The following is a 72,089-nucleotide window of genomic DNA, read 5'->3' as shown; positions in this document are numbered from 1 at the left end:
GAGAACTCTAGATCTGGGGTCTACCACCCTAATATTGCGGACAATCCCTCTTACAATGATCCTTGCCACATATCCAACACTGCAATGGTGTTCTACCATCGCCTCTAGTCTGCTTCTCTCCATGCGCCTTCTCAACTTGATTGAACTTCTTGTAAGGGACTACATTTTCTTTCTCACCTACATCTTGAGGTCTTCCTCACGTTGGTGGCCATTTTCCTTTGACTTTATCATTTCCTTTCAAGTCATGCTTAGTCTCAAATTTTCGCTTCGACTACACATAACAATGTTTCAGCTTTCAAATGGCCTCCTCCAATGATCTAGGCTCATCAAACTTAATCTGGTCTCTATATGCTACTGAAATTCCACCGATGAATCCCCAAACCTTGGCCTTCTCCTCCTTGAGGTAAGGTACATATCTTAACAACTCCAAGAACTTGCTAGTATACTCATCATCTGTCATGGAACCCATCTGCAACTCATAAAACTCCTTAGCTTTGTCATCATAGTACCTTTCTGACAAATACTTCTTCTTGAAGAGCCTCTCAAACTCATTCCAAGTCAAGTCATCCTCTCGAATACCTTTAACATTCTTCACATCCTCCCACCAGATATATGCTTTCCCTTTAAGACTGAAAGTGGCTATCTTTTCTTTCATGTTCTTTGAATAATCGTGCAATCTAAAGAACTTCCTCATACCAAGCAACCATGCCTCTGCATCTTGTGATTTCTTCATCTCTCCATCGAATGTAGGTGGATTTTCTTTCTTAAACTCATCTGGAAAATATCCCTTGTCACTCCTCCTATAAGGATGATAACGATGACGATCATAATGCCTATTAAAACCAAAACCAGTGTTGGGTGTGGGGCCTAATTATATTCCTTATTCAGAGGTATTTCCGCATTGGATCCAATTCATAATGTGGCGGCAATGTCACTCATAAAATGTACATCGCCATGGGTGTCTAGGGGGGGCGACGACGATTATTTGGAGCCCCCCTTCGGAGGGGATCGGGGGCAGCGCCCCCGAAGCTAAAAATAGATGTAAAGTTGACTTATAAAATGTTGTAATTTCGTAGTCAATCTGGGCCATTCATTAGACAGAGATCTAACGGTAGAAGTTATGTTTAATTTAGGGTTTTTTTCCATAGAAGGTAACCCCTCGCTATATATGAGGGAGTTTTCTTGGGTCTATGTAGATCTATATTCTGATTGAGAAAGAGAGAGGATATTGTGTGAGAGTGAAGAGGGAATTACAATGGATTTGCTATAGGTTGTATCTCTTCAGTTTGTTGGATAATATAAAAGGAAGGATTAGTTGTTTCTCCATGGACGTAGCCCAAATTAGGTGAACCACGTATATCTATGTCTCTCTTGTTTTATGTGTTTATATTTTTACAATATTTTATGTGTTCCATTGCTCTGTAATATATAATTTTCTAACAATTGGTATTAGAGCCGAAGGTCTATTTGGCTGATAAACTCGCAGGAGAGAAGGGTTCCTGGTTCGATTGGGAGCAATGGCGGAAGATGGTATGTTTAGGGTAGAAAATTTTAATGGCCAAAACTACCAGCTATGGAAGATGCAGATGGAATATTTTATGTATCTAAAAGATCTGTACCTACCATTGAGTGGAAAGATAAAGAAGCCGACGAGTATGAAAGACACTGAATGGGATATTCTCGACAGAAAGGCACTTGGAACAATAAGGTTGTGCATAGCGGCGTTGGTATCCTTTAATATTTCAAAGGAAACGACAACAAAGGGTTTAATGTCGGCATTGGAAAAATTATATGAAAAACCCTCGGCCTCAAATAAGGTATTTCTTATGAAGCATTTATTTAATATGAAGATGTTAGAAGGTGGATCTGTTGCTGATCATTTAAATGAATTTAATGCAGTTACCAGTCAGTTAAGTTCTATAGGGGTAACTTTTGATGATAAAGTTAGGGCTCTGTTATTTCTTTGATCATTGCTAGAAAGTTGGAATGGTTTAGTTATGGCCATTAGTAACTTTGTCTCTAGATCTAGTACTTTAAAGTTTGATGATGTTTTCGGTGCAATCCTTAGCGAGGAAATGCGACGAAAAAGCTCTGGTGAGACACCAGGGAATGATTTGACTGCAGAGACTAGGGGAAGAAAACTGGAAAGAGGAAAGAGCCCAGGATATTGCAGTAAGTCAAGGAAAGGAAGATCCAAGTCTAGATCAAGGATAGTGTGTTGGAAATGCGGGAAGAAAGGACACCTGAAGAAATATTGCAAGTCTCGGAAGGGAAAAGAAGGAGACGTGCAGCAAGAAAATAATCATGAAGCGAATGTGACAGGTGATGTGTTTCAAGATGATTTGTTTCTTTCATTAGAAAATATTATTGATGCTAGTGTGGTAGATTCAAGGGCCTCATTCCATGCCAAACCTGATAGGAAACATTTTCATGATTATGTTCAAGGAGATTTTGGATAGGTTCGATTGGGTGATGATAAACCCTATAAAATCATTGGAATGGGTAAAGTTTTTATAAAACAACAGAATGGAAATCAATGGCTATTGAAAGAGGTAAGACATGTTTCAGATCTGAAGAAAAATCTAATTTCAATAGGGAAGTTGGGAGGTGAAGGTTGTGTGACTACTTTTACAAATAAAACTTGGAAGGTCAATAAAGGAGTCCTGGTAATAGCAAAAGGAGAAAATGTTGATACATTGTATTTATGAAATGGTATTTCTAATTTTGTTAATTCTTTAACCGCTACATGAGAAGATACGGCATTGTGGCATCATAGGCTTGGGCACATGAGTGAGAAGGGGATGCAGATTCTCCAGTCAAGAAATTTTTTGCTAGGTTGGAAGCATGTTGATTTAGAATTCCGTGAGATTTGTGTTTATGGAAAACAGAAGAGAGTCAGATTCCTTAGAGTTGGGAAAGAAAAGAAGAGTGAAAAATTAGAGCTTGTGCATACAGATGTATGGGGACTTACTCAGGTATCATCTCTCGGTGGCTCTCGTTGTTATGTTACTTTTATTGATGATGCAACCAGAAAAACCTGGGTTTATTGTATTCAAAATAAATCTGATGTATTTGATACTTTCAAGAAATGGAAAGCTTTGGTTGAAAATGAGACAGGAAAAAGGTTGAAGTGTCTCAGATCAAACAATAGAGGTGAATATTGTAGCAAAGAGTTTGATAGGTATTGTTCAGAGAATGGGATTCGCAGAGAGAAGACAGTTCCAGAAACACCACAAGAAAATGGTGTGTCAGAAAGGATGAACAGGACAATCATGGAGCGTGCAAGGTGCATGAGATTGCATGCAAAATTGCCTTCACAATTTTGGGCAAATGTTCTAGATACTATTGTTTATCTAATAAACAGAGGGCCTTCAAGTTCCTTGGATGGTGGTATTCCAGAGGAGGCATGGATAGGTAAAAAGATAAACTACTCATTTTTAAAAACTTTTGGTTGTGAAGCCTTTGTCCACATTAATAAAGAAAATAGAAAAAAGCTTGAGGCAAAATCAAAGAAATGTACCTTTAATTTATATGGTGTTAATGATTTTGGTTTTCACTTTTATGATTATGAAAAACACAAAATCATTAGGAGCAGAGATGTCATATTCAATGAAAAGTTTTTGTATAAGGATTAGTTGCAGGAAAAGAAACAGGAAAAAGAAAACAGAGAATGCACAGTGCTTGATGAGATCACAGAAAAAGTGATGGTGTTTGAAAATCATAATGATCAACAACCAGAACAACAACAACAATCACAACAAAAACAAGCACCTCAAACACCTGAAAGTGGTGTTAGAAGATCTACCAGGATAAGTAGACCCCCTGAACGATACTCTCCTTCATTATATTATGTATTGTTGATTGATTCTGGTGAACCAAAATGTTATGAAGAAGTAGTGCAGGTAGAAACCAGGAAGAAGTGGGAGCAAGCCATGAAAGAAGAGATGGACTCCTTAGCACATAACCAGACCTGGGACTTAGTCAGGTTTCCTGCAGGTAAAATAACATTGCAGAATAAATGGGGTTACAGGTTTAAGGAAGAATATGGAGGTAGAAAAAGGTATAAAGCTAGACTTGTGGTGAAGGGGTTTGCAGAAAGAAAGGGTATAAACTTTGATGAGATGTTTTCTCCTGTTGTTAAAATGACTTCAATCAGAACTATTTTAAGTCTAGTAGTAGCTGAAGATTTGAATCTTGAGCAGTTAGATGTAAAGACATCCTTTCTCCATGGGGATTTGGAGGAAGAGATATATATGCAGCAACCACAAGGATATGAGGAAAAAGGGAAGGAGAAACTAGTGTGCAGGTTGAAGAAGAGCTTGTATGGCTTGAAACAGGATCCAAGGCAGTGGTATCTAAAATTTGACAGGTTTATGTCTGAACAAGGTTATACTAGATGTCACTCTAATCATTGTGTTTATATTGTATTGTTATTGTATGTAGATGACATGCTTATTGCGGATTCTAACATGCAGGAAATAAATGTGCTCAAAATAAAATTGATAAACTCATTTACAATGAAGGATTTGGGTGTTGCAAAACAAATACTTGGTATGAGAATAACTAGAGACAAGAAAAATTGAAAATTAACATTGTCTCAGAGTGAGTACATAGAAAATATATTGAAAAGATTTAATATGTAGAATGCGAAACCAGTTAGTATACCTTTGGCTAGCCATTTCAAACTAAGTAAGGAGGAGTGTCCCAAGACTCAGGATGAAATGGATTATATGTCTAAAGTTTCATATGCATCAACAGTTGGAAGCTTAATGTATGCAATGGTCTGCATAAGGCCTAATATTGCACATGCAGTGTGAGTTGTAAGCAGGTACATGAGCAATCCAGGAAAAGAACATTGGATGGTGGTGAAGTGGATTCTTGGGTATTTGAGAGGTACCACAAATCAAGCATTATGATTTGGTGGTTCAAACATTTCTCTACAGGAATACGTTGATGCAGATATGGTAGGTGGTAGAGATAACACAAGGAGCACAATAGGGTATTTTTTTACTGTAGGTGGAACAACTGTCAGTTGGGTTTCAAAATTGCAAAGTGTTGTTGCACTCTCAACTATGGAAGCAGAGTCTATTGCTGCTACAGAAGCTAGTAAAGAAATGATTTGGTTACAAAGGTTTTTAGATGAAATGGGTAAGAAGCAGGAGTTGGGCAGGTTATACAATGACAGCCAGAGCGCCATACATCTTGCAAAGAACTCTGCATTTCATTCCAACACACAACATATACAGTTCAAGTACCATTTCATATAGTCAGTGTTGGAAGATGGACATTTGATGCTGGAAAAGATACACAGTAGCCAAAATCCTGCATATAAGTTTACAAAAGTTGTAACCAGGGAGAAACTAAGATTCTGCTAAGTTTCAATTGGTCTTCAAGTATGATGAAAAGATAAGAAACAACCAGGTCCAAAGTGGAGTCATTGTCCAACAAATGAAGTAGCGGTAGAGTTGTTATAATTAGTCTCCAAATGGGAGATTGTTGGGTGTGGAGCCTGATTATCTTCCTTATTCAGAGGTATCGCCGAATTGGACCCTAGTTCGTAACCATAAAATGTACGCTGCCAGGGGGGGTGACGGCGAATATTTGGAGCCCCCCTTTGGCAGGCGATCAGGGGAAGTGCCCCCAAAGCTAAAAATAGATGTAAAATTGCCTTGTAAAATGCTGTAATTTTGTAGTCAATCTGGGCCGTTCATTGGGTGGAGATCTGATGGTAGAATTTATGTTTAATTTAGGGTTTTTTGCCCTAGAAGGCAACCCCTCGCTATATATGAGGGAATTGTATTGCGTCTATGTAGATCTATATTCTGAGTGAGAAAGAGAGAGGAGATTGTGTGAGAGTGAAGAGGGAATTACAATGGATCTACTGTATGTTGTATCTCTTCAATTTGCTGGATAATATAAAAGGAAGGACTGGTTGTTTCTCTGTGGACATGGCCCAAATTGGGTGAACCATGTATTTCTGTGTCTCTCTTTTTTATGTGTTTTTTGTATTTATATTTCTACAATATTTTATGTGTTCAATGGCTATGTTATATAAAATTTTCTAACAACTAGAATGTTATGAAACCAGCTCAAGAAAAGATAGAAAAAAAGATCAACGCCTTAGAATTCAGCCTCTTCGAGGGGGCAACCTCCTTTACATTACATAAATGAACAATTCTTGGATGATACAAATGACAAAACCTCCTTTCTATATATAGGAGTCTAAGGAGTCACAATATAATCCAGCCGACCTAACAATAATAATATAAAGCCACAAAAATAACAATAGAGGGATTCTATGGGGCACAGAAATAACAATATGGGGGTAATAGGGGCACAACAATATAAATAAGGGATATAACTACAATAGTAATGGGGTAATCACTAGTATTATAGGGACCCAACATGCCCCTCTCCTTCAAAAAAGTGTTGTCCTCAACGCTTGAGTAGTTCTGGATACTTCTGCATAAAATTCTCATCCTCCCATGTGGAATCTTCAGCGGATAAGTTCTTCCACTTGATAAGATACTCTGAAATTGATCGATTTCGTAGCTGTCGAGTTCTTGTTTCTGTGACTGCTTCCGGTTCCAATATAATTTTTCCTTCCTCGTCAAGTTCTGGCAATATTGTTTGAACTGGGAGCTTGTCGCCTATAACCTTCTTTAAACATGAAACATGGAAAACTGGGTGCAATCGAGAAGCTGCAGGAAGCTCCAATTTGTATGCCATAGTACCAATCTTTTCCAACACCTTGTACGGACCATAATACTTTGGTGATAATTTATTATCCTTCTTAGCTTGCTTTAGGGACATTTGCTTATATGGTTGTAGCCGTAGGAATACCCAATCACCTACATCAAAACTTCTTTCACTGCGATGTTGATCTGCCTGTTGTTTCATTCTATTTTGTGCCAACACGAGGTTATCCTTTAAGAGTTGGAGGACTTGTTGTTGATGTTCGATGTGATGTTCCACTGCCTGAACCTTAGAATTTTCTCTTAAATATGATGTGATGGATGGTGGTTGATACCCATAAAGTGCCATAAATGGGGTCATTTTTGTTGCTGTATGGAAGGAAGTGTTATACCACCATTCAGCCAGAGGCAACCATTTGACCCATTGTGTCTGTTTATCAGATACAAAGCAACGAAGATATCCTTCCAAACATTTGTTTACTATCTCAGTTTGCCCATCAGATTGAGGATGATAAGATGAGCTATGAGCTAACTGAGTACCAAGACAAGAAAATAATTCTGTCCAAAAATTTCCAGTGAAAATGGGATCTCTGTCACTTACAATAATCTTTGGGTTTCCATGTAGCTTTTGAACTGTTTCCATAAATGCAGTAGAAACTGTACTGGCTTTAAATGGATGTGATAATGCACAAAAGTGTGCATACTTGGTAAGTCTGTCAACTACCACCATGATGACACTCTTTCCCTCAGACTTGGGTAAACCTGTGATAAAATCCATTGAAACCTCCTCCCAACGTTGGCTTGGAATGGATAAAGGTTGTAATAGACCCGGTGTCTTAATTGTTTCAACTTTATTTTGTTGGCAAACCAAACATTCCGCCACAAACTTTTGAATATCTGATTTAAGGCCATCCCAAAAAAATTCCTTCTTAACCCTGTGGTAAGTTTTTAAAAATCCTGAGTGCCCTCCTAAGGGAGAAGTGTGCAATTCCATAAGAATCTTTTGTTTTAGCTGGGAATTCTTACAGAGGTATAAGCGATCTTTGTACCATAACGAATCATTTGCCAGCTAAATGTATCAGAAGTACTGGAATCTTGTTGTAGCTTTCGAATAAGTGCCCACACTTCTTCGTCATTCTTCCATTCCTCCTTTGCTTCGTTTATCCAATCTGGTTGGATAATAGAAATGGCACACAACAATGCTTCCACATCCTCATCCTTTCTTGAGAGTGCATCTGCCACCACATTTTGCTTCCCTTTTTTGTAGATGATTTCAAAGTCATAACCCAACATCTTTGTGACCCACTTTTGTTGCTCTTCAGAGGATAATCTTTGTTCTAAAAAGTATTTAAGGCTATCATGATCCGTTTTTACCTTGAAGTGTCTTCCCATTAGGTAGGGTCGCCATTTCTTAAGTGCATGGAGTATTGCCAACATTTCCTTCTCATAAATAGCTTTGCTTAAAAACTTTCCCTTGATTGGACGACTTTCAAAAGCAATGGGTCTTTCATCTTGCATTAGAACAGCACCAATTCCATTTCCTGAAGCATCACATTCCACAATAAAGGTTTTTGTGAAGTCCGGTGTAGCTAAGACCGGTGCTTGGCACATTGCCTCTTTAAGATGTTTAAAGGCCTTTGTTGCTTCCGGAGTCCATGAAAATGAATCTTTCTTCAATAATGTTGTTAGAGGTGCTGCTATTCTCCCATAATTCTTAACAAACTTGCGATAATACCCTGTCAACCCAAGAAATCCTCGCAGATGCTTTATGGATGTGGGGATTTTCCATTCCTTAATGGCTTTAATTTTGCTAGGGTCTACCTTAACTCCTTCATGAGATACAATATGACCCAAATATTCCACCTCCTGGACTCCAAAGAAACATTTGGATCTTTTTGCATATAATTGTTTCTCCTCCAATAGTTGTAGCACCTTGTCAACATGTTCAACATGATCCTTCCAAGACTTGTTGTAGATTAGTATATCATCAAAAAATACTAACACAAATTTTCTAAGGAATGGTTTGAAAATTGAATTCATCAAACCTTGAAATGTTGAAGGTGCATTGGTAAGGCCAAAAGGCATGACCAAAAATTCATAATGACCCTCATGAGTTCTAAATGTCGTTTTCGGAATGTCTTCAATCTTCATTCTGATTTGATGATATCCCGAACGAAGATCCAACTTGGTGAAGTAAATTGATCCATGCAATTCATCCAGTAATTCATCAATGACAGGAATGGGGAACTTATCTTTAATAGTGAGCTTGTTGAGCTCCCTATAATCTGGACACATGCGCCATGATCCATCCTTCTTGTGCACCAATACTACTGGAGCTGAGAAAGAACTTTGACTTGGTTGAATTATACCAGCCTCTAGCATTTCTGCAACCATACGTTCAATTTCACTTTTTTGGACATATGGATATCTGTACGGCCTGATGTTTGGAGGAACACTTCCTGGAATCAGATGAATAGCATGATCATGATCACGCATAGGTGGGAGACCTTTGGGAGTCTCAAATACCTTGGAATGATTGTCCAGGACTTTTTGGAGATCTGGAGAAATAGATGATTCCAATGTGGAAACATCTAGCGAACATAATTGTGCAATTACACCTCTTTGCTCCTTTTTTAGAAGCTTTGTCATGCCATTAGAGCTGATTATCTTTCCTGGTTTCCCTGCAATACCCCTTAATTCAACTTCCTTTCCTTCCACAGAAAATTTCATGAAAAGTTCTTGAAAATTAAAAGCTATTGTACCCAAGGATTGTAGCCATTGGACTCCTAGTACAACATCAGCACCTCCCATTGGAATGGAAAGCATTGGGCTAGTCAATACATATTCTCCCATGGATAGCTTGATATTATGGCACTTTCCAGAACAATTTATTGTTCCTCCATTTGCAATCATCACTTGACACTCTGGTGCTGGATATAGGAAGCAATTCAATTCTTTTGCTACCCTACAATGAATAAAATTGTGGGTGCTTCCTGAATCAATCAACACTATTACCTTTTTCTTCTTGATTTGTCCTTCTATCTTGATGGTTTGAGGAGTGGTAATTCCCGCCAATGCATTACAAGATATGGTCGGATTTATTTGTTCTTCATCTAGGCTTTGTTCCTGGAATATATCCTCTTCTTTTGACCTTTCTTGCTCCTTTTCTTCTTCCTCTTCACAATCTATGTAGAATAATTTCTTCTCAGCACACTTATGACCTTTTGTGTATTTGCTATCACAATTGTAACAAAGCCCTTTTGCTCTTTTTTCTTCCAATTGTTGTGGTGTCAACCTTGTAGGTTGTGGAAGACTATGGGCAACAACACTTCCGTCTTTATAGTTGTGAATGGTATGCTTCCTAGTTGCCATAATTTTGCTTTCCATTTTTCTTGCTAACCTGAATGCCTTCTCTAATGAATCAGGTTCCCAAAGGCGCACATCATGTTGGATATTATCCTTTAAAGACCCTATGAACACATCAATCCTATGCTCCTCTGGAATATCTTTTACCCTTATGTTCAATTTTTGGAACTCCTCAATGTGCTCCATTATTGAACCCTTTTGTTTGAGACTTATCAATTGGCTAAAAAAAGTGTTGCTTTTTGTATCCTCATAATGTGCTATCAATTCTTCCGTAAAAATTGCCCAAGTGATAAATTGTTTACGAGAACAAAGCCATTGATACCATACAAACTGATTTGGTTCCAAATATAAAGTTGCCATACGTACCTTTTGTGTGTTTTGCACATTATTGAGATCGAAGAATTGCTCCATCTGTAATATCCATGTGGCGGGATCCTTGCCATCAAACTTCCTCATATCGATTTTTGGAACATGGTGAGTCTTCGATCCAACATTAGAGTCTATGGAATCATGATTAACATTTCTTTTGTTCTCATCATGAGTTTCCTTTAGTACTCTTTCACCCTTAGTGACCATTTCTTGTAGCAACTTATTCATATTTATCTTCAATTCGTCCATGTCTGTCTTCAAATCTATCTTCAAATCATCCATCTTAGCTTCCACGTCAATCATCTTAGCTTCTACGCCTTTCTTTAAACAATCCATCTTAGCTTCTACACCTTTCTTTAAACCATCCATCTTAGCTTCTACATCTTTCTTTAAACCATCCATCTTAGATTCTGTTCCTTTTTGTGCAAGGGACAGTTGTTGCACTTGGTCTTGTAATTTTGATATATCATGTTGCATTTCTTCCTCTTCTTCATGAGTCATGCTAGAGCTTTCAGGTTCCTTACTAGGTGTTTGCATTTTCTTTCCTCGGGGCATCAGTTACCGATAATAATGCTCTACTATGCCCTTTGAATTCCTTCAAAATAAATTTTCAAACCAAGCTTAAGCAAAAATTTAAGAAAATCTACACACCTTTTTTCACTTTGTAGGAGCTCGATATTGCCTCTGATGTATCTCTGTACTTTCCAATCATCTAGTTCTGAATTTGTGACCTGTAGTAGCCCTCTGTGTCCTCTTTCCAATGCCACAAGTCTGACCCAAATTGGATTCTCCAAGGAAGAGTTATGTGAAATCTCCCACAGTGACTTGCTTATAGACTAGTTCAGTAGAGCGAACTTGTACGACGTGCCACGAGTCACTGTTTCAACCTTTGGATCTGAAACACACATACAAGAAACTACAGTCCGTCCTCTTTCTGTACCTTTTTACAAAATTTCAATCTGATCCTCAGAGAGAAAGTTATGACGATTTTCCCCAGGTCACCTGTTTTGAATGTAATTCAGGAGTCTGCAAAAAGACCAACTTCCTCAGATCATATCTCCGAAAATATCACGCGAAAAGCTCTGAAATTTGGACCCAAGGTTCAGCACCAATTCTTCTCAAATGGGTTTTTTTTTGCGACTTTTGAAACGTCACAGAAAAAAAGTTATAGCGAAAATTCCACGATGACCTGTTTGGAGCAGCGAAACCCTAGAATCCAAAGCTCTGATACCAAATGTTATGAAACCAGCTCAAGAAAAGATAGAAAAGAAAGATCAACGCCTTAGAATTCAGCCTCTTCGAGGGGGAAACCTCCTTTACATTACATAAATGAACAATTCTTGGATGATACAAATGACAAAACCTCCTTTCTATATATAGGAGTCTATGGAGTCACAATATAATCCAGCCGACCTAACAATAATAATATAAAGCCACAAAAATAACAATAGAGGGATTCTATGGGGCACATAAATAACAATATGGGGGTAATAGGGGCACAACAATATAAATAAGGGGTATAACTACAATAGTAATGGGGTAATCACTAGTATTATAGGGACCCAACATAGTACATGTGTCTATCGCCCCTCCTATCCAGAGTATCCAAGGACCTGCCATCTTTGATCGTGTCCTATCCATCCAACCCATACTCACCGTGATACTTGTTGCCATACGCCCTGTTAGTTCTATCCTTATTCTCATGGCTTATTCGAAGTGGTCCCCGTCGTTGCAATTCTAAAAAACTCTGAAGTATCACTGCATTTACCTCTGCTTGTTTCTCCTGTGCATGTATGATTCTGTCATTATCTGCCTTACAACTCCTTAATTTTTCCTTTAAAATTCTTAGTGTGTCTATCAAATCAAAAGAGTTCCCAACACCATGTTGCTCATTTGATCCATAGGGAGAATCAAGTGAATTGTATTCTACCATCTTGCTAGTCATATTTTATATTCTTCTTGCAAGGTATATCATGTCAGTTAAACCAAATCACAATAAACCAACGTACCTTAACATAATTCAAGGAGGATACCTCGTCTGTGGGATCAAAAAATCGGTGTAATACATGTATAACATAATCATGAAAACATATAGAAATATAACACATAAATATATAAGCATATAACCATGATTCTAGCTAGAGTCTAGTCATCAATGCATGACCATATCAACTACACATACCACGTCCTCACACATGACAACAACCACCACATCATTGTACACTTGACCACATGTGAATACTAACATGCATAAATAATGCATAATCAAGCATACACTCATGTCGAAACACTCCACAACAACACCATCAACTTCCCATGGTGACCTCACTACAACCATAACCCATACCATATAATTGCAACAAGCACATGGTCTTACAACACAAGAAACACATATGAAACTGACATGAATGCATGACCAACACACAAACCATCTAGTCTGAGGGGTGAACCATGCTCTAGTACCACTCTATAATGACCCTCCTCCCATATCTACCAAAGTAACCAGCCAACCAGGGTAAACATGTGCTGATAAGTTACTATGATAATATTTGACTCCCTATGTGTCAATTGAGGAAGTGGAATCGATGGAAACACACCATACTAGAACTTATGCACCTGCTACATGACTCCCATAATTCATCCTAGTCATTCCCCTGACCAGCTCCTGGGTCCCACCGAGTTTTCAGACCACTAAACCCCTAGACGCTCCCTTGATATGGACAAGGGTGCATTTGAAAACCTCCAAACGTATGCACAACATGGATATGCATGCATATAGGGACTTTTCTCCTCATACCTGTGCCTGCGACTCTGAGATTTGTGCCAATTTTCAAGCCCATAATCCAGGTCAATGCCTAGAAACCCCTATAGCTTTCAGAATCCATAATTTACATGATGAAAAGACTTATAAATCAAAAACTGACTCCAGGACTAGGTCTGACCATCCCCAACCATTAGTGACATTCTGTCAAACACATGGCATCAATGAAATCTATAGGAAATTATTGCAAGACAAAGCATAAATGACTGATAGCTCATATGAGTCTTGACAATAAGGATCACCACCCTCTTCCCCTAACTGTTTTGACATTAAGTAGGTCTTGCATCCATTATCCTTTCAGTTACAAGTAAATACGTGAAATAACCATGAATATAAGTAGTCATATAAAAAAGCTTATAACTAGAATTAAACCATGTAAATAACAATGAGATAACAACCATTAAGGCCACATAATAACAATTACAAAAGCAAGAGAACTTAGCTTTTATCAAATAGGCAAGATTCGACCAAGTTCGGGACTTCCACGTACCACTCGACCATAAACATGGCTGAACCAAATCTTTCTTTCAGCCAGTCACTCCCATGCCATTTTCCAAGCATGTATGTGGGATCTCATGGATAGACTAATCCAAAAATAACCAAGGGAATCTAGAGGTTAAACCTCCTCCACCCTCACCAAACCATTATCTCACCAAAATTGGCACCGAGATCACAAAACTAAACCGAGCTTGGAATACCTCTGGATTCCATCACTATCATTCAGGAAATTTTCATCTCCTTCTCTCTCAGGCTCTATTTCAATCCACACTAGATCACTAGGCCCTAAACTGAGACACTAATCTCTGGGATTTACTGCAATCCACACCAGATCACTAGGCCCTAACCGAGACTCCACCCTCAGTTCAATCTTTACTGTGTCTCCTGCCAAAATCAGTCAAGGGATTCCTAGGCCTTTGGGAATTTTCTTGGTACCACCTCTGCCCTGGATTCCTAAACCATCCGACAATTCCAAATCTCAAAACCAAGAAAACAATCCCATCACACCATGGCTATCCGGAAAAATGCAAGCAAGGCTAAAAACCACTGTAAAAACCCAACAAAACCATGCCACTGACAGAAAGAGAACTATATACCACCATGCAAAACCATGCGTGTCAAAACTATATAGGAAATCACACATGCAATATGTTACCCGCAAGTATTCTTGCTGAAGTTGCTTGATCCTTCTCTTCCTTGCTTGATCTTTGCTTTCCTTCCCTTGTCCTTTCTTTGCTTGATTTTCCCTTCCTTGCTCCAAAGCTAGAATGCTCTAAGAAAATTCTATGTGTCCAAGAGTGTGAGAGAGAATAATGAGAGAGCTCCAAAATTAAACTGATCGAAATCCATGAACTATTCCTCATAAGTCTTTTTATTAATGGGGCCTCTATATTCTTCATTTTCCATTATTTTCCTTCAATTTCCTCCTCACATGCAACCTGTGACCGTTCACCTTACTTTTCTCCTTTTTTCCTTTATTTTCGTAAATAAATGTTCCAAAAATACCTTTTTTCCTTTTTAATGCCTTAACCATTGCCTTTGCCAATTTCCCTAAGCCATAAACACATCCGGTGATGCCCACTGGGATATCTTTGCCCAACATTCAGCTTGGAATAAGTTTCCCTTAACCGTGGTCTTATTTTTCCTTTATTGACTTTTATTACATGAACTTTTTCCTTTATTGACTTTTATTACATGAACTTTTAATCAGTGGTTGTTACACTCCATGTCCACTCAAAATATGCTCTAGTACGCACATATGTTTGATGATGTGGAAACCTTGCAATATTGTCTAATTCGGATGTCACAACTACTGAAGTACTACACATATCACAATGCAGAGACAAAGATATCAATTTATATAAATGTATACCAAGGTAATGTCATGTATCGCAAGATAGTGTCACAAATCCCAATGCAAGCATAGAAATCTTGAGTTAAGTACACAAATGCCAAGGCATATATGCAAATCTAAATGCAAGTACATGGATCTTAATGAAATGTGTGTACCTAAATGCAAGTACACAGATCCTAATGAAATGTGGATCCCAAGGCAACGATGCAACTCCTAATGCAAGTACATGGATCCCAATGTTAAGGCATCCACCTATAGTGATAAGTCATGACTCGCTATATGTTTCATTAAGTGGTAAAAATCAAGAGGCATTTCCTAAATTTCAAAAACTCATTTAATTTTTACACATTTGCTAAGTTCAACTATGGTGGGGAAAACATTAATCTCTATTACATGTGACAACTCGTAAGACCAAGAGGTATTTCCTAGGACACTAAGTTAGGAGTATGTGATGTGATGGAATGTGATGAGAAGAAGAAGAAGGGAACTTCATGAATTGACTCTCATATCCACACACAATGTCTATGAAGATGTCCATCCACGTGTTCCTTTAAAGAAGAGGAAGCGCTTAGAATTGAGTTACCATTCATCAACATTGTTTCTTATTACCCCTTTCTTTCCACTTTCTTTCTCTCTTATTTTTCATTTGCTCCATTTTCTTTAGATGTGTGTCGTTAAACATGGGACTATTGAAGTGTTTTCATTGATGCCAAAGCCAAAAGGAGGCGTCAAAGAAAGGGGGATTTTGTTGTGGAAGGAATCCCACAACAGAAGTACTTAAACTCTCTAAGGTCAAACAAATTTGTAGTCAAAGGAAAAATAAACCTTTTGTAAGATTCTTGAAAAGGGTTGTCAAAGATAGAGAAAATTCAAGGGAGATCTACATAATCAAATGGCCCTCCCCGAGACCTTTATGGTGGCATTTTTTCTAAATCTTCACTGTTGAAGAGAAATTAATTTTCGAAGGCATACATATGAAAATTCCCTCTAGCTAATGTTGGCCCTCTCTTAAAGTCAAACATTTTAAGGATAAGTTGGCCAAAAAGACTCCCACTTCTAGTATAAATAAGGCACTCATGTGGCTTAATAATGAATTAGATCACTCGCTAAGATAGCATAATGAAGTTTGAGGTGATCACAGGGTTAATCCGAGGCAAAAAGAGTGAGTTTATGAGGAGTAGAAGAAGGACTCCACTACAAAATTTATTAGAGCTAAATTTATACCTATTTTTCTTTGGAGTCGGCTGAGCCATTTTACAACGCAAAATAGTAAAGCCATTTGACTTGTAGCAGTAGTTGCAATTATGAAAATCAAACTAAGTTTAGAAGGACTATGTGTATGAGTCTACAGTCATGAAGAAAGATTCGAGCTGCTAAAAGAATTGTTTCAAGGATCTTTATAGGTTGAGTCTGGTTGAGGTAGTGTTAAGAGATTTATTAAGTAATGTAGTTGTAGTGTTAAGGTGGTGATAGGTTTGATTCCTATTGTGGAAAAAGGTACAGTAGAAGGGGTTTGTAGTAACCCAAGCAAAACAATGACAAGAGAGTCGAGTCTATAGTTGGCTATCTATGTGAGAACAAGACAAGTTAAGGGTTATTTTATAATGAAAAAATATTTGATGTATACTATTGCAAAATGCATGTGATTGTTTTACGTCGCATTACAACAAGAGTTAAGAATAGGGCTATTGTGTGTAGCTTTTTAGGTAGGCTTGTGGGTTGCATAAAGGGTAGTGTTTAGCACAAAGGTTGATAGGCTATAGGGAGTATACCTTCAAGGTTGTAAAGGAAACTTTTGTTCCAAGTGTTTTGAAAATCCCTATGTAGTAGAAAGAAATCTACAGTGTTGAGTACAAGTTGTCTCATGGGAAGACCTTCTCTTTGAACATATAATAAGCCTAAGCAATGACAAATGAACAATGAACAACCAGAGTTGAGGAAGTTGAGGTGATAAGTGGGCATACCTCTTTTTGATCAAATACAAAGAATTGATGTGTAGCAAATGAAGTCTAAAGAGCCAAGTCAAGAAGCCTAGTTGAAGAGCACAAAGTTATGGTTTACAAGTCAAGTGGCTATGGTCAAGATTGAAGGCGCAAGCCTTAGGGTTGCATGGTTTGAGTAAAACTCATTATAGAATTTGTTGAGTACTAGAAGTTATTGATGATAAATCCAAGGAATAACTTGAAGACGTAGGTCGATGCCTACAACTAGCTAACTCGGTGCTCGGCTGGGAGATTGGTGCCTACATTCATTGGGTTGGTGCTCAGCTAGGGGAATAAAATATCTTATAGGTTGGTGCCTATATTCATTGAGTCGGTGCTCATCTACGAGAATCAAATCTCTTGTAGGTTGGTATCTACAAAAGTTACAAGTTGGTGCTTACTTTGTACGAGGAAGTTTACAAAATATTTGCAAAGATAAATTGTACAAGTGTTTGTTATATAAATAATTTATGTTTCATAGCCTCAAGGGTTAGCTCAATTGGTCGAGTCCTCGTTACTAAAGCACATTTGCTATTGGGAGGTCACAAGTTTAATTCTCTCGACACCCTTAGGGTCGAGCTCCGTGGTTGAGCTGGCAAGAAGTGATCCCTTCGGGTGGGTTTTCTTGGTACAAATATTATGTGGACGTGGGCGTTACCGATCTCCTAGGTCTGTGAATCAAACAGAAAAAAAAAAAAAATAATAAATAAATAAATAAAATAAAATAAAATAAATAAATAAATAAATAAATAAAAATAAAAATAAAAATAAATAAATTTTTGTTTCATGGTTTATGTGCATGAAATGTTTTAAAAGCAAACAAAATGTTAATAGAAATGAAATATTGATCCTCCCCGCCTCTCAGTATTTCCAACAAGGACTTGTCGCATTGGTCTCATTGAAAGTGGCATGATATGTCAAGCTTTATTATTTGACATTTTTTTATTTTAGCTACTTAATCCTCAAGCTTATAGATTTTAAGATGAGGATTTCCTACATGGAAATATTAAAGATATACCTTGATGTATGACATATTATAAGAGAATCTCAACCTCAATAGATGAGGTGCACCCCAAAGAAATGCTCCAACTAACTCATGTGTGTGCCAATAAATGAGTGTGCTCTCTAAAAAATGTGATATAACCATCTCAACCAACAAAAATAAATAGAAAAACGGAGAAAATATACTAGGAAACGGAGAAAATATACTAGGAAGATGGGGCACTCTCCCTAAAGATGATTCATTTCCACTCAAAGAGGCTCTAGGAGACACGTGTGTTTAATGATGTGGAAGCCTTGCAATACTATCTAATTCAGATGTCACAACTACTAAGATAATACACGTATCCTAATGCATGTATACATATCTTAATGCGAAGAAATAGATAACAATTTAGATACAAGGATACCAACGACATGTCATGGATCCCAAGGTAGTGTCACAGATCCCAATGCAAGTATAGAAATCTTGAGGCAAGTTCACAAATCCCAAGGCATAGATGCAACTCTAAATGCAAGTACATGGATCCCAATTCAATGTGTGTACCTATAGTGATGAGTCTTGATATATGTGTCATTAAGTCATAAGTGTCAAATGACATCTCCTAACTTAAATTTTTAGGTAAATACAAGGATCCCAAGGCATAGATGCAACTCCTCATGCAAGTACATGGATCACAATGTTAAGGCATCCGCCTATAGTGATAAGTCATGACTTGCTATATGTTTCATTAAGTGGTAAAAATAAAGAGGCATTTCCTAACTTTCAAAAACTCATTTAATTTTTACACATTTACTAAGTTCAAATACGGTGGGGAAAAAATTAACCTTTATTACATGTGACAACTCCTAAGGCCGAGAGGTATTTCCTAGGAGTCTAAGTTAGGAGTATGTGAAGTGATGGAATTTGATGACAAGAAGGAGATGAGAACTACATGAATTGACTCTCATAGCCACAAACAATGTATTTAAAGATGTTCATTCACATGTGTTCCTTTAAAGATGAGGAAGTGCTTAGCATTGAGTTACCATTCCTCGACATTATTTCTCGTTATCCATTTTCTTTCTTTCTTTCTTTTCATTTGGTCCCTTTTATTTAGATATGTGTTGTGAAGTATAGGACTATTGAAGTGTTTTCATTGATGCCAAATCCAGAAGGAGGAATCAAAGCAAGGGGGAGTTTCTTGATGAAGGACCCCACAACATAAGTACTTAAGCCCTCTAAGGCCAAACAAATTTCTAGTCAAAGGCAAAAGAAACCTTTTAAAAGATTCTTGAAAAAGGTTATTAAACATTGTGGAAAGGCAAGGGAGATCTACATAATCAGATGACCCCCTCCAAGACCTTTATGATGGTAGGTGGTATGTTTTCTAACTTGTCATGGCTAAAGAGAAGTTAATTTTAAAAGGTATATATATGAAAATTATCCCCCTAGCTTATGTCGGTCCCATCTTAAAATCAAACCTTTTAAGGATAAGTCAGCCCAAAATACCCCTAGGTATAGTATAAATAGGGCACTTGTGCATGTTATGAAACCAGCTCAAGAAAAGATAGAAAAGATAGATCAACGCCTTAGAATTCAGCCTCTTCGAGGGGGCAACCTCCTTTACATTACATAAATGAACAATTCTTGGATGATTCAAATGACAAAACCTCCTTTCTATATATAGGAGTCTATGGAGTCACAATAATCCAGCCGACCTAGCAATAATAATATAAAGCCACAAAAATAACAATAGAGGGATTCTATGGGCACATTAATAACAATATGGGGGTAATGGGGGCACAACAATATAAATAAGGGGTATAACTACAATAGTAATGGGGTAATCACTAGTATTATAGGGACCCAACATGCCCCTCTCCTTCAAAAAAGTGTTGTCCTCAATGCTTGAGTAGTTCAGGATACTTCTGCATAAAATTCTCATCCTCCCATGTGGAATCTTCAGCGGATAAGTTCTTCCACTTGATAAGGTACTCTGAAATTGATCGATTTCGTAGCTGTCGAGTTCTTGTTTCTATAACTGCTTCTGGTTCCAATATAATTTTTCCTTCCTCGTCAAGTTCTGGCAATATTGTTTGAACTGGGAGCTTGTCACCTATAACCTTCTTTAAGCATGAAACATGGAAAACTGGGTGCAATCGAGAAGCTGCAGGAAGCTCCAATTTGTATGCCATAGTACCAATCTTTTGCAACACCTTGTACGGACCATAATACTTTGGTGATAATTTATTATCCTTCTTAGCTTGCTTGAGGGACATTTGCTTATATGGTTGTAGCCGTAGGAATACCCAATCACCTACATCAAAACTTCTTTCACTGCGATGTTGATCTGCCTGTTGTTTCATTCTATTTTGTGCCAACACGAGGTTATCCTTTAAGAGTTGGAGGACTTGTTGTTGATGTTCGATGTGATGTTCCACTGCCTGAACCTTAGAATTTTCTCTTAAATATGATGTGATGGATGGTGGTTGATACCCATAAAGTGCCATAAATGGGGTCATTTTTGTTGCTGTATGAAAGGAAGTGTTATACCACCATTCAGCCAGAGGCAACCATTTGACCCATTGTGTCTGTTTATCAGATACAAAGCAACGAAGATATCCTTCCAAACATTTGTTTACTATCTCAGTTTGCCCATCAGATTGAGGATGATAAGATGAGCTATGAGCTAACTGAGTACCAAGACAAGAAAATAATTGTGTCCAAAAATTTCCAGTGAAAATGGGATCTCTGTCACTTACAATAATCTTTGGGTTTCCATGTAGCTTTTGAATTGTTTCCATAAATGCAGTAGAAACTGTACTGGCTTTAAATGGATGTGATAATGCACAAAAGTGTGCATACTTGGTAAGTCTGTCAACTACCACCATGATGACACTCTTTCCCTCAGACTTGGGTAAACCTGTGATAAAATCCATTGAAACCTCCTCCCAACGTTGGCTTGGAATGGATAAAGGTTGTAATAGACCCGATGTCTTAATTGTTTCAACTTTATTTTTTGGCAAACCAAACATTCTGCCACAAACTTTTGAATATCTGATTTAAGGCCATCCCAAAAAAATTCCTTCTTAACCCTGTGGTAAGTTTTTAAAAATCCTGAGTGCCCTCCTAAGGGAGAAGTGTGCAATTCCATAAGAATCTTTTGTTTTAGCTGGGAATTCTTACAGAGGTATAAGCGATCTTTGTACCATAACGAATCATTTTTCCAGCTAAATGTATCAGACGTACTGGAATCTTGTTGTAGCTTTCGAATAAGTGCCCACACTTCTTCGTCATTCTTCCATTCCTCCCTTGCTTCATTTATCCAATCTGGTTGGATAATAGAAATGGCGCACAACAATGCTTCCACATCCTCATCCTTCCTTGAGAGTGCATCTGCCACCACATTTTGCTTCCCTTTTTTGTAGATGATTTCAAAGTCATAACCCAACATCTTTGTGACCCACTTTTGTTGCTCTTCAGAGGATAATCTTTGTTCTAAAAAGTATTTAAGGCTATCATGATCCGTTTTTACCTTGAAGTGTCTTCCCATTAGGTAGGGTCGCCATTTCTTAAGTGCATGGAGTATTGCCAACATTTCCTTCTCATAAATAGCTTTGCTTAAAAACTTTCCCTTGATTGGACGACTTTCAAAAGCAATGGGTCTTTCATCTTGCATTAGAACAACACCAATTCCATTTCCTGAAGCATCACATTCCACAATAAAGGTTTTTGTGAAGTCCGGTGTAGCTAAGACCGGTGCTTGGCACATTGCCTCTTTAAGATGTTCAAAGGCCTTTGTTGCTTCCGGAGTCCATGAAAATGCATCTTTCTTCAATAATGTTGTTAGAGGTGCTGCTATTCTCCCATAATTCTTAACAAACTTGCGATAATACCCTGTCAACCCAAGAAATCCTCGCAGATGCTTTATGGATGTGGGGATTTTCCATTCCTTAATGGCTTTAATTTTGCTAGGGTCTACCTTAACTCCTTCATGAGATACAATATGACCCAAATATTCCACCTCCTGGACTCCAAAGAAACATTTGGATCTTTTTGCATATAATTGTTTCTCCTCCAATAGTTGTAGCACCCTGTCAACATGTTCAACATGATCCTTCCAAGACTTGTTGTAGATTAGTATATCATCAAAAAATACTAACACAAATTTTCTAAGGAATGGTTTGAAAATTGAATTCATCAAACCTTGAAATGTTGAAGGTGCATTGGTAAGGCCAAAAGGCATGACCAAAAATTCATAATGACCCTCATGAGTTCTAAATGCCGTTTTCGGAATGTCTTCAATCTTCATTCTGATTTGATGATATCCTGAACGAAGATCCAACTTGGTGAAGTAAATTGATCCATGCAATTCATCCAGTAATTCATCAATGACAGGAATGGGGAACTTATCTTTAATAGTGAGCTTGTTGAGCTCCCTATAATCCGGACACATGCGCCATGATCCATCCTTCTTGTGCACCAATACTACTGGAGCAGAGAAAGAACTTTGACTCGGTTGAATTATACCAGCCTCTAGCATTTCTGCAACCATACGTTCAATTTCACTTTTTTGGACATAGGGATATCTGTACGGCCTGATGTTTGGAGGAACACTTCCTGGAATCAGATGAATAGCATGATCATGATCACGCATAGGTGGGAGACCTTTGGGAGTCTCAAATACCTTGGAATGATTGTCCAGGACTTTTTGGAGATCTGGAGAAATAGATGATTCTAATGTGGAAACATCTAGCGAACATAATTGTGCAATTACACCCCTTTGCTCCTTTTTTAGAAGCTTTGTCATACCATTAGAGCTGATTATCTTTCCTGGTTTCCCTGCAATACCCCTTAATTCAACTTCCTTTCCTTCCACAGAAAATTTGATGAAAAGTTCTTGAAAATTAAAAGCTATTGTACCCAAGGATTGTAGCCATTGGACTCCTAGTACAACATCAGCACCTCCCATTGGAATGGAAAGCATTGGGCTAGTCAATACATATTCTCCCATGGATAGCTTGATATTATGGCACTTTCCAGAGCAATTTATTGTTCCTCCATTTGCAATCATCACTTGACACTCTGGTGCTGGATATAGGAAGCAATTCAATTCTTTTGCTACCCTACAATGAATAAAATTGTGGGTGCTTCCTGAATCAATCAACACTATTACCTTTTTCTTCTTGATTTGTCCTTCTATCTTGATGGTTTGAGGAGTGGTAATTCCCGCCAATGCATTACAAGATATGGTCGGATTTATTTTTCTTCATCTAGGCTTTGTTCCTGAAGTATATCCTCTTCTTTTGACCTTTCTTGCTCCTTTTCTTCTTCCTCTTCACAATCTATGTAGAATAATTTCTTCTCAGCACACTTATGACCTTTAGTGTATTTGCTATCACAACTATAACAAAGCCCTTTTGCTCTTTTTTCTTCCAATTGTTGTGGTGTCAACCTTATAGGTTGTGGAAGACTAGGGGCAACAACACTTCCGTCTTTATAGTTGTGAGTGGTATGCTTCCTGGTTGCCATAATTTTGCTTTCCATTTTTCTTGCTAACCTGAATGCCTTCTCTAATGAATCAGGTTCCCAAAGGCGAACATCATGTTGGATATTATCCTTTAAAGACCCTATGAACACATCAATCCTATGCTCCTCTGGAATATCTTTTACCCTTATGTTCAATTTTTGGAACTCCTCAATGTGCTCCATTATTGAACCCTTTTGTTTGAGACTTATCAATTGGCTAAAAAAAGTGTTGCTTTTTTATCCTCATAATGTGCTATCAATTCTTCCGTAAAAATTGCCCAAGTGATAAATTGTTTACGAGAGCAAAGCCATTGATACCATACAAACTGATTTGGTTCCAAATATAAAGTTGTCATACGTACCTTTTGTGTGTTTTGCACATTATTGAGATCGAAGAATTGCTCCATCTGTAATATCCATGTGGCGGGATCCTTGCCATCAAACTTCCTCATATCGATTTTTGGAATATGGTGGGTCTTCGATCCAACATTAGAGTCTATGGAATCATGATTAACATTTCTTTTGTTCACATCATGAGTTTCCTTTACAACCTTTTCACCATTAGTAAGTATTTCTTGTAGAAAATTTGTCAAATCTGTCTTCAAATCTGCCATGTCTGTCTTCAAATCTGTCTTCAGATCGTCCATCTTAGCTTCCATGCCCTTTATCTTAGATTCCACGCCATTTATCTTAGCATCTGTTAGCTTTTGTGAGCGTGACATTTGTTGCACTTGTTCTTGTAATTTTGATATATCATGTAGCATTTCTTCCTCTTCTTCATGAGTCATGCTAGAGCTTTCAGGTTCCTTACTAGGTGTTTGCATTTTCTTTCCTCGGGGCATCAGTTACCGATAATAATGCTTTACTATGCCCTTTGAATTCCTTCAAACCAAGCTTATGCAAAAATAAAAAATAAAAACTACACACCTTTTTTTACTTTGTAGAAGCTTGATATTGAATCTGATGTATCTCTGTAATTTCGAATCATCCAATTCTGAAATTGTGACCTGTAGTAGCCTTCTATGTCCTCTTTCCAATGCCACTAGTTTGAACCAAATTGGATTCTCCAAGAAATAGTTATGCACAATCTCCCGCAGTGACCTGATTATAGACTAGTTCAGTAGAGCGAACTTGTATGAAGTGCCACGTGTCATTGTTTCAACCTTTGACTCTGAAAAATATATATAAAAAAACTACAGTCCGTCCTCTTTCTGTACCTTCTTACGAAATTTCAATCCGATGCTCAGAAAGAAAGTTATGACGATTTTCCCCAGGTCACCTGTTTTGAGTGTAATTCAGGAGTCTGCAAAAAGACCAACTTCCTCAGATCATATCTCTGAAAATATCGCGCGAAAAGCTCTGAAATTCGGACCCAAGGTTCAGCACGATTTCTTCTCAATTGGGTTTTTTTTAGACTTCTGAAACGTCACAGAAAAAAAGTTATAGCGAAAATGCCACGATGACCTGTTTGGAGCAGCGAAACCCTAGAATCCAAAGCTCTGATACCAAATGTTATGAAACCAGCTCAAGAAAAGATAGAAAAGATAGATCAACGCCTTAGAATTCAGCCTCTTCGAGGGGGAAACCTCCTTTACATTACATAAATGAACAATTCTTGGATGATTCAAATGACAAAACCTCCTTTCTATATATAGGAGTCTATGGAGTCACAATATAATCCAGCCGACCTAACAATAATAATATAAAGCCACAAAAATAACAATAGAGGGATTCTATGGGCACATTAATAACAATATGGGGGTAATGGGGGCACAACAATATAAATAAGGGGTATAACTACAATAGTAATGGGGTAATCACTAGTATTATAGGGACCCAACAGTGCAGCTCAATAATAAATTAGATCACTCGTTGAGCTAGCAGAATGAAGTCTGAGGTGATCACAAGTTCGATCTAAGGCAAAAGGCCGAGTTTGTGAGGAACAAAAGGAATCTATTGCAAAATTTATTGGACCGAAATTTGTACCTTTGTTTCTTTGGAGTAGGTCGAGCAATTTTACAAGCCAGGTTGGTAAAACCCTTTGACCTGTAGCTGAAGAGAAATGATAAAAATCAAACCAAATTTAGAAGGATTGTGTGTATCTGTCTACAGTCATGAACAAGGATTCAAGTTGCTAAAAGGAGAATTGTTGCAAGGATCTTTAGAGGTAGAGTCTAGTTGAGGTAGTGTTAAGGGACCTATTAACTGAAGTAGAGTTGGTGTTAAGGTGGTGATAGGTTTGAGTCCTATTGTGGATAGAGGTGCAGTATAAGGGGTTTGTAATAACCCAAGCAGAACGATGACAAGATAGCTGAGTTTATTGTTGGCTATCTCTATGAGCTATTTAAGGGATATTTTATAATAAGAAAATATTTGATGTATACTACTACAAAAGGCATGTGATTGTTTTAAGTTGCATTACAATAGGAGTTAAGAATAGGGCTATCATGGGCAGTTTTTGAGGTAAGCCTATGAGCTGCATAAGGGCAGTGTTTAGTGCAAAGGTTGATAGGCCGCAGGAAGCATATATTCAAGGTTTTAAAGGGTTCTTTGGTTCCAAGTGTTTTTAAAATCCTTATGTAGCAAAAATAAATCTATATTGTTGAGTAAAAGTTGCCAAGTGGGCGGAACTTCTCTTTGAACATATAATAAACCTAACCTATGACAATTGAACAGTGAACAAAAATAGTTGAGGAAGTTGAAGTGTCAAGCATGCATACCTCTTTTTCATCCAATATAGAGAATCGACATGTAGTAGTCAAGTCTAAAGAGACAAATCAAGAAGCCTAGATGAAGAGAAGGAAGTTAAGGTTTACGAGTCAAATATTTGTGATCAAGCTTGAAGGCGCAAACATGCAATTTGCATGGTTAGATGACAACTCATTGAATTATTTGTTGAGGACCCAAATTTATTGATGAAAAATCGAAGGAACAACTTGAAGACGTAGGTTGGTGCCTACAATTAGCTAAGTTGGTGCTCAGTTGGGGGATTGGTGTCTCCTATAGGTTGGTGCTTACATTTGTTGAGTCGGTGCTCAGCTAGGGGAATGGAATCTTGTGTAGGTTGGTGCCTACATTCCTTGAGTTGGTGCTCAACTAGGGGAATGAAATATCTAGTAGGTTGGTGGCTAGAAAAGTTGTAAGTTGGTGTTTTCTTTGTAGGAGAAATTTTACAAAAAAATACAAAGATAAAATATATATGTGTCTGTTAATAAAGATATGTGTTTCATGGTTTATGTGCATCAAATGTTTTAAAAGCAAAAAATTGTTAATTGTAATGAAATATTAATTCACCCTGTTAGTGTCAGTCTTTCCAGCCTTCCTACAGTGATCAAATGTGCTCTTACAAAGTGATTTTGAAGTGTCAAGGTCAAATTTTGTCATTTCAGTGAGTCTTCAAGCAAAATTTGGTCACTAGGCATTAGGTCTAGGGTTTGCCCAAATGTCAGTCCATGTCACCATTCAGCTGAGTTTATCATCATTCATAGGGTTGTCATTATCATGTCAGTGTCTAATGAGTCATTTTACACCTTGTTCATGCTTCAGGTTGCGCCCAGGCAAGGTCATTTCCCTCACTGGTCTGCTCTCCCAGAGGTCTAAGGTTCTTGGCACCTCCAAGGAGCTACCATCCCCATTGGAGCCAATGTTAGTGTCAGTCTTTCCAGCCTTCCTACAGTGATCAAATGTGCTCTTACAAAGTGATTTTGAAGTGTCAAGGTCAAATTTTGTCATTTCAGTGAGTCTTCAAGCAAAATTTGGTCACTAGGCATTAGGTCTAGGGTTTGCCCAAATGTCAGTCCATGTCACCATTCAGCTGAGTTTATCATCATTCGTAGGGTTGTCATTATCATGTCAGTGTCTAATGAGTCATTTTACACCTTGTTCATGCTTCATGTTGCGCCCAGGCAAGGTCATTTCCCTCTCCTAGGGTTTTGAAGGCAATTTCTCTTGGATGGTCAAATCACCGGCAAAACTTGTTTCCTGATGTTCATACACATTCCCCTATCCTTAAATTACCTTATCAAACACTTCCCATCCCTTAGATCCGCCAAATTCCTCATTTTTGCACAAACCCTAGTTTCTAGCTACAACCTGGCAATTTTCTAGGTTTGGCCTGTGTTTTGTCCTTTTCGACCCCTTCCCCTCACTCAATCTCTGAGATTCCACTTTCCCCTGCTTCCTAACATCCCTCCCCACTCCCAAAAATTTCCCCAAGAATTTAGAAGCCCTCTATCCCCTTCATTTCGCTCCATTTCGACAAAATCCCTTGTTTCACACATCGGGACAAGTTTCACTCAAAAGCTGTTTCTGAGCAATCAAAGATGAATTTTGCAAAACTGAGAGAGGTTTTTGTCCACAACATGACAAGGAAAAAAAACCTCTTTCACTTTTTACACAGGTGTCATGGTTTGAGAGAAATGTCAAAAATACCGGCGAGAACGAAGGTGCTCCAAGGACGGTTGGCCAAAGCACAAAAACGAAGGAAAACGCCCGATCCACTCCAAATTTTGGCCAAAGCCTCTTTGACTGAGCATGGTACTTGATTGGGGACTCCCAGCCCAAATTTCAAGAAATTTGGAGAAAATTTTGTCATTTGTGAATTTTTTGTGCAATTTTACAGGTTTTGGCCGTTGGAGTGGTCTCACCCTGCGCGCGACCACTCGGGGGGACAGCTCAGAATGAGAAAAACTTTGCATTTTTGGAATTTTCATGCAAAAATACACTTGCCTATGCATGGGGTCAAGTTTTTATGGAGATTTGGGCCTCCAAAAGCTCAAAATACATGCAAATTTTGACTTTCTGCCCACTTTTTGAGTTGCAGAAAGCTGCCTTGGGAGAAATGACTTTTGAGGGGTCAAATCAACTCCAAATTCAGAAATTCCAGTGGGGTTGGAAAGTAGACTCATAGACCTTTCCAACAAGCTATCTTGCACCTGATTTGGACACCAGGAAGGCCCTCAAACATAGTTGTCAATGTGCGCGACCACTCCAAGGGAGGGGCGCGACCACTCAGGAAAATTTCACCATTTTGACTATTTCGGCCTGCAAAACTCAGTTTTTACTATGGTTGACTTTTAATGCTTGTAAATAATGGATTTTTGGATAATTTTCATGGCACATGGATACATTTACTCTCCTTTAACCCTTCTAGAAGTTTCTTTGATGTAAATAGTGAATATTAAATGCATGGATGGGTTACCTAAGTTTTAGAGGCAAGTTGTTTTGACTGCCTATTATCTAGTGCTTAGTTTAGAATTAGTTCAAACTGCTCCTAGGAAGCTGAGCTCGACCCCTAGAGGTGGGGAAAGGAGTTAGATGATCTATATTATGCCTTCTCTTGCTCATTTTCATGGTTGGACTCTTGAGGGAGAAGCTCTATTGTATATTTTACTTGTATCTCTGCAATTTGAGGAAAAGGAAGGCCAGGGTTTTGCAGACATCATTGTGGATTCTTTTGGATTATTGTGTTGATGGTGTGTTTCCTACTTGTCATTGTAAGTGTGTTTATGTGTTCCATCTCTTATTCTATTGCTGCTAATTAAACAAAAGAAGTGATAAAGTTTGAATTCATGCATGCCATGCTCAGCTTTCAATTTTGTTTAATATTTATGTTTTCCACTGTCTAAAGAGGATTCAAAGTCATTGTTTGCCCTCTTTAGCTCCCTCTCTTTCTTCCTGGATCATCCATCTCAGCTAAAGGCATCAGCACAAACTCCTACCTTGCCCCAAAGACCCACCTGCAAAAACTGAGCTCAATCCCCACACCCTGAATTGCACTCCCTCCAATTGCCACCAAAAACCCCAAAAACTTTAAATCAACCCTCCTCATCAGTTTACTAGCCTAATATTTTTTATCCTAATTGGTCAGCTCACCCCCATTGAGAAAATACCTTGAGTCTGACCGGAGAGAGCCTTCTCCTTCCTCGTAGGGCTAGCTACGAGGTGAAATGGTTTGATGTTGCCTTGAAGGTTTACCTTCCTCAGCCTAGGGTGAAATCTCAAGCGCTAACACACCCCAACTCTCATTATTGCCAACAAGGACTTGCGACATTGGTCTCATAGAAAGGTGGAATATGTCAAGCTTTATTATTTGGCTTTTTAAATTTAGCTACTTGATCCTTGAGTTTATAGCTTTTAAGATGAGGCTTTCCTACATGGAAATATTAAAGATGGGCCTTGATTTATGACATGTGATAAGAGAATCTCAAGCGGGAATATGAAATATGTGTGTGGGTGTAAATGGGAAGATGATAATGTGTAAAAAATGGTTACGGGATATGAACAACCTACCTAATTCTCTAGTAGTACAACTTGAATCAAAAGATGATGCATTAGGGGAATTTCGAGGTCTAAAATGGGCCTCCTAAAGAAATAATAAAATAATATCTAAACCAACAAGAGTAATATGAAGCTTTGTTGCTTAGTACCTACCTCTTATGTAAATAGTTAATAGGTAAATTAAAGTGAACAAGCATTGGCATCTCACAACTTATATATATATATATATAAAGAGAGAGAGAGAGAGAGTGCATTAAAAAAAAATTAATAAAAAAATTGAAAGTTAAAGATGATAAATATGTATTTCTCACTCATATATATATATATATATATATAAAAACTAAAATTCGGAGTAGCAATTTTGAGATTTTGCAAGCTACATCTCAAAATTAAAATAATTTTATGGTAGATAAAATTCTAATTGTGCAAGGAATGATAAAAAAGAAAAGTCACAATGACATTTTAGGATTCTTAAGTTGACCTAGATTTTATCTATATATATATATATATATATAACCTTATTATTTTAATGTAAATATTACTAATATAAGTTATACTTTTTGTAATTTTATAAGTAATTTTTTCATAAGAGGCAAGGCACGTACTTTAAGTTTAACCAAATGCATAGGCTAAAACAAAAAGGTAAAATGCACGTACTTTAAGTTTAACCAAATGCATAGGCTAAAACAAAAAGGTAAAATGAAAAAGTTAATATTAAGTACCTTAGAAATTAAAATAAAATAAATTTGATAATTGAAATGGTAACTTTTATATATACTCAAGAATCCAAGTGTACCTTAGAAATTAAAATCCTTTGACAACCTTATAAAGGTATTTAGCCTTGTCTCCTTTTCAAAAGATTTGTGTTGGTATATAATATAAATAAATTATATACATAGTACCTAGAAATCAAAATCCTTTGACAACCTTATAAAGATATTTTGCTTCAAAAGTGTGTGTTGGTGTATTATACAAATAAAATAAAATAAATTACACCACCATGCATAATATTAATAAAATGTATATACTAAAGAAATATATGCAGCATCATATGGTCTTTTGTGTTGAGTGATAAGGTGTTGGCCTTGTGGAAGTTTAGTGATAAGGCTTTTATCTTGCTTCCACATGATGTTCGGGATAAAAAATGTGTAAAATTAAAATATTATTTGGGAATTCAACCATTTCAATGGGCCTAAGTAAAGTAATTTTGTATAACTTTAATATTCTTTAATATTTTTCATTCACAAAGATCAAAAATTAATTCCACAAATGTGTTAGTGAAACTAGTAAACTAATCTCCTGCTTAAAAATCAATGCATTATGGATCAAAGTTAAAATGGATTTACGTTAATTCTTAGCATGTGAGTCTATACATGCCCAAGTGCATGTGCACACATGTCAACTTCTTGTTGAACATGATAAAAATTGCATCGCAGTCATATTAAACAACACAGGCATAATATATATATATATGATTAACATTGAAACAATTTTTTAAATGTCATGGTCCATATTAAACATTTAAAAGATGATATATATATATAACCTGAAATTTAAATAAAAAATAGTTTTTTTCCATTACTTTCTTTATATTATTTAGATAAAATTCATTTTAGAATATTTTATTTAAGATAGATATTAAAATAATTTACTTTTAATAAATATTAAATTTTTTTTTTTTAATATTATATGTAAATTCTATGTGAACATAAGAGTTACACATCTTTTTCATATTTACTTGTAAAAAATACATTTTGAAAAAAAAACACTAATTCATTTTAACTATAAAATAGTTTAATGATAACATGTCAAATCAATAAAAGTTGTTAATGACATTTTAATTATAAAATATTTTAATGATAACATGTCAAATCAAATATTCACAACTCATGAGATTTGATTGAAATTTGGTCATAAATATTGACATTGATATGTGTACTATGATGACACTGGGTGGTATATAATTTTATTTTGATTTGTTATTTTTAAATTTATTTTTTCTGGCATGCTATTTAAAATTAGTCACTTCATCTATATGAATCAATGAAAAAATAGAAATTTAAATTTAAAAAAATTCAAAATCTATTTTTGATTTTTAAAATATTTATTTTTTTCAAAACTTTAATAGACTTTATAAAATCTATTTAAAAATTTTAGAACTAATTGAAAGTAAAGTCACTTTTTGCACCTCAATCCATATAACTATGGTTAAATTCAATTGAAAATTTGTACCAAAATAAAATTAATAAAAAAAAATGTATTGATGTCACTATAAATAAGAATAGAGTTTTTCAAGAAAAAATCATTATCATTGAACAACTAATGCACTTCTCCCTTGTACTTCAAAAACTTAAAATAAATTATAAATATAAATTCTTAATTATATATTAAAATGTATATTATTTAAATTCTATAATTAAGTCATATAATAACATGTAATTAATATACTATATTAAAATCAAATAATATAATATAATAAATGTAATATAGTATTTTATGTACCCGGATGCGGGTGATTAAAAGGTCATTAATGAAGACGAGACAGGCGAACGGCAGGCGGCCGAGCCACATGGCCACCCGCATCCCATTCCATGCCAATTTATGGCACAACACTGTCAACATGCAGGCACAATTATGCTGGTGCTCAGGTCGAGACGGCTGCAGCAGGATTAAAATCATGGCGAACGTGGACCAGAACACTTTCTCCCCCTCTCCGCTTAGATGTTCTTGCCCCCCTCAAGCTGAGGAGCCAAACTTCTGCACAGTCACAGGGCATCGTTGTTGGCTTCTCAGCTGTGTGGATTTGGGAAATGGATTCCATTTCACCCAAACCACTCAATGCATCCTGAATTCTGCCCAGAACTCCCCTGCTTCCAGGCTCAACAATAGCAGCAATCCCAGAGTGAATTATTCCTCACCAGGCCCTCATTCTGATTTTATCTCTGTCATCCCAGCCCAAGACTTCAATCGCCATTCTGCTAGCCACGCCATGACGCGAACTCGCCATAGGATGCAGAGCAGACGCGGTAGCAGTCGAGGCCGTAGCACTCGCCCAGCCTCGCCGTCCATCCCTAAACTAGAGACCCCTTCATCCACCCCTTCTTCTACTCAGTCCAGTGGTCATCTCACTGGCCATTACCCGCACACCCGCAGCGGCAAAGGATGAGCACAGAATTCTGAGGCCAGAAGAGCGAATGCGGCCTTCCAAACGACTGGCCCTCTTGACCCCCCCCACCCCTCTTACCACACTGCCCAGTTCCGTTTTCAGAGCACGCTGAATCATCCCGCCATTATCGCTACCATCACTGTGGTTTTCAGTGAAGAATTGAGTCAGCGGGAGGAGCTAGCTACTAGGACTCAGGGAATTGAACCAAAGGAAGAGAAGACTTGCATCAGAGGGAAGGTTGAGGAGATGCGAAATACGAGAGTTGGAGAAAACACGGAAGCTGGTGAAAAAGCGAAGATAGCCTTGCTCAGGCACAAGGCTGGACATGGTAGCACCCTGCATGGCGAGGATTTGGATGGTGGCCAGCATGCAGGCGTTGGATGCTCGGGCGGCACGCAGGAGGTCGTTGACAGAGGTGGTGGCACGTCTGCAAAGGTGGCAGAGGGGAATGACTACAGCTGTCGTATCGAGGAAGAGTCGGTGGACTGGGCGGACTACGGCTATCGAATTGTGGAGGAGCCTCCACCAGATGCCTAGTGGGCCCCGCTTGACAGATGTGCTATCCAGGTTCAGTCTAGTTGTTTTCCCAATGATTTTTCATTCCACTTGTTTCATTTTGGTTGAATCACACTCAGGACCCCTGTGTGGGCTTAATATGTTTTTGTTTATGATCTGGGACCCCTGCGTGGGCATTGATTATGGCTACTTTCGGACTGGTTTCCCCTCGGTGGGCAGTCATGCTTTTTGGTTCTTGGTTCCATACTGATATAACTTTGTTCAACACCGCAGAGGCCGGCGCCTCGCTGTATTTTTACCTTTTTTATTAATAGATTAGCATTACTTAGAAAAAAATATTATTTTATGTATTAATTTTTTATTACATATTAAATTGATATGATTTATAACATAAGAAGAAATAATATATAATATAAAAAGAAATATAATATATATTCTATAACATTTAGATTATTTTTCATAATATTATATAAAATATTTATATAATTATAATGAAATGAATTGAATTGTGTTGTATTTAAAATTAAAGAAAAAAAAAGTATTGAAATATATTTTGTTTATATTTATGGGTAGGTATAATATAAAATTTATATGCATTGAAATTTTAGACCTTTTTTTCCCAAGCTACGTTGAACCTAAGTCAGGGCAAATTTCAAAGTTGCATAGAAGGATGATCTTGTCAAAAGAGAGATGCTACTTCCACGAATGTGTGGGAGTCGATCAATTTTGTATGGCTCATGGCACAATTTATTCCCTCCACAATTGACTCCCATCCTTAACCTCTCCCCTTAAGATTTGAAAAATCCTATAAGAAATCTTAGAATCCTTGCTACGTGATTTCTTCTACGTAACGGTGGAAAGTAAACTCCTAAGGTTAGTTTTAAAATTTGTAAATCCCATGCCCCAACAATGAAAATGCCGAAAGGGGGCAATGAAGTTGTTGCTCCTTATGAACTCGTACAATTGAACTTCTAATAAAAAGCAACAACTATTATTACACGATTGAAGGCACTAGCCGCTCTACTACTACTATCTATTTATCTTGAAACCAATACCTATCCATTAGGCTCACTCACTTTCTTTAGTAAACTTAAGTTTCATTCTTCCATGCAATTGAAAATACTACAAATTTTATTACTGTTATCTATTCAACTTGAAACCAATATCTATCCATTAAACCCACTTTTTTTGGAAATTAAATTTTATTCTTCTACTATCACATTAGATAAATAATTAACTTGTAAATATACTTATTTACCAAAAAAAGATTGATATTTGTTAGTGAGTGAGAATGGTTGGCATAACTTGTGAATACTGTTCTAGTAGAAGTAAAAGATCATCGAAAAGGGCATTCTAATGCATTGTATATTCTTACTAATCTATCATTTCATGATGATCTCCACCTCTTCCACTATCAAGCAATTTTAGACAAGTTTCCTTTGCAGTGGATACCTAAATGCCAAGTATGGCTCGTAATAATCAGTTTACGGAGATGATTTTTTTTTTTTAGGATGCAAATTTAATATTTTCATATGGTAACCGACCCATCTCCTAATCTTATTTGCATCTTACCAACTCCAAAAGTTATGGAGTCATATTTCATAGTTCATTCAACATGGTTCTCTCAAGCGCACTATAATGCTCTACCAAAAATATAGGATATTGTTTACATCAAATAATTTATAAAAATTAAGAATTTTTGTCTTCACCAAATAATTTATAAACAGGTTACAATTGTCACAAAATTTTGTAATAGTTTGCATCAAATAATTTATAAAAATTAAGGATTTTGTTTGGGATGTAAAAATTGAACAAGAACCCTTTAAGTTAAATCCATTTCATAATGGCACAAAAGAAGGACCTGGACTCGCTTCAGCCAAAACAAAATAGACATGGCTAGTTGGATGATGGTCAATGAGAGGATAATATTGGTGGACAGGGCACCTCTTTAAGCGAGCTAAAATACGCTTTTTGGTTTATTTCACTTGACTTTTGTCTTTAGCTCGAGGACCTAACAAAAATAGTAGGGGCTTCTCTAAGTGATAGCCTAACGTTGCCACATGATAGCCTAACGTTGTGAGGTGGGGGGCCTAGCTAGATAGCTATAGTTGTGATCAAGGATGGCCCAGTGAGGATAGCTTTTGTGTTGTCAAGTTGGCAAGTAGTCACACTATCATGGGTAAATAATTCCATTAAAAACCAGTGATCAATCCCATTATTCCTACAACATAATAGTTCAAATCTATATCTTTCAATATATTTAGCTCTTTTACATTGCAAATGCTACCAAGAGGTCCTTGTTTCGGTGGCTAGGTCAAATTTGGAGGTATTTGGTTTTCATGTCAGGACATAAATCATGGCATACATTTAAGTTGCATTTGGAGTAAAGGCAACATTTCCTATCTATATTTTCCATTCCCACAATTTTTTGCAGGGCTTTCTTTTCCATCCCGCCACTTTTTTATTCTTGGCCAACTATCAGTATTCGTTTCACCTCCATGAACCTGAAACTTAGGAAATTCAAGAAGAAGCACGATAAGAGCCTTTGTCACAAAAAACTAAATGTCACCAAAGGTGGCGTTGCCAAAAGTATAGTTGTTGTAGTGGCATTCAAGGTTTGTAACCAATAATCATTTATAATGACGAATAATGACCGTCACCATTTAATATGAGCAATGGCGATGGACCTTAGCCTTTGCCACCAAAAAATTGATCATCACCAAAGGTGGTGTCGCCAAAAGTATAGGTGTTCTGGTGACATTCAAGGCCTGTCACGGATAATCATTATAATGATGGATAATGATTGTCACCATTTCATATGAACAACAATGATTTATTGTGATGGACCTTTCATGGTCATCACTATATATATATATATATATATATACATGGAAACGTTCATTAATCATCACCATTTCATATTTTGGTGAGGGTCGAAAAATGTCACCATAAGCTCATTGTTGACGATCAAAAGAGCCTCCATCACAAAAAATTGCATTGCCTAAATTATAGGTGTTGTGGTAACATGCAAGGTCCATCATGAATAATGATTATAATGACAGATGGTGACTGTCACCATTTCATATGAACAACAATGATTTATGGTTATGGAATTTTCATGGCTATCATTGTTGATATATATATATATATATATATATATATATATATATATATATATATATATGTGGTGGCATTCATTAACCATTGCCATTTCATATTTTGGTGACGGTCAAAAAATTTCACCATAAGCTCATTGGTGATGGTCAAAAGAGTCTCCATCACCAAAAATTGATCATTGTCATTCCATATGAATATCAGGGCATGATGAAATCGAACCATCAACCTCTTGTTTGTAAAGCGAGTGCTCTTCCATTGAGTTAGCACCCTTTAAAGAATTAGACATTGAAACTTTATAAATTGTAAATTCTACAATAAAACTTTGTAAAGCCTTAGTATATCTTTTACTAAACAAGCAAAATAACATCAAAGTTGCAAGTTCCTACCTAATGGTTATGGAAGTTATGAAAAGTGGGTGGAGGGAAACCTAGTTATGTATAAGATACTCAATATATTTAATTGAATACTCAATTAGAAGTGAAACTTTGAATACATTTATAGCCTATAAATGAATTATAATTATCAAGCCTAAAATCTGAAATTACACCAAAGATTGATTTCACCTTGTATATCATGTAAATATGTTGTTACAGCATAAACATCTACCTCTAAAATACTTATTTGCATGCCAATAAGTAAAAAACAGTGAGTATATATGATGAAATTATGACTAATGAGCTACATGCTTGAATCTTACTAGCTATGGGGTCTATAAAACTAATTGGGAGTGTTTCTTGCTATTAATTAATTCAAGATGTCAAAATACAACGATTAATAACAATGACCTTGAAATGTAACCACTAGAAATATGTTAAAATTGTAGGCACAAAGTTTGGCTAATATTCGTTACACCAATAAAATATCCAAGGGGCATCCAAACACTTCCAAATCCATGCCAAGCATGAGTATCCAAAGATGAAATTGCATGGATATAAGTAAAGCACTCTCTACCTCTCAACTATAACTATGTCCTCCCACAAGTACTTCAACTAGCAAAGGAGTGTGAAGACAAAAACCTCAAAGCAAAATAACTACACAATACAAAAATACACTGCATACCCCTCTACCTTTATAGAATAGATCTAGGGAAATGAAAAAAACGATCCATAGAGAATAGGATTAGAGTGGGAAAAATAAAGATGATAAGAAAAAAATAACCAACAACGAAATCTACTAATTTGAACTTGTGTCTACATGTACTCAAATATTATAGGAAACAAAAGAACCCAGTATGATTGATTATGCACTTGATAAAATGGCCTTTACTTTTTTAGTAAAAAGGAAGAAAATCCCAGCATCTTTTCTATTGTTGTCTGGAATAAATCCTCTATGTATGGCATTGGGTTTTTTTGCTACACTCCATGCTTACTCTCCAATATTAAAAAAGAGTTCCAAAATTTGTTTCCAAATATGTCTAATGTGTTTGTGTTTGGGCCAAACCTAGTCAAATCTTGTCAAGTTTGGCCAAGATGCAAACAACTTAATTATGTTTTCCTAAGCTAGTCAACAAGCTTGACCCAGTATTTTGACAAGGAAGTTTTATAGAAACAAATTTTCCCTTTTTATGTGTCTCAAAGAGAGAACTTGAACTAGCCTCTTCTTACCACAATGTGGCTAGATAAGCAAAACAAATCAGAACCAATAGTATCAACTAAGAGATTGTGAGTGAGGAGCATTTATTCTGCCAAAATATGCTCAGAACTTGCATTTGACTCCAGCCATTGTTTTTTGTGTTGTTTCATCCATAAGCACAAACATAATTTTGTCATCAAAGAGGCTTGAACACTGATATGGGAAATTTTAGCACCTCACTTTTACCAACTAGGCAAGCCACTATTTCAAAATTTATTTTAATTATGGAGTTTTATGCCAATTTTCTATTGGGGAATCCAAATCAGCCTTCTTTTTTATACTATTCCCAATGTTTCCTGGGTCCATGTCTTGTGACTATTCTATCCACCAGGATACAAAATTTTGAAAACTCATCTCTTTGAATGAAAAACTTGTACCATAATATAAATAGGCAACTCGTATCTTCTAATTCATAAGTTACCCTAATTGAATATCCCTCTCCACATTTTGGCCCAGTTATGATGTTATACATGTTAACTAGGATTGTTCGTAGAGTTTACAACAGCTAAGAAGCATTTTAAAGGGTGGTCCCTATTTGAATTCATAGGGAAGATATTTTAGTTCATTCAACACTGAAAGATAATGTTTCTGGCATGTAAATCAAGTAATGCTAAATCAATTTTTAAAATTTGGCATATGTTCAAGAAAGTAGTAACCTCTATAAATACTAAATACTAAATATCAAGTACCAAATTCTATCAATTTTCATGTTTGTTGCATCAAGCAATGTAAATTAGAGGAACTGCACTCAAGCAGTCTAATTTAGCATAAGAGTGATGAGATAGGTACCATGGAAAATTTGGTGGTTGCTTCACAAATTCAATTGGGCATGTTTAAGACCAGAAAATCGAATTGAATATGATGTTCCTTTATACCATGCATGGTAATACAAATTTATTGTACTAAAATCCCCTTCATAGACAAACCAACATCTCTAGAAGTGAAATCTTGGTTGGTTCAAACTATCAACTTACACATTGCTACTTCTCTTTCTTTCCAGAGTTCATTTTCTACATGGTTGGCTTCTTTCCTGTGTGCAATTTCAAAACCAATCCAAAAAAAACTCTAAGAGGGTACAACCAAGTTTTGTTGATACAACTTCAATATCCCCACTTGCAAGATCCACAATTGCAGCTATGTCATTCTATGCAGAGAAAACTTGGCCACCTAAAATGACTTGTTTGGTGGTCCATAAGGGAACAAAGTGATACTTCTTTCGAAGACCTCTAGTCTTGGGCCATTACCATGTTTTCTTATGTATGAGGAAGATGAGCTATTAATCACTTAGAAGTAGTTTAAGAGAAAATATTAAGTAGGAAATTTTTTTGAAAATATTAATTATGAATTAGAATAATATAATTTTCAATTTGGTTTGTAGGTTTAGTTAAAGTTGGGTAGTGTTACTTAATAATATTAAATTTTGTGACAATTTTAATATAATTGGTAAGAGAATGCAAAAATTGCCAAACAACCCTAGAAAAGGAACTATCAAGGATGTTTAGGATAATTTGACAGGAAAAGTTGTAGACAACACATCTAGATAGGCCCAATATGCCTATTTTTTGGACATTTTTAGCCATTAGAATTTTACTATGGGAAACCATCTAGTAGAAAATGTTCACTTAAGTGAGACCATTAGGATGCCAAATATTCCTCCAAATCCTTGTCTTTAGGGACAGACCAACTTAGGAAAGTTGGCACTCATATCCTTGTTTGACTATGTAGCTAATTAGGTTCCATTCTAACAAATATTTGGACTATCCAAGGATTTGGTTTAACTCTTGGAGAATCCAAGCTTGGGATTAGCAGTGATTTCATGGTTCAGTAAGAAGAAGGCTTTCGTGGCACTTAGCTCAACAAAGGCAAAGTATATGGGAGTAAGTTTGGCAAGTTAAGAGGATAATTAGTTTCACAAGTTTCTCACAAATTTGTTTGGTCAAGAGTTGGAACCTACATGGATACATTGTGATAATTAGAGTTGCATAAAACTCTCACAGAATCCAATGTTCCATGACAAGTCCAAGCATATTGAGATCAAATATCACTTCCTCCGAGACAAAGTCCAGACAAGAGCAATGAATCTTCAACATATCTCCATAGATGCATAGGTTATAGATATTATGACCAAGCCCTTAGTGAAGTGAAGTTTGTCTTGTACAGATAAGCTAGGAGTGGTGCAAAATACCTTCCTTGCTAACAGGGATTATTGATGTTTGTAGCAAGCAGACAGGGATTTTTGCATTAGCTAGGTGTCAAGCATGCAAGAATCATCCAAAGCCTCCTTAGAAAACTTGCTCAATTTATTGATTAAGTTGTTTTTATGATTTTCATTTTCCTAAGTCTAACTTGGGAAAATCACATTAATTTAATTATTTAATGTTCGTTATTGAGCTAGAAAAACTAAGGAAATGTAATTTTAATTACATTAATGAATTTGTTTTAATCTCAAGTGAGTTAAGATTTAATCCTATCCATTCATCACTTTAGAGATTAGGGTTAGGGATTTAACTCAATGAGAAATTATAGAAGCAAGCTTGATGAGAGCAGAAAGACACAATTTTGAGAGAGTGATTTTTTGAGTGAGTGTGATACTCAAGGCCAAGAGAGAAAAGCTGATGAGAGATATTTTCTACAGTAAGGAAGTCACCCCAGTGTATTCATCCAATGGTTTTTGCAAGACCATGACACTTGGGGAAGGAGGAGGTCAATTTGGAGGAGCCACAATCTCACACATGTCCCAGATCCAGTGGTATAGCACACACAAGTTGAACACCATCTCACACAAGGGGTCGTACAAGTTCGTGGAGCAGCATTGTTGGTTGGGGGTTTGGTCTAGGATTTTTTTGAGGATTGTATAGACCACACAAGTGCCTAGTTTTTTTCAGAAAAATTGAGTTTATTTTAGAAAAATTGTTGTAGCTTGTAATTTTCTCAGTGGTGCTTCTTGGTATGCTTACGAAATTCAGTTACAACATCTTTGCCTTGATAATATGCTAAAACCTCCCCCAGGTCGTGTGGGTGATGATGTGCCATATATTCATTTTAAAGAACCTCAGAAATTCTTAGATAGACACATTGTGTTTCCTATATTTTGAACTTGAAAAACTTAAAAAATTTCTCAGGTATGAAGATTATGTTGTTAACAGAATAGGTCAAATATAAGCTTTAAGAAAAAGAAAAAGAAATTTTTTTTCATATATATATATATATATAAACACACACACACTTATTTGATAAGAAAATAAGTCAACTTACACTCAAGGAAAGGTATAAGATCTAAGAGTGTCATATCATCTGGTTCAAGCTTCCATGGCTTAATGGGCAGAGAATTCTCACATTGCAGACATGTCTCCAAAGCAAGTCCACTCAAATAAATCACTTTTTCAAGATCTCTATTCAGCTTTGACAAATCCTACAATAATCCCCTAAACCATTAGACTATATGCACTAGAAATAAATAACTAGTATATAATATTCAGAAATGATCAGATTTGACAGTATATAAAATATAATAACAATGTCAAATTAAGAGAACATAATATCAAACACTATAAAATATATCATAAAAGGAAAATACAAGTTAAAATTGAAGGCTCGGTCCACATGTATATAATCTGTATAACTACTAATTAATTCATCAGGATCTCAATTAATATATACTATGTAGTAATAAGAACAATGCAAAGTTTGAATAGTTTGTAGATCACACATTAACTGCTTAGGTTGTAAATTATAAGTATATCAAAAATCAAGATTCAATACTATCAAACATAATAATAAATCATGTTTCCTGGTTCATGTAGCATTCCAACAGACACTCAATGTTTGTCTGATCACCAAGAGCCAATAATGAAGAAACTCGATCACCGTGTACCAAAAAATGAAGTGTTCGATACAGGGAATAGGGAGAAGAATATTCATACCCCTGGAAATTTCAAAACTTAATAATAATGCTTAAACAAAGTAAATAATTCCCAACAAAATGGGAAAGGATTGAGAATTCTAGCCAGATATGAAGGTTGTTGTGCCACATACAAAACCAAGTTTTCAATAGAGGTCAAATAGAAACTTGATCCAAGGCGATGTAGATAAGTGGGAAAAAAATATGAAAAAATTCAAATGGGATTTACATGAAAAAACCCCATTGGAAAATGTTCAGGGTGTTCAACCCCAGAGTGAGGCACAATGTGGGAAAATATGATTAGAGCAAACTGAAAAAAAAAGAATCTCAACTTCAAAAAAGTTCATCAATTCAATCAGACCCCAATCTTTGATTATCACTTCTTTAAGCGATGCTCAGATCGAGAAGTCTGGAGAAAAGACAAGTATTGTTTTTCTAGAGATTATTTCTTAAACTCATTTCTTCCATGCCTGGGGTTTCATCCCCAAATGTAATTCATGTGGATTCCTTGACACCCATTGAAGAAAAAATATATTCCTTCTCATGATTACTTCTTCAGCACTAAGAAGAGATCAATCGTTAAAGGCATACCTAAAAGGAAAAGGTTTTATAAAAAGGATGAACTACCTATTCAACAAACAATTATTTAGGATGCCTTCGAGCAAACTAATGAACAATTGGTAGAAGAAATTGTTGACTATGTGGGTACCTTTGCTTCTATCCCTAATGATGGGTGGTGAGACCACCCAAAACATTGGACAATTGAAAATCCACGCACAGTTAAAACTCCAAAAATATTGACAACCATTAAGACTTGCAAACTCAGAAAAACTCTATTTGAGACTCGACAAAACTCAAAAATAGACAACAACAAGAAAACTCAAAATATAGTAACTGGGTAAAAAAATAGTATTAATGACATTTCCAATCCATATAAATTATAAAACACCAGTCTATACACAAATTCATATGATCATCTCATATAATACGATAATTCAAAATTTGGCACTCAATATTTGTCTGCAAAACAGTAAATTGAAAGTTGAAAGATGAATCAACATTGGAAATTCAAAATATGTAATGTCTTCAAGTCTAATCTCGAGCCTCATTAAGGACTGCGAGGAGTCACAGAGACTTCTACATCAAATAAGAGAATGAAATTATGGAATGTGAGAGTGAAATGAGAGGGGGTTTCTATTTAACATTCAGTATAGGGTTTAGCTCCAATTCTTGCTCCATTTCCCTCCAAAACCTGTTTTAACAATCAAAATTTTGCATTTGGGTCCACTTTCATGTGTTGGGTCATACCTACAAGTTTGGGCGAGTCATGGCGAGTCTGTCCAAGCCCATTATTCCTAAGAGCTTAGGTGAGTTTGAGCTTAAAATTCATCTCAGTAGAGACTTGACCAGGCTTACAGGGACTAACGAGTCTCCCATGAGTCGAGCGACACCAGTTGCATTGTTCAGATGCCTTCTCTATGGTGCTAAAAATGGTTTAAATGGCATGTAAATGGCAGCAGTTTTACAATAAGTTAAGCATTGAAAGCATTATTTTCCATAAACATTGATTCTTTTTTAAGTGAATACATACAAAGCATTACAACTATGAATCTTCTTGTGAAAATCTATGGAATTTTTTTCATACAAAACACTGATGTTTTTCTTGCAAGGTGGTTGAATTTGTGGTTTCCTTTTTTTTATTTTTCATTCATGGATTTTGCAAAATCTTCATGAATGATGATGTGATGTAAGGGGCAAAGGAATGGATGGAGAGTACTGGCATTGCATTCAACAACTTTGTAAGCATAATAATAATCTCTTGAAGTATATTATATATAATTCCTTTTAAAACCTATTTTAAGTCCACCCATTTTGATTTAAGCCATGGTCACTTGAGGAAACAAGATAAGGGATTGTGACCCTTGGATTTGTTGTGTGTGTGTGTGAATAGAAAAGTTAACACAAGAAGTCCATTTTTGTAATGACCAAGACTATTTTGATCTTTGGGTAAGAGAGAAAGAAAATTGTTAAGAATGTTCACAAATGACCAAAGTAGGTCAATGAAAATCAAAATTATATTTAGAAGAATAGGAAATAACTATGGTAGGAAGAACCCTAGGGACTAAATAAGAGGTTAGGAGATGAAACCTCTCAAAGTCATTTTTGTACAATTTTTCAAAAAGGTTATAAGACCCAGGCTAAAGAGTTTTTATAGTCGTAGCCGCATCCATGGGCCACAAGTTCAGGAGAAAGGAATTGCAGATACACAACTTAAGTTACTTCTTGGTTTTTATCCTTTTAGAGAAAGTGGATCTTCAAGTGACATCTTTGACCTTTCAAGTTTGTCTTGCTAAAATGGAGTAACAATTTATATGTGGTCGTTTTGAAACACCAAATACCAATAGAACAAACAAAACAATAAAAACATGACATACTGAATGGAATTTTTTCAGAAAAAAATGCATGGAGAATTGATTCCTAATTAATATGTAATTGTGTTGAAAATAGCAATCATTATATTACACCAAGTACTACTTACTGCCAAAACACTAAGGAACTTGTAATGTTTTTTTTCATACATTTGATTTACCTCTTTAGCAGCAGTAGATAAATTTCTTAAGGGTGTGGATGCCATAGGCACCAACCTCTCCAAAACTTGACCATGTCTCTGAACATCAATCCAACACCATATTAGAAACTAATAAGGTTTAACCAAACAAAACAAACTAAGAATTACCACACTAGCATGTATAGTTTCTATTCTTAACAAGAGATGTCAACTCACATTATCATCTCCTCAATAGATTTAGTAGCACAAACATGACACATTCCAAGATAGAATGATTAATTAATGGGAGTCTAGAGCATTATCATGCATCACCAACTATCCATACAAAGAAGAAAATTTAATAGCCAATTAAGTAAAAGGCTAACAATTATACCAATGAAGAAAAAAGAGTTGCTAGGCCAGATTTTTGCTGCAAAGCACCCCACATCTTCTCTTCTTAGAGTTTAACTGTAGTCAACCACCAATTTTTAATGTAGCATGAACAAATAACACAAGAATACACAAAAAAACACAAAATCTTCTCATAAGAATATTTACAAATAACTGACAATAATCCTTCCCATAAATCATGGTATACATGCATATAATATGGCTAAGGAGATGTGTCATTTTCTTCTATTCTAATTTTTTGTCAAGCTTTGAATGATGAATATCGGAAATGCCTATATTATCCAAAAATATAGATAAGTATGTATGCTCTAGCCTACTCTAAAGCAGTAAAAGACACATAATTCTCATAAGTACTAACTACATGCAACACACTGATATTAAGATTCATAAATTGTCCACACAATTAAGTAATTTTAGGGCTCAAATTCCAAATGCAAGCCCTACACTAATTTGGGTTATTTTGGAGCTAAACATAAGGGCACAAAAGTATATTCATGCTTATTAGGCACCTACATTCTCACTGTGGCTAGGAATGTTGACATTAGATGCTTACTAATTTTTTAAATCTAGCATAGTTCTTTCTTAAACTTGAATCTATTATGAATTGTGAAAGAGAAAAATAAAAACATGTGATAACCTTTCAACACTTATAAATCCAATATTAAGATGGATCTAGACAAGGAATCATTTTTTTTCTATTTTAATTTGTTCCAACCACACTTCCCCAAAAAAAAAAAGGGGAAAAGAGGAGTGATTTACCCTTCCTAAACCTTAATCCTAACCTATTTATAAACAACTAATTTTAGTTTGCATCACAACCTTTTGGCTTCTCATAGAACATTTTTGAGCTTATGAAAACCTTTTAGTTATGGAAAATACTTGAGAGTTTTTAACTGAAGCTCTTCTAATGTCAATCGGGAGCCCTAATTTGAAGTGTTTCTTAGGATGATTTGGAGTGCTTCTTGATTGATTGGAAAACAAAATTATTTTTGAATTGATTTTTGAAGTTAATATTGGGCTTAATTTAAAGTGCTTCTTAAAGCTGATTTTGAGTTATTCTTGGTGTTGGACACCTAATCTTCTGAGGGTTGGTGTGGAATGTGAGCAGTCAAAAGGAGTCTAAAAGACCTTGGAATATGGAATCAAAAGTAATGTAAAATGTATTATAAATATACATCATGTGAATAATAACTAATCACACGAATATCTTTCACATTTGTTGTTCACATTCCATGTATGTTTAACATGCTACGTTCGTAACTTGCTCAATATTGATTATGTGATTTTGCCGAAGATTTCCAGACATTGCTCAATATTGTTTGAACTACTAGTTTTTGTCGTCTTTTTTTTGTGCATGTCAGTCCTACACCTTTGAATTATCTGCCTTTCCATTCTATCTTTTCTACTACTCCAACTACTAGTTTTTGTCGTCTTTTTTTTGTGCATGTCAGTCCTACACCTTTGAATTATCTGCCTTTCCATTCTATCTTTTCTACTACTCCAGTGCGCTCATTTTCCACTATAACATAGCCGTATACCTCTCTCAGATCAGCCATTTCCCCTGCAAATTTTGTGTCAGTTTCTTTTCTCGACACTATTTTTGGATGTACGTTATTTTGGGCAGTTTGTAGTTGCAACCCCAATATTATCCAGCGTTCGTCAAATTGCACAACCCACCTATTAGACATGCACCACAGTCTCTAAATCAGGTGGCTAGTATATTCACGATTTTAATTTTAACTGCAGTGAACAGGTAAAAGAAACACATCTCTCCAACATTCAATTCATCGATTGCAGAGGAGAATTAGAATCTCGAAGTTCATATGTCTTCATTCTTTGTGTTGAATACATACAGTTCCAGTGCATTGTATTGAATGCATATGTATTGGAGTTGGTTATGCCTTGAATGTTGTGTGATCTCTCTATTCTCTGTGTGTGATGTATTTGTGAGTACGTTAGTCAAAGGAATACAAAACGTTTGAAATGGTGAATAAAATTGAATGTTGGAACGTTGAAGTTTATGTATGCGTTGAACTCTTTCGAAAGCTCCAGCTTAGATGCGTTGATCCATTCGCTGCGCAAACTTTGTGTGTTGAGCCACTAGTTGGAGCTCGTTAGTGCTTCAATTTTCTTCCAGAGCCCGTTTTATAAAATGACTATATGTATAAAATGAGCAGTGCCCACCAAAATTCGATGAAGATTTAGGAGAATTGGTGGCGTTTTCATAGGACTTGAACATAGCTTTCTTCATTGATTCTAAACAGTGAAATCCTTCTAGTACTCTTTGGATGGCATAATTAATTATGACAGTGGAGTAACATCAAGAAGCATGATGTCGCTCACATCACTCGCTAGCACTCCAGCTTGAACTTCTGCCCCTAGAGCTACAAATTCATCTAGGTTGACAGTGACATTTGGCTCTTTGTTAGTCACTCTCTTGACCAGATCCTGAACAGCGTGAATTATAGTAGACCCACCAACCAAAATAATTTCATCCAAGTCCTTGAAAGACAACTTGGCATCTCTCAATGCAGTCTCGATAGGAGTCTTCAGCATGTCAAGCAAATCAGAGCACAGCTCTTCAAATTTGACCTGTGTAAGGGTTGTCTCAATATGCTTGGGCCCATCTGCAGTGGTTGTTATGAATGGAAAATTGATGCTTGTTTGGGTAAGTGATGACAATTCAATCTTAGCCTTCTCAGCGGTTTTAGTTAGACGTTGAAGAGCTTGTTTGTCTTTCAACAAGTCGATTCCCTCATCTTTCTTAAAGCTTGAGGCCAACCAATCAACAATTCTCTTGTCGAAGTCATCTCCACCTAGATGTGTGTCACCTGAAGTGGAAAGCACCTCAAATACAAGCACCTCAAATACACCATCTCGTTTGGGCATGTTTGTGGTAGGGCAACCTGTATGAACAAAAACAATTTGTCCTCTCTCTCGTATTAAATGTTAGAGGTGAGTGTGTTGAAGTTGAAACGAGCTCTTGGATTGTAAATGGTGTGTTTCTTTTATATGCCATTAGTTTTTGAAAGTCGTGGAATGTATCTGGTTTTTTATTATATGCCAAGGGTTTCTATTACTTGTATGTATACCTAACCAATAAGTGTGTTGAAGCCTAGCGTGTGCATTGACACATATTCCTATGGGTTGGTGATCTATACTTTTGGAGCATTTATTTGTTTCTGTAAGATTTTATTTCGGGAGAAGCTTCCTTATGTTCATATTCCAGTAGCCATTGCAACAGTATTCCACCCACACATGACCAGACTTGATGAGTTTTTAGAGTTATTAAACACTAATGTTATCTAATTCTCATAACATAGCCCAAATCAGTAAGGACACTCTCTCTGATATTCAAACATGTTTACACAATACAAAAGAAAACATTGAATTTTTCCAGCTTGAATCACAGCTACAAAAAAATGAGTTACAGAAAAGACATCATTCCGAACTTGTTTCTATTCAAAACATTACAAAATCCTATAAGCAACAAATCAATCTAGTACCCAATAAAGGAGCAGATTTACAGAAAGAAGCAGAAATTCAACCTGCACTTCCCAAGTCCATCATCGGACCTTGGGAAGAGCTTGTCAACAACAAGCACATAACTGTTCTTGGATATGAAAATGTTGTGTCCTTTCATATTCCAAACTATTCCATAAAATTTCAAAGTGCAAGATTTCTTCATGACACTTCACCTTCGGTTGTTCTAGATTCTGGTCCTCTTCCACAACAGCGACAACAGAATGTTAAATGCCAACATTGTGACCAAGTTGGCCATATGAAATATCATTGATTTGATCTTCATCCATGTGAGAAATTTCATAAAACCACTCATTCTTCGAACATATTCTTCAAAAGCAAGCTTCCTGCAAGAACAAAGATTCATCTTGGATGGATCGCTTCTTGGCAATGGGCTTCAACAACCAAGAAGATATTTCAGTCATATGTCAGAACTTGTTCTAGAGTATTCAGAAATCTTGTAGTTGACTTTTCTCCATCTTCTCACCTTGTATCTGACAAGGGGGGAAGTGATGGCCATCTACAAGCTTCAAAGCCACATCAAGCAAGTCTGATCCACAACCTTCCATACTAGATTCAGAGTTGTAGCTAGAGACAAAGATTCCCCTGAGCATTCCTTTGGTTGGTGGTCATCCTTAAACCATCTATGCGGGGTTGAGACCTCCCTCTTCATGTTGAGCTTCTCCCTGTTCAAATAATTGGGGACACTTCCTCTAGCAGAAGACTTCAGCGTCTTTCCAGTTCTAGAAGAGTTTCATGAATCGCATTAAGCGTTTCGGAGCTGGTGGTCATCCTTAAACCATCGCAGGTTGTATACCTCCATTTTCTAGGTTGAAGGTCTCCTTCTCCAAATCATTAGGGACACTTCCTCTAACAAAATATTTCGGCTTCTTGCCATATTTGGAAGAGTTCCGGGAACTGCACTAAGTGTTCCAGTGTTGGTGGTCATCCTTAAACCACCCCCTTATACCAACATTTCAGAGAGCACATTCGGCCTAGTGTTGTCATGCATTTTTGCACATTTTGTATGAAAAATCTCTTCTTGGACTCATACATACCCCTTTGGATTAAGGGTGGATGTTGGACACCTAATCCTCTAAGGGTTGGTGCGGAATGTGAACAGTCAAAGGGAATCCAAGAGACCTTGGAATATGAAATCCAACGGTCATGTAAAATGTAATATAAATGTACATCATGTGAATAATAATGAATCACAAGATTATATTTCAATTTTTTTGTTCACATTCCATGTATGTTTAACACCTGGGCTGATTTGGAAGTGTTCCTTAATAGATCAGAGTGTTGATTTAGGTTTGTTATTAGGCTAATTTGGAGTGTTAATTCACAAATTCAAAATTTCTTTTGGACTTCCACTACCAGAGTGTTATTTTAGTTGTTTGTATCTTACAAAACCTTTCTTGTTCGAGTAGAGTATTGTGTAGTAGTATAACAACCATCATTTCAGCAGTTCGTAGAGCAGTTAAGATGGCACACTAGCAATTATAGAGGAGATAGAGAGAAGGGAGTATGCATTGTATCGGTTGTGTTTCTTACCTCGTTCCAAGTATGGGATGTATCTTCATGTGTTATTCCATGAATATAATTGTTCAAAGGCCTTTCATCCAAATCTAATGAGATTTATTTATGAATATGTTCCCGAACAAATATAGAGCATAGAGCAGTTTCCATGTCCATTATGCAATTTTCTCTTATTCCATGCATTTCAAAAAATAGAGAAGATTCATCTCCCCTTTGTGTTATTTCTTTGCAAGACAGATGAAAGATTGTTATTAAGGGAGGTCCCCCTTTAGATGACTTCAATTAGGCCTTCGATTACAATTATGAGGGGTTATATGACCCTGACAAAGAATAAAACAGTTTAGGCCTCTTTAATACCTTAAAATTCACTCAATACCTCTATCAAAGGATCAAGAAACATTCTGGTTGAAGAAAATACAACCACAATTATTAAATACCCAATTTTTAAGGGCTGGTTACAGGATATACAGTCATGTTTTGATACTTTGTATAGGTCACTACTATCAAATCTTGGAGAAGAAAATCATACGCACTCACCCTCCAATTCTGAGCAAAATCTATTGGTTAAAGATGACAAGTTTGATGTGTGAAATCTAGGGTTGGATTTTCACAATTTACTAGAACCAAGAGCATAAAAACACAAAAATACACAAAATTTTAAGAGTGTTTCACACCCTGAAAATAGTTGTAAAAGTTCCTCAAACTTTCCTCTGTCTGATTGAAGTAGCCAACAACTCCAAATGATCCTCTATGACCCAATATAGAACTCCATGTGACTTTAACTCTTGATGGAAAATAGAGCACTTGAAACTAGTCTCGTTGCAAGGCCTTACAGATGTATCTTAACTGAGAAAGTGTAACACTTTATAAAACTAATCATTTGCAATGATAACTAGGTACCACAAGTTTTGAAACAAGTAAAAATGTTGTAAATATGGATTCCATAGTGCAATAAAACATTAAGATATTGATTTGGGAATAATGTTGCTTAATTTTAGTAGAAAAATTTTTCAGACAGAATTTAGTGACAGTTTGAACCTAAATTTAGTCAATAATATAAATGTCAGCAACAATTGATTTCTAACAAACCACTGAGAATTTCTAACTCGATATCATGTTGACCTTGTTTCACTGGTTTTTTAATAAAAACATTGAATCCTTGTTGAATACTGTAGAGATTTTTGTATGGTGTTTCTTAAAGGTCTAACACCTCCAGTCTTTGTGGTTGTTGTTGCTTCATTTGTATCTTTCATGAACCAAATGCTTCAATATTTCATCCCTTAGGTTGTGAGAGGTGGAAAATAGCTTCATGCATAGATAAGGATGCATTAAGAGTGGAAATGAAATTATTTGTTGGTACCTTCTTCCATAACCATCACCCTTGAACCCTCCTTTATTGAAGATATTTCTAGGTGATTTATCTGCAAGATCCTTAGAAAGCCAATTGGCTTGGAACCCTAGTCATTTAACCTCTAAATATTTCCAAGGAAGCCTCGCTTGTGGGGATAACATCTGACCATAAAACAGCAAGAGAGAGGCCACTAAGGTGATAGTGGAGGTTAATCTCTTTGTTGCCATAAGACCTAGGTTGTTAAGTGAGGCTTTGCACTAGACTTGCTAGGTTTTGTGGTAATAGACCTTATTTGCCAAGGATGCCAACTAAATGCATAATATAATACATATAGCAGAATAAATTGTCATTGAAGCAAAGATCTTATCTTTGAAATCTGTAAAATATTTATTTATAGGTTCAATCAATCATTTCCATGGCTCATAATAAGTAAATATGTGGAAGGAACCTTTCTCTAAAAGCACAACAATCTTATACAAATAGGGCTTTACATTTTACTATTTAGTGTTCACATGCACCTAATAGATATTTGGACAAACTTACCTATGTGATTTGCAATACTATCTATATCATCTGGAATGTTGTGAAAAAATAGAGAACCTTAGAAAATGGAACACGTCCTCCAAATCAAACTATAGAATTTGCAACTACGAAGTGTGGAAAACATATTTAAACATCTGAACCTTACTATCTCAAAAACCCAACTCAAATTCAATTATACAGATGATAAAGAGGATGGTTTCTCCATTGTGCTTCTAAACAATGGGTGGACTCTATCCTATACTGACTTGAACTCAATTCACAACATACAATTTCTTGCAACCACACAATTGTTGCTCTTTCTCTCAATCCATTAGATACACCAGGTTGCACCTACTTTTGATTTAGCAGCTATCTTCCGATTCTTTACTCAATCTGATGAGAAATATTTTCACACCTAGTTAAAAACAAGTTAGCCAAATGTATGTCCCTAGCCAGAGATTTCGTGATCCATATGTCCCCAACCATAGCTTTCATGATCCATATGTCCCCAGCTAGAGATTTTGTGATCCATATGTCCCCACTTTCATGACCATACAATTCCATAAGACATAGTTGGGGTTAAGAAGAAATATGGTGAAATTTCAATGAAAAGAATTATTGGCATCAGACAATGAGAATAAGGAATTAATAGGTTGAAACATTGCTATTGATATATTATTATCATTGATTGGTAATGTGATTGCTTAATTATGCAGTTAAAAGTAACAGACAAGGTTACTAATGGATAAATAGAGAAGTTCCTAAATAAGGATGTAGTAGCATGGCATGGGAATACAAGACCATCATGTCAACCAATATAAATAGATATACTCAACCATCTATCATTAAGGATGCAAATAAATTAAAATTGATCAAATAATGACAACAAAGAGACATGAAACTGGTTGTTGTAATGGACTCTCATGAGATGCATTGTTTCATATTGAGACATTGACAAGGAAGGAAACTAGATACTGAGATGTAATATGACCAGCCTAGATCCATCTTAACTCCATATTTACCAAGTGCCAAGAGGGATCAAATCTCTTGAGGTGAAAACCTTTTTTAGAGTGAAAAGAGATTTGATCCCTCTTGGCGCTTGGTAGATTCGGAATAAGGATGCATCTATGTTAGTTTAATTATCACCCTTTAAATAGGCTACATTAGAGAAGAATACCATGGGTTGGACTCTAAAAATGTTTTTATTTTATTTTGTTTTATTTTGACTAAGTCAAAATGTTAAACATTACAATACCTCGATTTTCTACCATACTGGGCTAGAGAGTGCCTCTTGACGCCACAATTAAAGAGGCTTCTGATGGGAGAATAATAACCATAACATAGATAGGTCTATAATGGATGCCAACAATTGTCTTGATGCAAGACCACAAGAACATCAATATTATTACTGTATAGAACCTCTTGTTAGAGTTTACTTTTTAATCCACTAAAAAGTAGTTTACTGCAAGACACAAATCACAGTTGATAAAATGTCTGAAGGAAAATTATCTAACCATCGATCGATATATAGATTGATAGATTTTTCCACAGATATAGATAGATTTAGATACACGTAGAACGATATGGAGATAAAAGAAAAAACTTTTAAATCAAACAAGAAAATAGCCATCCTTCAACTTGATTTACATTTAAAATGTTCATTGTGAACAGTGAGATTTTCAAACTTACACTAATTGCTCAGGAATGTCTTTCAAGGAAAAAAGGGGTGGTATAAGCATCATCAGATCATCTTTCTATGTCAATAAGACTTCCTTTATCTGAGACATGTCAAACAACGAACCAAGAAATCAAGTCCTTGATACTCAACTTATAACATATTCAATGTCAGATCAGAAATTGTATTGACATGTAATGAATAATAAGAAGTATATGTGAACTGGATATTGCATATGGAAATATGTTGAATGATGGTACCACACTTGGCTTCTCATTCAACCCATCAAAAGTCTTGAGATCTTACCAAAACGTGGATCAATGCATTTTTTATTTTTCTTGGCAGAATCAGCATGAGCAACCAATACATATTGATAGTCTACTATTCTTGCACAAGTAATAGCACAAGAGGTCTTTTCAATATTTTCATCTCAAATATATCAAGTGATGGCTATCATGTAGCCCTAATAGCATATTCAAAACACTCAGGAATGCAGCTTACAGAGAAAATTCATGAATGAAATTACATTTAACGTGATAAGAGACTTAAAAAGGTTAGACTGGTGAGCTAAAGCAACTATGTACTCTCACCATTAAACGTGTATGCATGATCAACTCTTGCAAGTAGATCAACCCTTAGATCCTCAATTGTTGGCATTTCATTCTGTGAGGAATCCATTCCCTTGATCTCTGAACTAACATGTTTGTTTGGACTCTCTAGAACAAATATATTTGATACAAGGGTTTGTGTATCAACCCATCCATCACTAGACATTCCAATTTTCTCGTAAGAAGGAATGGTGGTTTTTGAACAAGAAGCAAGCACATCTTGTATGATTTTTCTCTTCAATATACATAATAACATATAGTTATTGGGGTGAAGATTCCCAAATGCAGGATGAGAATAAGGATCTTCTAGGCAAAATCTAAGTTCAATATAATAGGTATCTGAAGATTGTGCCTAAAACATGGGAGGCTTCTCAGTACTCTTCACAACTTATTCATTTTCAAGGACAAAATAAATCATCAAGAACTTAACAAAATGTTTTGACCAAACACATCCCCTCCCTTGTGTGTAGAATTTTGTAGAATTTTTCTACAAATCAGCTAGCTCGGATACCATGTAGAACTTTTTCTACAAATCAACTAGCTTCGATACCATGTAGAAATTTCCTACCTGTAGATAACCTGGTAATGCAATGTACTAAAGCAAAACACTTGATCTACTTCTACAAACAATTTAGCGGAAGCTTAATCAACCATGAGCAACATCAATAAGAATACATATAACTGATAAGAAGGAATCAATCACACATAACACAGAAGAATTTACCCTGGGAAAGCACTTGCCTAAAACCCCATCTCTGTATTATCATACAAGTGGAAATATAGTCTAGATTACACAAAGCCTTAGCTCGGAAGCTATCCAGCTCTCAGTACAATCCCTCTGCTGCTCATAGACAGTCAAAGGCTTCTCATAAACCTTCTCCTCTGCCCTCCAAGCCTCCTATTTCTATGCACAGTTTTCCTACGTCCTCCAGCTGCAACCTGTGTGATTCTCACCTCACACACAACACTAACCTCTAAAATAGTTGCACAAACCTAAATCCTCATCATGAATGAGCTTCCTTTATAGGAAAAATATTCATTCAACTGATAGTATATTGTCCCTTCTCTGATCTCAACTGGGTCTCTATCAAAACTGATATGCATTAGTTATCCATGATTGAATACACAGTTATCTGAAAATAATAGTTGTCACATGCATGCAAGCATCAAAAAATTATATCTCATTAATTTAACAACTTGTTAAATTAATCTAACTGAACTTTACTAAGTTAAACTAAGTCAACTGATCCTCTCAATATAGAACTCATCCTTAATTCCTCAATCAGTGGAGCAAATCAAGGACACATTCCCCAATCAGTGGAGAAATTATTGCATGTTCTCACAAAGACTTCAAGTTTGATTTTCCTTAACTAATTAACTCAAAAACAAACAAAAACAAACAAAAAACAAAACAAAACAAAAAAACAAAAATATTATATATATATATATATATATATATATATATATATATATATATGACTAATAGTATAGCTACCGTGGACAATCATACAAAAGCTTTTACATGTTCAACCTAGTTCATTGAGATGTTAATTTTTAACAACTTAGTCACAGAGAGGAGGGATATAACTCAGATATGAAATCCAAAAAATCTTCTTGGTTGTTGTTGCTCACACTCTTGTTGTTGCTTATTGGTGAAAAAAATAGTGGGAGGGTAGGGGATTTGTAGAGTTCAACTGGCGTTTTTTTCCATGTGTGATGTTCTTTATTTTGTTGTTTTTAGGATTTTTTTCTTTTGTAAACATTTATTTTTCTTCTTAGAAATATTATGCGATCCGAGTGCAACCTACTTTCCTATTTGACACATTGTCTTTACAAGTGTTTCATAGCTGGAAATATCCAGGAAAAGGGTTGTTGAGAAGAATTTAATTCTAAAATGTGATGGGGTAATTATATCAATCACATTTTACAACAATGTCATTTTTTCCACCTACCAGAAAATCCCACTGGTATGTCCTAAACATAGCAACAAGTCTAAAGGCTAATACATAATGTGTGGATTCTAGCTGAATATCCAATTCTAATTTCTTGTCTCACAAAATTATGAGTGAGAGGGAGATATGAATATTGAATCCTGAGTTCTTCTTTCACACAATTATGTTGTTCTCGATGTTGTCTTTCGAAGAATTTTCCCATTCAAGACCTAGTTTCCATTAAATCAAAAAAAATCTTGAATATAAAATCTTGAACTCAAACGCCATGTAAATTTCATCGAGTTTTTCAGAAAATGGATAAAGAAGGAGGTGGTCTCGCCTTGGAAATTCCTTTGGTACCTCTGAGGGTTTCAATAGCTCGAAAAATGGAAGATCAGAGTAATTTACAGCAAAATATGTGGTGTCTGGTATCACTCCCGACATGCTTTTGTCCTCCATTACTCCCATCTCTACACCATTCACAACATGTTGTGACACTTAGAACCTTGCATAAACCCTCTTCAAGTATTGTTGGGCTTGGATTTGGCATGCAGTCTTCTCTTTTCAAATTCCTTTTACTTCCATAGGCTCTAAAGAATTCCCACATTCTGCATATGGCCTACAGTCTTCTCTTTTTCAAATTATTTTTACTTCCATAAGCTCTAAATAATTCCTGAATTCTGCGTATGATGATCAAACATCCACAAAATAGCGTTTAACATGGTATATGTACATTCGATTTAAAATAAATTATATGGATAATTTCCTTTGAAAATGAGGGTCAAACCTTACCTTCTAAATGAGTCTCATCTCATCATCTTATGTGCCCTCAAAAGAAATGCAAGATCCCTCTCCATATCTCTTTCTTTCCACTTCAAAGCAAATAAGTGCATTGAAGCTCCTTAATTATCACTCATTACAGCATAACATAAATAAGTCAAATGAGTCAATTGGGGAAATCTCATGTGGTTGGGAAGAATGGTTGTTATCTCCACTACCCAGGTTGAATTCTCTATGAGTGACATGATGATGAGAAATATTGTTGTAATTGCTAGGTTCTTATGAATATTGTTGTATTGACCCTCACACTTTCCCTCGAGCTAAGAAAGAGGATAACTTCCCTTGAAAAATAAATAAGTCAAATGAAATGAATGGACCATGGAAACTTGAGTTGATGGGTAGGAATGAATGAAGTTTTTTTTATTGTGAGAGAAAATTGTTGGACCAAAGAGAGAGGACACAATTATACTCCCTTGATTGTCCATGTAAAGGGGAGGAACCATGTAGGACATGTTGCTTGGACTTCTTGAATTGGCATGCATTTTTCTTTCTTTCTAGATGATGGCCATTATCTAGTAATTATTTGCATTGGGATAATTAGAGTATCATAATATCATTAAAAAAAAATGATAAATAATTTTATTTATGCTTTCCTTTTGTCATTAACACTTGACTTTTTCATTAGCACACTACCACAATAATGCAAAAAAGAAAAGAAGAAAATGACCAAAAGAGTAACAAGTAGCTTTATTGTGAAGGTGAATCAAAACCAAGCACAAAAGGCATGCAATAAAGTAAGATCTCTCTTTCTTCAAAGGTTATTTATCTTTCCTTGTGCCTTTGAAATGGAAAATAAGGCTTCATTACTTCTTGTTGCATTTGAGAGAGATACTTTACCTCTACATGCACATGAGCATAAGATGAGTTGGAAAGGTCAGATTTAACTAAGCTCCTTAAGGTCAATGGGTGTTGATCCCAGATTTGTGCTACATGGATATGAAAATTTTAGAGTTGTTATCAAGAATATTACATAAAACAATGATTACATATATAAATATCATATAAGTCACTAACATACCTCGAGGTAAATGGGTTGTGAGTCCAAGGCTTGATAACTATTAGAACTAAGTAAAGGTATTACTTTAGTTATAAGGTAAGGTTAACCTTATTCCTTCACACCCCCCCCCCCCACACTTCAAATGTTAGACCAAGTAATAAATCATTGACACCCTTATTCTTGTGAAAATGAGAAGAATTGGAACTTGACTAGATTGACCTCCCATCCTCGCTTCTTGAAGCATTCACTCACCTTACTAAAATGGTTGATGATAGTTTATTTTCGCCTTTCATCATAATAACACTCTCATGAGGGTGGAGAGGACCTCCATCTTTTCTCCCCGGCATAAAATGTACTTTAATGAGCTCTATCTAATGATGCATTCCTATATGGATCCCTTTTGTGTGTGAATGAGGTGCTCTCTACTTTCTCATGGTTAATGAAGAATATGAGTGAGAATACTCAAGAGACTAAGTGATGAAGAGAAATAGAATGGTGTTTGGTGATGGGAAGGGCATATTGAAGGTCAAGAGCTACATTGGAGGTTCACTTGTGACTTCTTTCTTATTCCAGTGTTCATTTGTCGTCTTGTTTGAGACTAGGGTGTTTATCATTCCACTGCATGGTTTTATGGTCTCATAACATAGGTGTGATTAACTCCATCATCCATACATGAGTGTTTCTGATGGGCAATAGGATAGTATGGTGCCCAACAGTAGGGGCGAGTATGTTGGCCTTGATTATTATGGGTAAGAGATTGCAAATATAGAGTGGAAGTTTTTCAAACCAATTGTGAATATCAAAAGTTCTTGCAAAGAAGAAGGGAAAATTTTTAATTAAATCAACATTTCTTATCAATTTATGATTGTATATATGTTGAAAGTTGAACTTTGATCATTGGTATTTTTATGCTTGTTTTTTCCATCATATATATATATATATATATATATACATACATACATACTAGGCAAATCCCCTTATTCTAAAGATGGTACTCAGGATAAAGTGGATTCTTTGGGGCTCAAGTCTAATACAAAAATAGACTTATTAAAAGCTCAACATGTCACTTGTGAGAAATTGTCTTAGGTGAGAAGGAATAAACTTCTCTCAACCACACAGACTAGACCCAATTGACTAATATTACTAAGCTCTATCTTAGTTATCAAACCATAACTTAATTAGCTCTATCTCAATCACTAAACCACAACTCCATAGATCCAAGAAAGAATATTAAATATACAAAAAAATTGGAAAAATCTAATAAAATCCCATGCCAAAAACAATAACACAAATTTGTAAATTATGTATGTTGGCTTATTGGGCCCTGACCCAGGTTCAGAAGAGTTATTAGCCAAAAAAATCTCGTACCTACTGGCCCTTTCGGCAACAGTCCGTGGAGCGCGGACTAAGGTCTCACTCGAGGTAGTAGGGGAGGGTGTTGGAACCAGGTTTTCGCACCCTTGGGATGTCTTGATGTGGTCTGGAGGGGTCATGAACCATTCTATAGCCTCGCACCACTCTATTGTTGTCGGGCTTCTGCGTAGATCCGCACAGGGGCGTTTTCTTATTAATGAATTTATTATAGATCTGATCTACTTTTTAAGCAAAAATTTAACAATAACAACTAGTGCGCATCATTATCATTCATAAAGACAGGCTTAAACTCATATAACAGATGCATAAACCAGAATATAACCAGATCCGCAATAACTCAGAATCAACACAATGTTTCAGAACCAACTTATCTTTATTAATATCTTCATTCAGTACAATCTTCTTTCTGCCCTGCGCACACAGCTGCAAGGGTCCATGCACACAACTGCGGACTCTATCAGGCCTCCGCACACATAGCTGCGGAGCCTCTATCTAGCCACTAACACCCTTGACTCGAACTTACAGACGCAGAACAACTATTACTTTCACAAACCCATAACACATCAGATCTTTCAAAAATCTACCTCTACCCTTAGAGCCTTACTCTATTTATACATTCCCATGGTCCGTGGACCATGGGCAGGCCGACTCACTTCCTATTATTTTATATTATTTTTGGGCGGACAACCCTTTGACTCGATCTATTACATTTCACGTCTCGTGCACTTCGCGGAACTTTTACAATATCATTACCCTAAATTACGGGTTCTAAGCCCCAAAACCGTTACGCGGGGCCTTCGCTACCCAACATGCCCCCAACACAATCATTGTGACTCGTCTCGAGTCACTCGGCGGTACGGCGATACGCGTTGCCAAGGCTTCGCGGTCCACCATCCCTGTGAGTGACGCACTTCGTTCTACTGCTCCCTCTTTGTCTCCTGCAACGCTTCTTCAAGCTCCTGCTCCATTGCCTCTACTAATTCACGCAACCGATGATGCTCATTCTGCTCTACTCGGTTAACACAGAACATCCACTCATAGGATTTTAGCTCAAGCTAGGGTGCCGCATACGGGAACTCTTCGTGCCAATGCAGAAAATTTCCACTTTCTGGTCTACTATACACATTATCTGCTGCAGCTTGTGTTGCAAATTTTGCAAGAAAATTGTTGTTGTCCGCGAGATCCCAATCTTTAAGGTGCATCAGAGATGAATTGTTAACTGTAATTCCATCATTTGTCTCCATATTCACAGTGTTTCCTCTATCTTTTATGGGTCGTCGTCCAGCCCATGGGTTAGGCAGCGGCATTCGGACCAGTTCTGCTTCATGTCTAAGAATTTCCGGTACATCCCCTACCGTCGGTGCTGAACTCTACGCGGCACCCATGGTTGTCGACACCACATTATCCAGAAAGTCCTGCAACTCCATTGGCCATATTACAACCCCCAGGCTGACTCCTTTAGCGTCAATGATGAACAGTTCCATACCAATGGAAAGGCACAATAGTTTACTTCTCTCGAAACCATAGATTGTTCGGTTGATGCCCCCCTGTGATTTATAAGCGTTTTGAAATTCAAATTCAGTGGTTCCCTCCTTTTCTGGCGCCGTAACGTTAAGCCTGCAGCAGATCGTTCCGGATCTGGCTCGTACCTCATCTCTTAATTGCCCGTTGCCCGCTCCTTTTCGCCATAACTCAGACATCTTGTCATGAACAGTGACAGCAACGGTCACGTTTCGGCTTGTCCACGCAGTGGCGCAGCTCCTTCCGTGCAACCGCAATCCTTGTGACAAATCAATTCTACGTGCACCCTTGTTGTCGCGTAGTTCCTCCCTAGACTACTTTATCATCCCGTGCCCTCTTTCAACTGGTTGGAGCGGTGAGACTCTCCTTTTGTTAGTTAGTCAGGCAATCGGCCCATCCATTTAAAGCTTCAGACGACTGCCATTTACTCTGACTGGGAAAGGCTCTCCATTCAACTTGGCAAGCTGGACCGTGCCTCCATCTGTGACTTCTTTGACTACATAGGGTCCCAACCAATGCATTCGAAGCTTGCCAGGGAATTTCTCGAACTTGCTATCATATAGTAATACTAGATCATTCTCTTTGAACGTGCACAACTTGATATGGCGATCATGCCAAGATTTTTCTCGTTGCTTCTATACCTGCTGATGGAATCCAGCCAAAAACCGTTCCTCCTCAAGTTCCTCCAGTTGTGCGAGCCTTTCTTCCAAAGCCCCGCGGTCGGCCATGCCTGTCATTGCTGCTATTCGCAAACTAGGTACAATGTATTCCATTGGCATTATGGCTTCCATACCATAGACTAACCGAAAAGGTGTCTGGCCCGTCAACTTCTTGCATGTGGTTCGATATGCCTAGAGTAAAGCAGGGATGCGCAAGTCCCAATCGTTGCGTTGCGCATGACATACCTTGGTCAATGTAGTCTCCAAAATCTTATTGAACGCTTCGACAGTCCCATTTTCTTATAGATGGTATGGCGTACTCTGTTGATGATATATCTAGAATTCATTAGTGAGCACGTTGATCGTCTCATTCAGGAAGTGCGTTCCGTGGTCGCTCATCCACCCATCACGTCAAGTATTCTGTCGTGGTGATGATATAGAACGCACCCGTCTTTCCTTGAGGTGTGATAGGCCCCACAAAGTTGATTGCCCATTTTTCAAACAGTTGCAGCGTCATCTGTGGCTTGAGCGGCATTTCATCCCTCTGCGATGGTTTCCCAGTCCGTTGACATACGTCGCAGGCCCGACAGTATGCTTTTGAGTCTTGATGCAGAGTTGGCCACCATAGTCCAGCACGAAGAATCTTCTATGTTGTGGTGCATCCCGCATAATGTCCTCTTGCGACCCCCCATGTGCTTCGGCAAGGATCTGTCCTCGCTCAAATTCAGGTACATATCTGCGTAATATTTCATCGTTTCCCATTTTGTAGAGGTGCCCTATAATTAAAGTAAAGTCTGTTGTGCGTATCACCAGTTCTTTCTTCTGCTAAACAAAATACCCTTGCGGCGCAGTTCCTGTGGTTAAGAAGTGGATTAGATCCTCAAAGTGGCCATCTGCGATGCGCACTGCATAAAGTTATGCATCAGGTAGTCCTTCCTCCAAGTTTGTGGGTTCTTCATCGTTCTCAATTCGAGATAGGTGATATGGGCCTGCGTTTAGACGTCCCGGCTTTACGATGACTTCGAAATCATACTCCTGAAACAATAACAACCATCTACAAATGCGCCCCCCCAACACAGGCTTATTCACTAAGTATTTTAGCGTGGAATGATCATTATACATCTTAAAGTGTCCCCTGAGTAGACAGTGGCGGTATTTCTGGAGCGCGCATACCATCGCCAGCCCCTCCCGCTCAGTAGTGGAGTAGTTCTTCTCAGCTTTGGATAATCATCAACTTTCGAACGCGATCGGGTGATCAATTCCTTCAGCTCCTTCCTGTGTGAATACTGCGCCAGCGCGATACACAACATGTCAACATGCACGTGAAATTCGATGTCCCATTTTGGAAAGACCAAAATAGGAGCTGATGCCATCTTTTCCTTGAGAGTTTCCAGAATTTTTTTACATTCCTCATTCCAACAATAAGTAGCATCATATTCAACAACTGTTCCATCAGTGCCATGATCTGCGCATAGCTCTTTATGAACTTTTGATAGTAACTAGTGTGTCCCAGCGTGGCGCGAAGTTGTTTGACACTTCACAGCACTTACAGATTGAGTATGACAGCAATCTTTGTCGGGTCTACCATCGGGCCTTGCTTGCAAACCACATGACCTAGCAAGTTCCTGAAGGGGACAAGGAAGGTACACTTCTTTAGATTTAGCGCAATTTGGTGCCATCAGCAAGTATCCAGCATTAACTGTAAGCTCGCGGTATGTTTCTTAACTAGCCCAAATACGGTCCAATCATCAAGATATACCTCTAAAAACTTATGTATAAATTCCTTGAATGCAGCTACCACAATGTGCAAGAATATCGTTGGCGCGTTCTTTAGTCCAAAGGGCATCACCGTGTACTGAAAACAGCCCCATTCGGTAGCGAAAGTTGTTTTACTCTTATCCTCCGGCACAATATTGATCTGATGGTACACCGAGAAACCTTCCATAAAGGAGTAGACTTCCTGTCCCCCAACATTTTCCAGTACTTCGTCTGTAAATGGTGTTGGGAATGGATCGTTAACACATGCATCATTGAGCTTCCTGAGATCCACACAGATGTGAATTTCTCCCTTCTGTTTTTTCTCCTGTACAACCATAGGACTTACCCAGTCGTATTCCTCCACTGGTTCAATTATTCCTGCTGCAAGCATTTTATTCAATTCTTCGCAGACCTTTGCTTTATATTTTGGATTCAACTGATAAGGCTGCGGCTTGACTGGCTTCGCGTCTAGCTTTATGGTTATCTTCATCATTCCCAGGTCGCCAAGGATCCCTTTTAACTTTGTGATTTTGGTCGAGACTAAATCTTGATATTCTCGAAGTAACTCGACGACCTTCTCCATCGTGGCATCATCCCAATAGTCCCCAAGTGTTGCATACTTCAGCTCCTCCTCCATACCAATGTTCGCCTGTTTCATTTTTAGCGGTGCGGTGATGTCGGGGTCCTTGATCGCTGGTCCACGTACCTCGCGACTCCCCTATGTTTTTGGAATATTGATGTTTCTGGGGTCATCCTCATCATCGTCTACCTGTAAATTGTAACATTCTAGGGCCCGGCTCAATTGGTGCCACCAGACTGGTTGCACTATTTCTTCCGATTCAATGGTACTTTGAAAATGGCGGCCTTCACAACTTGCAACACATCGTCAAAAGTATCCATCCATTGGTCCTCAAATAAGAATGTCAATAAAAACCCTTCGCGCAAGATATCCCATTTGCCTATACCATGTCAGAGCTTTGTTTAGTGTACCAGTTCCTTGGGATGACATCCAGGGTATGATAAAATAAGTGTACCCACTCCATCTAGGGCTCTTCTCCATAGGCATGGGTCCATCTGGTGAGGTGCATATTCAGGTCATCACGTCCATCATATTTCTCAATTATTCGTAGTTCCGGCTTCCCAAACCTTATCTGCATCATCCGTCGGTAGTCGTGCCAGTATTCAAAGGTTCCTTCATGTGTTCCCCACCAATGAGCAGGTGTTGCACGCAACACCTATTTTAACGCATCAAACCGTTGGTGCTCGGGTACCACGCTTTCAAACTTGGTTAGGAATTCATCTACCACTATCATCCCATCATACATCGGTAGTTCTTGATCCTGAGCTTTTATGCAATACAACGACCTAGTCATCATGTTGCAGTTTAACATTGTTACTCTGTTCAACCGATTATGCCACCGCTCGTCTTCCTCATCTGAATCTACAGTGCAGGACTCTGCACACTCCCACGATATTCTTCCTTCTGCAGTCGGATTGACCCAATCTTGATTTTGTGCAGTGATCTTGTAGATACAATCCAGTTCATCATCACTTCCTTCGTCGCGCATGGGTTCAGTGTAGCGCGCTCCTTCAGCCGGGTCTAGCGGAATGACTACGCGGAGTGACTTCTTCTCAAATATCATTTTCTGCTTTTTTAATTAATGACCCCATTCATATCTGTGGCCCAGTATATCCCTAACAACGCAGGTTAGGCGCTACTGTCATCCACAATTTCTATTACCTTAAAGTTTGTTTGTGTGCTCACGCCTTCTATATCTACTGTGATACCTTGCAGTCTCCCCATCGGCAGGATCTTTTGTTGGTTCGCCATCCGCAATTGAATAGGAGACCATTGCAGTGTGAGCTTGCCCATGCGCTCCCAAGTTTGTGTAGGTAGCGTGTTTACATCCGAGCCTAAGTCCAGAATGATCTGATCCATCTCATAGTCACCAATCTGCACCATTAATCGCATTTCCCGTCCAGTACACGAAGCATGTTTCCCCAATTTTCGGACCACGCAAGGTTCACTTGACCCTGCACACCTAGTTATCAGCTCTTGTAATCCTTTAACCGCCTTATTGTTGCGAAGCAATTTCATGCATGTCTCTAAAAAGGTAGTTAGCATCGAGGGATCCCTTTCCGGCTCGGGTTGATCCTTACTACCTGGGGTAGAGACCTCTGCGAAGCTCTTCCTAGCTTCTAGACATGTCTCCTTGTGTTATGAAACTAGCTCACAAAAAGATAGAAAAGAGAGATGAACGCTTTAGAATTCAACCTCTTCGAGGGGGAAACCTCCTTTACATTACATAATGAACAATTCTTCGATGATACAAATGAAAAGACATCCTTTCTATATATAGGAGTCTAAGGGGTCATAACATAATTAGAGCCGACATAACAATAATAATGTAAGGGCACAATAATAACAATTGTGGGCTTCTATGGGGCACAATAGTAACAATATGGGCACTACATGGGTACATCAATATAATAAGTGGGTTGTACTAATAACAATAAGGGGTTACACTAGTAGTATAGGGGCCTAACATGCCCCTCTCCTTCAAAAAGCGTTGTCCTCAACGCTTGAGTAGTTCTCAATGCTTCTGTATAAAATTCTTGTCCTCCCATGTGGAATCTTCAGTGGGTAAGTTCTTCCACTTGATGAGATACTCTGAAATTGATCGATTTCGTAGCTGTCGGGTTCTTGTTTCTGTGACTACTCCAGGTTCCAATATTATTTTTCCTTCCTCTTCAATTTCTTAACCCGACTCAAGCCGAAGAGACTTATTCCATGGTCACTGCTAACCGCTTTTGGTCCCAGATTTTTGGGGATCTTTTGCAACTTTTGAATAAGTGGCCATACTTCTTCATCCTTATTCCATTCATCCCTTGCTTCATTTATCCAATTTGGTTGGATAATAGAAATAGCACAAAATAATGCTTCCACATCCTCATCCTTGAAGAGTCTTCTCATTCGGTAAGGTCGCCATTTTTTATGTAGTATTGCCAACATTTCCTTCTCATAAATAGCTTGCTTGAGATGTAGCATTAAAAATACCCAATCACCTACATCAAAACATTTTTCACTACGATGTTGATCTACTTGTTGTTTCGTTTGATTTTGCACTGAAGTGGCGTTATCCTTTAAAATTTGGAGAACTTGTTGTTGATGCTCGATGTGATCTTTCACTACTTGAACCTTTTTCTTCTTGATATGTCCTTCTATCTCTAGAGTTTGAGGAGTGGTAATTTCTTCCAATCCTTTACAAGATATGTTCGGATTCATTTCTTGATGCTCGATGTGATCTTTCACTTCTTGAACATTTTTCTTCTTGATATGTCCTTCTATCTTGATAGTTTGAGGAGTGGTAATTTCGACCAATGAGAAAGATATGGTTGGATTCATTTCTTCTTTCTTGATGTGATCTTTCACTTCTTGCACTTTTTTCTTCTTCATATGTCCTTCTATCTTGAGATTTTGAGGAGTGGTAATTCTTGCCAATGCTTTAAAAGATATGGTCTGATTCATTTCCTCTTTCCCTGGGGTGGGGTCTTGGCATATATCCTCTTCTTTTGATGTTTATTGATCCTTTTCTTCCTCCTCTTCATATTCTATGTAAAATAATTTCTTCTCAGCACACTTATGACCTTTAGTGCATTTGCTATCACAATTGCAACAAAGCCCTTTTTCTCTTTTTTCTTCCAATTGTTGTGGTGTAGCCCTTGTAGGTTGTGGAAGAATAGGAGAAACAACACTTCCATCTTTATAGTTGTGAAGGGTATGCTTCCTGGTTTCCATCATTTTGCTTTCCACTATGTTACAAAGCCCTTTTACTCTTTCCAATTGTTGTGGTGTTGGTCTAAAGAAGTTGTTGCTCTTTGTATCCTCATAATGTGCTACCATTTCCTCTGTGAAAATTGACCACATAACAAGTTGTTTACGAGAACAAAGCCCTTCATACCATAAAAATTGATCTGGTTCTAAATATGAAGATGCAATACATACCTTTTGTAACAGTGGTACACCATGTAGATCAAAATATTGCTCCATCTGAAGTATCCAATTTACCGGATCCTTGCCATCAAACTTCCTCATCTTGCTTTTTCTTGATTTTAGGAGCTCGATCTTGAAACGACTGTAACTCTATACTTTCAGATCTTTAAGTTCTGAAATTGTGACCTGTAGTAGCCCTCTGTGTCCTCTTTCCAATGCCACTAGTCTGATCCAAATTGGATTCTCCAAGAAAGAGTTATGCACAATCTCCCAAGATGACCTGATTATAGACCTTTCCAGAAGAGCGAACTTGTATGAAGTGCCACGTGTCACTGTTTCGACCTTTGGCACTGAAAAATATATAAAAGAAACTACAGTCCTTCCTCTTTTTGTACCTTCTTACAAAATTTCAATTCGATGCTCAGAGAGAAAGTTATGACGATTTTCCCCAGGTCACCTATTTGGAATGTAATTCAGGAGTCTGCAAAAATACCAACTTCCTCAGATCATATCTCCACAAATATAGCGCGAAAAGCTCTGAAATTCAGACCCAAGATTCAGCACGATTTCTTCTCATATGGGTTTTTTTTTAGGTTCTGAAACGTCGCAGAAAAAATGTTATAGCGAAAATTCCACGATGACCTGTTTGGAGCAGCGAAACCCTAGAATCCAAAGCTCTGATACTAAATGCTATGAAACCAGCTCACAAAAAAATAGAAAAGAGAGATCAACGCCTTAGAATTCAGCCTCTTCAAGGGGGCAACCTCCTTTACATTACACAAATGAACAATTCTTCGATGATACAAATGAAAAGACCTCCTTTCTATATATAGGAGTCTAAGGGGTCATAACATAATTAGAGCCCACATAACAATAATAATGTAAGGGCACAATAATAACAATAATGGGCTTCTATGGGGCACAATAGTAACAATATGGGCACTACATGGGTACATCAATATAATAAGTGGGTTGTACTAATAAAAATAAGGGGTTACACTAGTAGTATAGGGGCCTAACACCTTGTGAACCCCTGCATCTTCCTTAGTCAGTTTCCCCTTATCCTCCCCTATGGTCGCGCCACTTCTGAGCATCGTGTTTATGTTGGTGTCTTCCTTGCGCAGTTCCGACCTCATCATTTGGACATTCTGCGTCGTCGTAGATTTTTCTGCCCTTTTCTCACGTATCTGCACTATCAGTGTGGGGCAATCTATCATTTCGTGATCGAACTACTCGTAGTAGGGGCACGATATTCTGGTCGGGTTGGTACAATCACGCGCGTAGTGCCCTTGTCCCCCGCAGTTGTAACAGATTAGCTGCCTGCAACCCCTTCCTGGCCCCATTCCTCTCCATCCTCGTCCTCGCCCCTGGAACCCACCAGGCGCTATCGCTGTGGCTGGTTCCTGACCTCGCGCCTCAGTCTACATCCTATAGGCAGGTGTTTGATCCATCAATAATTCATAACTACAGCAGTCTTGTTCATCGTGACCCATTGATCTTAAACAATTGAAAAATAGTTGCTTGGGGGTTTGGGTAAAATTTTGCAGTAGGTCACAGTTGTCCATGTTTTGCTTTCCTCCCACCTGACAGATTGTGCACCAGAGTGAGGTTGCCGTGCTTAGCCCTGCCTGTGCCTCTGGTCACAACGACATTGGTCCCCCCACTGCCAAATAGTTTGTGAATATCAAACAATGATCCTTATCGTCGCCCTGGCCTTTACATTTTACGTACCACACCTCCTCGTACTTCTGGCCTGGGCGCCTTCTCCTATTTCAAACTCTTCATTTCCAAGCATAGATTTTGTATTTGCGTGGATCTGCTAAACTCCCAACCCAAGATCCTGTATTGGAGTCTCATGTAACCTCATTTCTATTTCTAATGCTTCAGCCTAAGATGAGATCTTTTGTTGTGACAGCGCTGTCCTCAGATGTGGTGTTAAAGATGCCACTAACCACGCGTGGTGTTGTGCATCTGTTAGTGTCATGTTAGCCTCTCGGATCGTACTCTTCAGTCTCTGATCCAGATCCCAAGGGGTTTCTCCTGGCAGCATCATGATCTCCTTGAACCCTATGATCGACTGCGTCTCTGATTTCGACCGACTAAACTGCTTGTTTATCACATCCCGGATCTCCATTATTCCGGCGTTGGGGTGATCGCTAGAGTGCTTAATATACCAAGTCAGAACACGATATTTTAGTGCACTTACCAGGGTAGCCTTTTTAATATTATCGTCCATAACTTTCTGCGCTTCCCACACTACCCTTACTATGAACCAAAATTGTTCTGGATATTCACTTCCTACTCCTTTGAATATAGGAAACTTGATCGCATTTGCCATGTTAAACTTCTAGTTTGCGCGCAGGTGTGCTAAGGCCACCTACGAACTCATACCGCTTCTGATCCAATCAATCTTCAATCTCTTTTTTTCATAGGGTTCCAAACTTCTGACATCAAAACATCCCTCAGGCAGATCCCGGTCCCGGCAACGGAACCATTTGTTGGCTTATTGGGCCCTGACCCAAGTTCGGAAGAGTTATTAGCCAAACAAATCCCATAGCTATCGACACTTTCGGCGACAGTCCGTGGAGCGTGGACTGAGGTCTCACCCAAGGTAGCAGGGGAGGGTGTTGGAACCAAGTTTCCGCACCCTTGGGATGTCTTGATGTGGTCTGGAGGAGTCACGAACTGTTCTGTGGCCTCGCGCCACTCTGTACTGTTGTCAAGCTTCCGTATAGATTCACACAGGGGCGTTTTCTTATTAATGAATTTATTATAGATCTGATCTAGTTTTTAAGCAAACATTTAACAGTAACAACTAGTGCACATCATTATCATTCATAAAGACAGGCTTAAACTCATATAACAGATGCATAAACCAGAATATAACCAGATCCGCAATAACTAAGAATCAACATAATGTTTCATAACCAACTTATCTTTATTAATATCTTCGTTCAGTACAATCTTCTTTCTGCACTATGCACACAGCTACAGACTCTATCAGGCCTTTGCGCACCCAACTGCGTAGCCTCTATCTGGCCACTAACACCCTTGACTCGAACTTATAGACGTAGAACAACTATTACTTTCACAAACCCATAACACATCAGATATTTCAAAAAGCTACCTCTACCCTTAGAGCCTCACTCTATTTATACATTCCCATGGTCCGCGGACCATGGGCAGGCTGACTCACTTCCTATTATTTTATATTATTTTTGGGTGGACAACCCTTTGACTCGATCTATTACATTTCGCGTCTCGCACACTTCACGGAACTTTTACAATATCATTACCCTAAATTACGGGTTCTAAGCCCCATAACTGTTACACGGGGCCTCCGCTACCCAACAATGTCGTAATGTGATAAATGTTAGCCTTGGGCATACAAACTAAAAGCATACCATCTTATTTATGGAGGGAGGAAGGGGCTAAGAAAACTATAGATAATATAGGAGAAAATGTGTAGTTAGCTAACTCTAAAGATGATCCTACTAAAGGTCAGCATATCTTTGATTACTATGGTTATTGTCATCTTGTGGGTGTCAACTTTTGAATTCCCATTGACCCCACTAAGGGGTCCTCTCAATCCTCATAAAATTGAGGTTTGGGGTTCACGGTGGGAGGAACAATCATTTCATTGCATGTGTTAAAAGTTGTTGGGATGAGTTATAAAGGTCAAGATGGAATTGATAAATGAGAAGCTCTTCGTGTGTTTCAATTAGCTAAGGTAAGGAAGTAGCAAGTTGCAATTAATGAATATCGTGTCATTTTTTTTGTAAAATGGGAAAATATTATATTACTTGACCAATAAAAAGCATACATCATTTTTTATTCCTACTACACTAGGGAAAGCAGGCTAGTAGCATAACAATACAACTTTTGTCCATATAAATCGTGTGAACTAGATAACAAAAGCAAGAAGATAATGTAGCCAAAAATAGTTTAACAATTTGCAAACTAAACTAGAGCTAACAACACCTATGATCATAGCTTGGCTATTACTATCATATATAGTCAAAAAGAAGATTAAGAACATCTATTTCGATGGAAAATCAACCTAGATAGTGTTAGGTATATCACCCTCTTCATCGAAGATGGAGAACTCAAGATTTGTCAGCTTCTTAGCCAGGATTGAAACTTTTTCAATTAGCTTCCTGTTGAAGCCCCGAAAATCGGGTCGACAACAAGGGGGATACCCACCCGGTCCGGACCTTGGTTGGCAGCTCCTTATCCGTTTGGTATAGCAGGTCTGACTAGGGATAATGGGACCAGTTTCCCAATCTAAGGGGTGTGTGTGTGTGTAGAGTTGGATGATGTTGATCTAGGAGTATTTAAAGCTAATTTAATTCAAACTTCTAAGCTAACTCTATGCTATTGTAATCTAATGAGAAACAACACATCTAATCTACGCTAACCCGGGGTGTATTTCTTCTATTATGCGATCTAAAGAGATTTCGAACAATAATTGGTAATAAAGATCATTCAGCTATCATAAGAATAGAAATCAATTAAGATAAACCACTCTACATAAAAAGTTAAGCAAAACAGTTGTGAACAACATATTGCATAATAAGTTATTCATATATCAAACACAAATAAATGACTCCACCATACAGAAGTGCCAAATGG

The sequence above is a fragment of the Pinus tabuliformis genome, chromosome 5_1 (genome assembly GCF_031772625.1).
Source record: "Pinus tabuliformis cultivar Carrire ecotype Pingquan chromosome 5_1, CPIR1, whole genome shotgun sequence".
Classification (NCBI taxonomy): domain Eukaryota; kingdom Viridiplantae; phylum Streptophyta; class Pinopsida; order Pinales; family Pinaceae; genus Pinus; species Pinus tabuliformis.
This window is presented reverse-complemented; position numbering follows the sequence as displayed.